Source organism: Grus americana, chromosome 1, assembly GCF_028858705.1.
Source record: "Grus americana isolate bGruAme1 chromosome 1, bGruAme1.mat, whole genome shotgun sequence".
Classification (NCBI taxonomy): domain Eukaryota; kingdom Metazoa; phylum Chordata; class Aves; order Gruiformes; family Gruidae; genus Grus; species Grus americana.
Genome location: NC_072852.1, coordinates 54,785,018 through 54,853,893, shown reverse-complemented (window position 1 = coordinate 54,853,893; position 68,876 = coordinate 54,785,018). Strand labels below are relative to the sequence as shown.

Here is a 68,876-nt window from a genome sequence, read left to right as displayed (position 1 = left end):
AAAAAACGGGATTTGAATCGATATTTTAATCGCAAATTGATTTCAAAGAGGAGGAAGTAACACAGGCTCATCTTGAGCACTGAATATGGATTAGAAATTAGCTGCTTTGTCCAAAATCCTTTACCCCTTTGAAAATAATTAAAATAAATTAAATTAGCGCATTATGCAACAAGGCGAGAAGCAGATTAAAGTCCCGTGAAGGGCTGTTTATGGCCCAGAAGGAGATGACTTTTTACAGCATAGCAGCTTGTACTGTGTTGCTCGGTGTGCACAATACAGACATGGTTCCCTAGTGCTCTGCTACACAAATATTTATTTTCTCAATAAATTAGGTGACATGTGAACTTAACACGGCTAGTTTTTGTTAATAAATATAATCAGTGGCCTATGATTTTATAATTCAGCAGCGTTTTTATCGTGATACAGTTTGATTGGTGAAAATCTGAGTCATCATTATCTAAGGAGACACTGCTGCAGCTGATTGTCCATACTTCTACACAATAAAACTTGCTCAAGTTATCAATTAGGGCTCCCCTTTCACAGCAGATTGCGAAATATTACACTTTTTTGCTATCCAATGAATGATTCCTGCATTGGAAGTCATATTAAATATAACATAGCTCACTGATGTATCTGTTATGCTAAAATGACTGCCTGCTAGCATGTGGGGGACTGTCTTCATCTGCACTTTAATAAGACTGCACTTAAGCAAATTAAAAATAAATGCATTTTCTTTTTCAGCGTATAGACAATTAAAACAAGTATTTGCTGATAATTGTATTATTGCCTACAACCCTTTGTTTTGCCAAGGGCCTGTAAACTGCTCGTTACCTCTTGCTATTGTAACTGTCAGTGGCACTAAAATTTTGTACAATGTTATGATTCAAGTAATTTGTTTTCAAACATATGATTATTAAAATGTGTTTATTGACCAATAACCACTGATTTTCTGTTTCTATTTCAACATCTTTATGGTAATGTTCAGCACTACATATGGTAGAATCACAAATGACAACAGTCTTTTTTACCTCATATTGCCTGCCCAGTGATTACCAATTATTCTCAAACCCATTCAGTTTTCAGGCAGAAAATGGGCACGACAGCTCAGACAAAGCCATGAGAAAACTGTATTAAAAATTAATAATTCTGAATGCTTATTGTTATTTAAAAAATGAGTCTGTAGGTCAAAAGACTGTTTAGAGGGAAGCAGGGTTGTTTTTAAAGACATCACTGAGTTACCTCAACTTCGCATAGGGCTAAGCTGATGCAGGAGGCCTGCTGGGGGTCTGGGTGCCTTCTTGCAGTTACCTTCAACTTTGTGTCCTTCTCACCCCTATCAAAACGCAGCAATTCCTTTTATACGGAATAAACCTTGTTATTTTTAGTATGTAATTACCAGCAATTATTTTGCAATGTTAAAGTTCAAATTAATTTTAATTTAGTTTCAGAGAGATTTGTAATAAATACTTATCTTGTTTTCAACAGCAAAGACAATGGCAGTTTTTACGATTTTTTTTTTTGTTAGGATCTACAGCTCCTTTTATGAGAAAGTGGGTGGCTCTAAAAAGAGCCTTTGGGTTACTTTTGAGGTGCGAATACTCCTCAGGTTTACTTTTACTTGCTCTTCGCCTTGTGGCTGTCGGTCTTCTTGGGCAGCAGCACGGCCTGGATGTTGGGCAGCACCCCGCCCTGCGCGATGGTCACCTTGCCCAGCAGCTTGTTGAGCTCCTCGTCGTTGCGGATGGCCAGCTGCAGGTGCCGGGGGATGATGCGCGTCTTCTTGTTGTCGCGGGCCGCGTTGCCCGCCAGCTCCAGGATCTCGGCCGTCAGGTACTCCAGCACGGCCGCCAGGTACACCGGGGCGCCGGCGCCCACCCGCTCCGCGTAGTTGCCCTTGCGCAGCAGGCGGTGCACGCGGCCCACGGGGAACTGCAGCCCGGCCCGCGACGAGCGCGACTTGGCCTTGGCGCGCGCCTTCCCGCCCTGCTTCCCGCGGCCGGACATCGCTCCTGACGCTCTTCCGTAGCCACCACCCAAACTGACGTAAAACACGCGTCGCTACGCCCCACGCCCGGCCTCTTTTATAGCTTCCCGGCGCGCCCCGGCCTGCTTTCTGATTGGCTGTAGCACGCTCTCTCTCGCTCCCACCAATGGCGCTGCGGATCCAAATCCACCCAATGGGAGAGCAGGTGCCCGACCCCACCCCCCCCACCGCCGAGCCGCCCCCGCCTGCCGGCAGCGCGTCCCCGCGAAGGGGGGAGGAAGGGGACGGGGCGGGACGGAACGGGCGCAGCGGCCACCCCTGGGCGGGGTCCATATCCCCTCCCCGGCTTCGCTCCTGGCTCGCTTCGGCCGAGCAACGCAGCCGCCCTTGTGCCCCGGGACGTGCTGCAGGAGGCCATCTTATAGGGAAAGGTGTCCCCCACTGCCTGGGGGCAGCAGAGGCGCGCAGCTGCCTCCCACGAACAGGGGGAACCTCTGCTAATGCCGTCGCTGTCGTTTTAGAAATCATTCCGTATTTAGAACCTCAGAAATGCTACAACAGAATTACATCATTATCATAATCATCATTTTTATTATTTATTAATAATAAAGAGAAACGTTCCTTTCAGTAGGAACATTTGCAATCCAGCGCTACAGATATGTGTAGAAACTAGGCAGGAAGGTGTAACACAGGAAATTGATTCTGGAGACAAATCAATCAAATATTACTGTAATCAAACTAATATGGTATTATTTGCAAGGCCATTCTGCAGAGCATTAGAATTTGGGCTGTCACGCTTTTACTCAGACTGGAGAATATCTCACTGCCCCAGTAAACTGCAGTGACTTCATCAAGATTCAGGATGTTTTTATGGTACAGCCTGGCCCTGTCTTATGGACAAAGATAATCCTGTTCATTTTTTTCCTCCTTTGCTCTAATTACCTGTGGTTTCTCTTTATTCCCTGACATCTTTTTCTCTTTCTTGCATGCATTTCTAGCAAGGGCAGACACTATCTTTGCCTAAAGCAATGATGGAGCCTGGACCCTGGACCTAGCCACATCCTTCTGCTGCCCCAATGCTGCACAGCAGGCTCTTCATTTTCCACACAGCATGGGATTCTGCTCTCATGTTTACATAAATTCCAGTTCTGTGTGATTTTTTGTTCCCATCCTCATTCCTTGATGCTTTTATGCTCTAACGTGTTTTTTCTTTATAATGCATCCCAGATCCTATGACATAGATATCATAAAATTACAGTGAAGTGAGTATTGTGGGTACCAGGACTATGCTTCTCTAGTCTATCACAAAATTACACTAACAGAAAAGAGAATATTTACATTAGCAAAAGCAATCAAAACCAAAACCCAAACCAAAAAAACCCCACAAACCCAACAAAAAAATCCAACTTAAAACCCCAAAAGATGACATTTAATCTAAGTTTTGCAAGTTAGAAAGCAAGGGAGAACCACATCCTTCTTTCCAGAAGGGTGCAATAGTAGGAATTCTGATCTGCACTGTTCAGCATATGCCAGTCATGGCACGGGGATCACAAAAACATAGCAAAATTAGAAGAACTTCATAGCACATACAAAGTATTGTCACAATTTGTTTATGTCTGGGCAACCAAGACAAGCTCCCTGTTCTGAAGGTTCGGTAACCTTTAGAAAGCTTCTTTCCTTAGTGGTGCGATTCAATGGATTATGCCAAATCTCGGGCTCTTTCTGTATTTCCATCTTTATGCTGTTCACTGATCCCTTGGGCAAGTCACATCACTTCTCTGTGGCTTTCCAGCCCCTTTCCTCTCCATGATCATTTCTTCTTCTGTGAACGCTACTCAGAGCCACAGATTATAAATGTGACCACCAGATGGAGGTGGTATTCTTGAGAAGGATCCCAAAGCTCCCTATAACCACAATACAAAGACAAATTGGCCTGGTTTTACATTACCAGTTGTCCAGAGCTGAGAACATCTGTTCTGGAGTTGTAGTGAGGATGGCATTACAGAATTGTGTCCATTACTAGTGACATCATAAGATAAATACAAAATTGTTTCCACAGGCTGTGTTGAAACACAGACTGCTCTTGAATATGCCACAAGCTTTTTATCGTGTTCTTTTCTCCCCTCTAACAAAACAATTTCTGTTTAAATACTAAAATATTATTCAACTCTCCCTCAAGAAATAAATTAACAGTATGACATATAAACATGTATCTATTTCACACACTCTCTTATTCAATCCCTTTTTGACTAGTGTCAGGGTACAGAGATACACAGTACAGATACTAGAGACTATTTTCCTATTTTCTCTTTACAGAAGCATAAGCACAAAGCTTTATGTAACTCAATGGATGTTCAGCCAAAAAAAAAAATTTCATTGATCTGTTCTTTTTTAAGGATTCTACTCACGCAGAGTCATTACCAGAGACCAAAGATCACATATGGATAAAGGAAAAAGATCATCTAGCTGATACAAGTATTGCCAGTTTAGCAATTAAATAGGTTACAATCGTTTCTGATACTGGGGCAGAAAAGATTGTCAGCAGTCCTCCAAGCTGGATTTGATATTTCTGCCATGGTCCATGATTTGTGTGGCTGATGAAGAACCAGATGTTTACCTGGGTGCATGGATTGAAGTCAGGGCAGCCACAGTTCTCATTGCTTTGATAAAAGCAACGGGAAGAGCTTACATCTTTGTGTTCTTTCCACTTAGAACTATGTTAAAGGCAAGGAAGGAAAAAACCACACAAAACCAACCCATATTAAAGGCAAGGAAGGAAAAAAAAAAAAAACCAACCCATATTAATTTAGCTGAAGACAAACTATAATTCTGATCAATCAGCCCAAATATCAGCCCCAAGCACAGCCAGTTTCTATACACAGTCCCAGCTAGCCATACAGCTCCCAACCTCACGTTTACCCAAAAACAGAATGCAAGAAGCCTCCTGTACAAGAGCCACACAAGGTAGCAGGCACTCTGGCTTTGGATTATTCCCAGAAAAGAAAAATAAAAATTGCAGCTCCTGCATGATTTGCATTGTCAAATCCAGCTCTTCCGTGTGGCCTCAAAGCCCATTTCAGGAGCACTCTCTCCCACCTCACCCCTATTCCTCTCTCCCTTTTTTTCCCCCTCCCCTTCCCCAAGCCATCTTCGATGTCTATCAGTTGTAGGAAGCCACCTACCTCCTTTACTGCCCCCTCCCTGCCACCTTTCACTCCAGGCAGGGTGAGGAAGTTACCTCTCTGATATCTGCATTCCTTGTGCACAAAATTTCCCCTTTTAGCCCGTTTAAGCATCCAGCACATTCAAATCCTTTTGCCTCAGCCTGAAAAGGATAGGTGCAGCAACAGGCAAGTACTCACTCTAACCCAACAGAAGAAAAGGTGGCTCACCTCCGTGACAATATTGCAAATGCAACATAAAAAAAGATTTAAAAAAAATAACAAATGGGACTGAAGAGTAGAATGAAGCAAGCGACTCCTGCAGGTTAGTAACGTCATCACAGGGCTGCCAGGGAGATTTTCTTGACCTTGAATGTGATGGGGATGGAGGTCCTTATCCTGGAATACAGTTCCTCTCCTCAGGCTGTTTCCTGGGAGGGAGGGTCAATACTATTATTAAACCCAGGGTCAGAGGTACCACAGTGATGCCCCTTCCCCTAAAAAAAAAAATCACCATTCACACATTTCATTTATTAAAGAATAAACACAAAAAATGCATTTTTTTTTTCAGAGCTAAAATATAAAGAAGATATCCCATAAATATAACTAACCCCCCCCCCCCAAAATTTAAGATACTGACACAACTGCAATTAACTCCTGAAGAGGAAGAGAACGGTTGTACAAACCTATTTGTTTGTGTCCAGAATTCGTGAAAACAGAATCAAAGTTTTCAAGTGTGTGTTTGGGTAGCTAATAATTTTGTCTCCTTAAAACAGATTTAACCTCAAAACATTGAACATTCAGCTAAGTCTGAGGCTTATAGCAAACTAAAGGTATTGTTTGAGGTATCTACTAGTCTAGCAGCTTAACATAAATTCTCTTTATTAAAAATCTAAAAACCCACCAGACTCTGGATATAATCACCTAGAAATTGATATGTTGTTAGACCACTCTTAAAATCACGAAGACACTCACTACAAGTCCTTCGAGAGGGAAAACAAATTTTTCTCAATTTCTTTTACGCTCTATCATACTTATAACACTAATTCACTTTTCTAAACAGGATGAAGACGCCTACATAAATACCTAACTACTAGTATTAGTCTTGTGCTCCAATTCAGCATTCCTGACAAACATTATTTCAAAAATGCAATTATCTCTCTGATGAAGCAGCTCACTGCCCACACAACTGATCTCGCTGTTCTTAAAACTGATTTGTCTACAAGACACCAGATTTTGCAGTGTTTCAAATGAGAATAAAGATTTGATTCTTATTTCAATGTGGTAAGGGTTATTGGGTTGGAATATTTGGCTCTGTCAGCAAGTGAATGAAGCTAAAGGAATACTTCTGCCAAAAGAATGCTTTTTTAAGTTGGAAATGTGAAAGTCCTTTTTTAAAAAATATCTGCACCTTAAAAATCACTGACTTCAAAAAATTTAAAATCAGATATTTTCTACAAGTAAAGTTATCTGTCAAGCTCTTAGAATTAAACTTGCTCACCAATTTTTAGTTAAGGTAGTCTGCTCAAGATGCATCCAGTGGCTATCTGAGGCTTGATATGAAGTAAACCTTTCAATAAGAGTATATAGAAGAAATAGGTTTGTAATTCAGGACTTAAGTTTCTACTAGCTACCAACAAAGGCCAAAAGAGATGTTTAGGATCTTAAACCCAAGAATATAGTAGAACTCTAGTAAAAAAAAAAATATATGCATTATATATAATATAGCTATTGCTTTTCTTTTCTGAGGTTCAGAACGTCCCAAGGCCAGCAAAGAATCTCTCCCCCTTTCCATCTACCTGCTAGTTTTAGACAAATCACAAGCAAACCAGTATTTTGATACACTGAACATTTATTGTCTTTCACAAGACAAAATGAAGTTTCCCCTGCTGACAAAAAGCCATCAAGATGACCATAAAGGGGACAGGGTGCAAAATTCCAGTGTACAGTATATGCAACAAATTACCTCCCTGACTACCCTGGAAGAAAGATGATTGACCAATCTCACTGCAACTAAAAAACAGGATTATAAAATATTTACAGAAGAGAACAGTACAGAAAATAAAAACTGGACAACCATATGCGTATGAAATGCTGCTAACACTTTTCTGGCTCTTTAAAAACCCATTCCACTACCCTCACCAGAGCATTCAGGATGTGCAAGGATTCAGGCAGAGTATAGTCACCCCCCACTCCCACACCCCGCTTCCCAGAGTACCATTATCTCCCTCCAAGGAAGGGGAAGGACTCAAGGGAAGCAGCATCGCCTTCTTGACTGTAATTTCTTTCCACCAAGTGGACATGCTAGCTCTGAAAGGAGGTACCCAGCTGCACCTCATCTGCAGCAGTCTTTATTCAGAGCCTACTGGCAAGTTAACTTGTGGGTAGGGAACTATTCCCTGTTATGCGAGCCCTTTCATCACTTGCAGGAGAACCTTTCCTTTTCCTCCCTCCGCGGTGGTCTGATCTGTGTTCAGAGGGGCAGGAAAGCTGACTAGGACTATGACAGGTCACAGGAGACCTTCCATTTCCTTCATGAAGGCTTCATACACATCATCCTTTGTCTGTACAGAGATAGGGGCAGATGATCCAGCTTTAGGGGCAGCTTTGGTTAATGGGAGAGCAGGCTCATCATCCTGTTTTCTCTGGGAGGCAGCAGAAGCCCCTTTATTCTCCCGGCGCACTCGCAAGGCAGTGGGCACAAAGCGAGTGATCTCTGCCTTGGGATTAGTGATCTGCGGCTTGGCACTGATAGTGGCTGTAGCTTTCTTCTCGATGGTGGCCGCACTGGTGTCATCCGCCTTGGGACGCTGAATCAAGCTCGGTGGGGCACTCAGTACCCCAGGATTTGGAATGGGAGCTGGTGGGAAGAGGCCAGGTGGGGCAGGTCCTAATGGAGGCACCAGAGGTGGCCGTAACATGCCTGGGCGAGGAGGAGGGATACCTGTAAGAAGAAAAGAAAACATGAGCTGACTCCACACCTCAGAGTCTTAAAAAAAAAAAAAAATCTTTGGTCAAAAACATGCACAGGCTCAGAAAGCCAAGAAGGAAAAACAAAACAAAAAATCCTAACAAGATTCAGTAGCACTGGCTTAAAAAAAAAAAAAAACAACACAAAACACACCCAAACAAAAACCCCTCCCACACACACAAAAACATGTTTTCAACCCTGCACCAAATGCTGGGTTGAAAATGCTGCTAATCCCCAGACTTCAAAAGGTATAGGAGCCTGTGTATTGCTCCCTTTCAAATTTTACATTTATTATTTGAAAATAAAGTTTCTTGATGTTCCATCCCACTGGAATTTCAGAGTTACCAGAAATGTATAACCATACAGGAAAAAAATATCCCTATCTCCAACTCATTAAGTGGAGCACCATTATGGAACGCTGGGGTTGTTCAGAAACAGTCCAGCAAAAGTTTATGCTCTGAAGTTTCCTTTTTACAGACAGGTTTCTTGCTACCAAACTACGCACAGCAGTATGGAATTACTTGTTATTACATAGAAAAAGATACAGTACAATGCAGCCACACAGGCAGGAACAAAGGCAAACTGGTAACTGCTTATACTTCCTGGCTTGGTCACCACAGCAAAAACTGGGAAAATAAAGCAGAGACTTGGTGCTTTGCTTTACCTGGTGGGGCAGGAGGGGGCAGGCGAGGAGGTGGTCCACGTGGAGGAGGACCTGGGGGCAGACCTGGTGGGGGGCCTGGGGGAGGGCCCGGTGGTCGCCCAGGTGGAGGGCCTGGTGGTAGAAGTCGAGGTAAAGGCCCACGCAGTCCTGGTAAGCCAGGAGGTCTCAGGAACGGAGGAGCTCCTGAAAACATGCACGCAAATGAAGAGAAACTTAGTTTTGGGTTTTCTTAATCATAAACCATCCCATCAGCTAATACTAACAATCCTCAAGAGAAACTTGAAAGCTGTTCTAATGCTAGCCAGCTGCCAGATTTAACAGATCTTAAAAAAAAAAATCTCAAAAAGAGGCAGCAGTTTTTAGACTTAGAGGAAAGCATCTTCACAACAGTCACTTGTAAAAAGAGCTCTTCCCCATGTAGTGAAACCATAGCAGAGAACAGCTACTGAGCTGCTGAGGTTGTTAGAATTTAAACAGCTAAAAGTGAAAGAATTTTTCACTCTGGCATTTGATTGCCCTTTTGGCCTGAGAAGTAGTAAACAGTTTTGCTCTATTGAGAGTAACTGGTTTGGGATTTGAGGTTCCTCCTCTAGGGAATATCAGAAATAAAAATGTGGGGAAGACATCAGAAAGAACTTTGCTCTCCACGCCCCTGCCCCCCCCCCCCCCCCCCCCCCCCCCCCCCCCCCCGGAAAAAAATAAATCACATTGTTGATGTACCCACACAGAATAAAATACATTAAAATCATAGTATATATTGCTCCTTGCTATAGTCCAACTACTGATCTTTGCAGTATAAGTACAAGAACTCAAGAGACAGACATACACTTTTTTAAATTACGAAACAACTTCTTACTGTTATCCAGTTCAGCTGTATGGTAACCCCACCAACTTACAGAAAATAAACTACTGTCTTCCTCTAAATAAAAAAAACACCCTCATGTTTGCCCTCAAAAAACCCCATACACTATATAAAAAAGTATTATTGATTGGCTCTCATTGCTAATAGTCTCCAGGCAGTCTAATGTTGACATAAATTCAAATTCAGTACTTATTTCATCTGAAGATAGTTTTCTTCCCTAACAAGACTGAAATACATTCAGGTGGTTGAACAGCAGAAGCCTTTGCACTGCAGCTTGTTAAAAAAAAAAAAAAAACCACACGAAAAAACTCATCAAGGCCTATAACTAGGTAGTAGCTCCCAAACCTCTTTAGCATGTCTTGTTCAGGGTAGGGTGAGAGGGGAACACCACAAGAAGAAAAACCAAATGCTGGAAATGCACATGGCACGAGGCTTTGCTCTTCATACTCCAACACTGGCTCCACTGCCGCCCATCAGTGTTAGTGATAATGAACGAGCCAATGCCCATTAGGCCAACCACAGCTACAGGAGCCCGATGCCTCAAAAGCACAGTACAGCAACAACAGACTGACAACAGCAGAGATCACACAGGTCTCAGCAATTACCACACTGGGCTCCTGGACCTCATCCGCAACACATTCTGCAGCTTCAACACTCCCAAACTGATATGCTGTCCATAGTACCGAGAGCCTGCATCCTTCAAAACAGAGTAAATCGAGTATTCACCTGGTGGAGGGCCAGGAGGAAGGCCGGTGGGTGGGCCTGGGGGCCTCAGTGGAGGGGCTGGAGGTGGTCCAAGCGGAGGTGGCCCAGGCATAGGAGGTGCCTGTATCTGAGTTGGAGGAACAGGCTGCGAAGGCGGTTGCTGCTGTTGTGTCTGGGAAGTTGCAGTAGATGACCTAGTTTCTGCAAGAGCTTCCTCACTGAGTTGTTGTTGCTGTTGCTGTGATGTCTCTTCGGACTCCGAGTCCTCCTCTTCCTCCTCCTCTTCTTCTGAATATTCCTCCACTTCTCTCCCTTCTTCTGGAATTTCCTGACCTGGAAATGGAGACACACTTATAAAAATCAGTCCACAGGCAGTATCTTTGTGAACATCAGAAACCTGAGCACACAAAATAAAGATAAACTGTACTTCAAAGGAAAGAAAACTGACCACATTTTATTGTTAAACAGAAAATTAAAATAATAAAAAAAATTTTAAAAAAATCACAGTTCTCGATGGAGCTCTATTACCAAGAGCTATATGTTCCTGTGGGAGCTGAAACTTCTACCACCAACCTGAACTGCAGCTATTTGATCCATGGTTTGTGGGAGTTTGCAGGAGGAACAGGGACATGACCTCAAAATAAACATAATCCCCATGTCCAAGAAATTTGCGCACCTTTGAAAGATACTGGGGTGCCTTTCTAAAACTAAAACAAGTAAACAAACAAAGTCTTCACTCTGTTGGTTAGCTTATTTCTGCAAAAAGATATTTTTGGGAACCTTAATCCTTACAGGTTACAGGCTGACCCCATAGACAATCTCATCCTTTCCTTTTCACCAAGAAGTTCATATTTCATTTGAGCAATTGTTTGTAAGTTAAGCACAATAAAATTTAGAAGAAAAAATCCCAATATATCAAAAAAAATCCACCAAACCTTAGGTTGTTACTTTAACTTCAACTCTGCTATGCAAAACACACACACTACTAGACTAAAAATAATTTTAAAAATCCCAACAAATACCTAACCACAGCTTATACTCTTAGTGGATCTGGCATATCTCCACTTAATACATCCATCTCACTCACCTGCCATTCGTAACATCATGGCCTGGAGTGGAGTCAGTTCTTTCATGTTCTTTTTCTTTTTTCGTGACTTCCCAGGCATGTCTGCAAACCGTACGCTATGACCTGGGCAAAAAAAAGCATGGGCAAGGGTGGCAGGAGGTGGGAAGGAAATAATAAAAGTCAGATAGATTTAAGTCTTCTACCTGGTATGGATAACATATCGTTCTAACCTAATGATGCTCCTTACATAAGAGTTAACATGGGTGTCACTGATTATTTGAAGTTTTGCTAACCTAGTAGTCTCTGTTGATTGGTCTCCCCCAAGCAATGAAGAAAAAAAAACCATCCAAAAGCATTAGTAGCATGAAATTTAGTCATCTTAGTTGTTCAAGTCACCGAGGAGTGAGTGTATTTTACACCAAGACTTAGTTTTTGTAGGGACCCTGCCAATTCAACGCTTCAGGTGAAAAATGGCTTGCAACCTTAGTAAGCTAACTCAACAGTTAAGAAAACAGGTCCATATGAAAAGATGCTTCACTTCCAGATAGTTTCAATCTGTACCTTCCCATCATACCTGATTTCTTTTCTTCGCCACCTTCCCTCTCCTTGTCATTATCACGATGCAGGAAGTCCTCGCCTTCACTGTCTGCATCTGACCTGTCGCTGTCACTATCATCACTACTCTCATCATGCTTGTCTTGATCCATATCCTCAGGATAACCTTCATCTTCACTGGTACTGGACATATCGTCATCATGCCCTCGCTGTCCTGCAGGAAGCAAAGTATTAGGAAATGCATAAACTCCAAATACAAAATATTCTGTGTTTCACACCAGCATACGTCTACAGCTAGAAAAATCCCCCTAGCAATAGCCTGGACATATTTTCAGCCTTTTTACTGTTTAGCACATATTCTTAAAGAATATTTTGGAGAGTCTACTTGTAAGATTTCCTATTAACCAGCTGGTTAATTCACACAGCAAACAAGTGAAGGCAACTTCTATCTGCGACTCATTAGCTCATTTCTATTCAGCAATCATCCACTACTGAAATACTTTGATCCTTGCTGGTATGCAATAAAGCTGATGTCCCCATTCACAAAAGTTTCTATGGAAGATACAGTAACTGTATTAAAAAGGAGCACCTAGGTTCTCCTACCAAATCCATACTCAGGGTTGGTTTGGAATTTGGCATTTGTTTTGTTTGTTTGGTTTGTTGTTGGGGTGGTTTTGTTGGTGGTGTTTTTTTTAAAGGAAGACTTCTCAGAGAAAGTTAGTGTGGTTTTTGTGGGGTTTTTTTCTTTTCTTTTTAAGGGCTAATACATACAATGTTTCAGCCTTGTTAAGACTACATGGGAAAATATCCAATCTGTGCAACATAATGAAAAAACAAGCATCTGAAAGCTGTAACTAGAAGTTTCAGCATTTAAAATATAGCTGATAACAAAATTGCAGGTGTTATGAAATATTCTAGAATCACCTCAGCAGCGTCCTAAGCAATCACCTAAGAAGAGTCCTTCAAGTAGTATTAACACCCATATTGCCAGAGAACACCTTGTCTAGGGCACACTATGTTCACAACAGTACTATCCATAGCAAAACAGAGAGGCCAAGGAAAACCCCAGACAGTAATAGGCAAGTCTTTACCTGCTTCAGAACTGTAAGAAATCTCCTCTTCTCGCCTTCGAGGACCTATCTCCAAGGTGAAACCCACTTTACGACCATACATCTGTAAGACTTGAGGTGGGGGTGGCCCTGGAGGAGGTCCAGGGGGCTTCCTGCCTGGAGGTAAACGCGGAACACCAAGCCCCGGAGGAGGAAGTACAGAAATGGACCGAACTGGTGGTCTGGAATTAAGAAAGGAAATGAGAAACGCAGGAATACAAACAAATGAAAGCAAACATGCACTTAATGGAATTCTTTAGCCTTCACCCATCATCACTTACACAGCAACATTCTAAAAAGAAAGATCAACAATTATAAAGTATGTATTTGTCCCAAGGAGTTTGCAACCTCATACAAAGACACGAAACAGAAGGCTATTCAAAAAAGAAATAGAAAGAACTAGTACTAGAATGAGAAACCTGATAAACAAGTAAACTAGCTTAAAATGAGTACACTAGCAAGACAAAAGAACACACGTATGGCAATTTAAGGGACCTTTAAGTTCAAAGTGGCAAGGCTTTAAGTTTTACTGATGTGCAAAAAGACTAATACTAGAAGACATACTGTATTACTCAAAGCAGTTTAAACAAAATCCCATAATAGTAGGCAAGCATTAAAAAGGGCTTTGGTTAAAAGAAAGTACAATTCACTTGTACAGAATTCCTGATTTCTGCCAGCCAGTATTACCTCTGTTTCTACCCCTAGCTCCTCTCCAGTAATAAGAGTGTTCCTTTTTCACTTCTCCTCCAACTTTCTTTTTCTGCTTACCCATAGGCTGATGTCTTCTTGAGGATAGAAGGTGGTTGGGCCCCTGGAAGGGGAATGTCCTGTATGAGGATATTGGAGGGAGCATGCGGCATATCTGGTAAGGGGATACTTTCCACTTCAACATGCTGAGCGTTCTGTAGGGAAGGGGGGTGGGGGGGGAAAAGAGGACAGGTTACTCCTACAGAAGCTACTGCACAACCTCACTACCTTTCAGAGTACAGAACATGTGGGACCTGCCACCATTTGCCAAAGGTGTCTATCCTGAGGGCACATTATCTTGCAGCAGTCCGTGAAAGACATTTGGGAAAAAGTCAAGAGTAAAAGCTTTCAACATAAAACAAAGCATACGCAGTGCGTTCATGAAAGGCTTTAGTATTTCAGTCAAGAGTCAGGTTTCCATCTCACTTTAGACCTTCAGTCCCCAAAGCGAAGAGGCTGCAGACAAGTATGCCTGTATTTTTTAAGTATCCAGGAGGCACAAATCACAGTCTGCTGCATATTCAAAAAAAGGAGAAAATCTTACAGATACTTGCACTTGGGCAACATTATATGCTCCGATATGGTAAGAAAGAATGTCAAAGAAAGCTCTTTAAAGGATTGCCAAAGGATTCTCACTATTTCCAGCAACAGATTTAGCAGAAATTCACAGAAGTATCAACTGCACACTCACAGGCTTGCTCTCTCTTTAACGCAGAAAACAAATTCTGATATTTGTTGATTTGCAACAAATTTCCCTTTCTCCGTGTCGTGGTTTAACCCAGCAGGCAGCTAGAACAACCACACAGCCAGTTGCTTGCCCCCCTCCCCCCACCAGTGGTGGTGGTGGGGGAGAGAATCAAAAAGAAAAAGGTAAAACTCATGGACTGAGATAAAGACAATTTAATAGGACAGAAAAGGATAATATTAGTAATAAATAAAACAAGTGATGCACAGCACAATTTTTCACCACCTGGAGCCTATGCTCAGCTAGTCTCTGAGCCACAGCCCTCCCCAGCCAACTCCCTTAGTTATATACTGAGCGTGATGTCATATGGTATAGAATATCCCTTTGGCCAGTCTGGGTCAGCTGTCCCAGCTGTGTCTCCTCCCAGCTTCTTGGGCAACCCCCACCTTCTCACTGGCAGGCCGGTACAAGAAGCTGAAAAGTCCTTGACTGCTTGGCAACAACTAAAATATCAGCGTGTTATCAGCATTCTTCTCATCCTAAATCCAAAACACAGCGCTAACCAACTGCTAAGAAAAAAATTAACTCTATCCCTGCCGAAACTAGGACACCCTGTAATTTCATGTTGAATTAAAACAATGTATCAGAGACAAATAGACTTGACAACCTCTATGCTGTCCTCAATGAAATGCCATAACTGGAGACACTATGCAGATTAATACAAGTACTTAGTATGGGCCACATAACATATACGCTGGTCTTTCATAAAATTCCCTTCCTTTAACCGTCACACCTAATGAGCAGACAAATAATATACACTACCACAGTTACAAGCCTGAAATACAATAAGCATTACCTTGACAGCATCAAAATACTGGCTGAGTTGTGATCTCTTCTGCTCATACTCCACTTCCAACTTGCGCAGTTCTTTATAGATGTCAGGATTCTCCTTCTCGTAGAGCCGCAAAATGCGCTCAAAAGTCTCACGGAGTTTTTTGCGTTTATCCTTTAGCACTTTTTCATTAAGTTGTGGCTGCTGTACTGGGTTAAACTCTAATCCAAGACAACAAAAAACAACCAAAAAATACTTAAGTTACTCTACTGCACAACTGTGATGAATGAACCAACTTCAAAGCAAACAAATTCCAATCCCTATTTTCAGGAAGTCTTCAGCCTTATGACAATCCCCTTCTTCAACTCTAAGTTACTATCACATATGCTATTCATTCTTTTTATCAGCCATCTTCTTGGAAAAAAGTCATCTTTGAAGGCATCACATCACTTAAAATCATAATCAATCTCCAATTATTCATAGAATCTCCCCTTCTAACAGGAAAGGAAAAAAATTACTGTATTTTAGTCTCCCAGTCATCTCTTAAAACTCTGTTATGCATCTAAATAAACCACTGCCTAAGTACAACACCTGGTACCTCTCACTCACCCATCTCATCCAATTTTTCCATGTCCCGGATAATCTGCTTTGGATCTTTCATCTTCAGTACAGCTGCTCGTACCATCATTCGCTGCTTTTTGTTCTAAGATGATCAGAGATCAAGCAGATCAGAAAAGTGTCACAGGAGAAAGAGATAGAACATTTGTACCAAATACTGTCCTCTCAGTATTTCCAGTCTGCAGAAAAAAAACTTGCCTCAAAATGCCCTGCAAATATTAACCATGGCACAAATCAGCAGCAAAGGCAACTAAAACTTCTGGAAATTTTAATTCCACTATCTTGCTATTTACAAATGCTTCTGTAATTCATTCATTCCAATTAAGACACATACAATCAACAAGATAAGCAACTGACAAAAGGTATAGAGTAAAACATGCTAAAAAGTATGTAAGTCTTGGATGGTTTACTTGTTGTTTGTTGGTTTTTTTCCTTTAATTCCCAAGCACTTACAATAATGTTTTGAAAAGCTGTAATCACAAATTAAAAGATAGATGATGAGACATGGCTACTCAAAACAAGATTTCTGTCTATGTTTTCTTAAGCTACTTGTTTGGACAGTATTTTCCAAAGTCAGTCTTAGCATATCAACCAAAACATCTGTAGTCTATTCATTGGCTACAGTCCATTACAATCACAAACATGATACATAGTACAGAGAATGCTGTATGTAAACATTCCTCATCTCTTTATTTACCTTCTTTAGCTCCCTTTTCCGAGCTTCCTTCCCTAGAGAGGAGAGGGAAAGAGAAAATAACAACTTGAAAGAGACAATCAAATCCATGAAGAACCTTTCCTTCATCGAGATTAGTGCTGTTTCTTAACAGTTCACTCATTTTACAAAGACTGTAATTTTTAAACTCATCTTCTCAGTCAGAGAGAAATACAGCATGAAACAGATTTCTATTTCATGTGTGTTATACTGAAGAAAAGGAGATATAGCAGTCTGTGTCTCCAGCAGCAGAGGTGTTTCTATACAGAAAAGAACAACAGGCAGCAGAAGTCAGTGATGTGTGCAGTCATGAAATGATTGCTGCCCAGAAGCTAAAATAGAGCCAACAACAGACAATGCACTTTACAAATACGCAGGCTTTGAATACACATCTGAAATAAAACATATTCACCAAGAAAGTCTGGATTTTCTGTATCTGCTTAGCATTGATAACACCAGGCATGTTACCAAAAGGAAAAACACAGTTAGACGACTTCCTCATCTAACCAGACCACTTGCAAAATTTGATGTGTGCCTCAAATTCTAGCCTCAAACAGAGTAATTATGTCCCAAGAAGTTGCTTGCAGTTTAGCCAACAGCTAAGTACAAATACCTTTGAACACTGATACCTACAGTAAAAACTAAGAGGTAAACACTGCAGAGAAGCAGCTGCATGCAAGCAAGCAGCCTTCTCAGGAAGTTCTTCCACCAGCCAAAACTGAGATAGTATTTTTCAAGGTAGGGAAATTCAGTTCTGATTCAAAAGTGAGGATCTTATTGTCAGAGAAAGCTTTATATCAGCTTTCCTAGGACCCCAACCACTCATTCCCATCTGCTTATCTTTTATAGATACTTACGGGCCTGATCTGTGGGATTCATAAACTTCCCACTCTTGGTGGATGATGTAGATCTCCGCCCCATTTTGACTTTTACTTCTGCCTCAAAATCAAAATTTTAAAATGAGGGAGAGACCTGGAAAAGATGACATGGTTTCAGGTCCTATGCACCAGTAGCTTGAGTATGCTTATTTCTCCTCTTCATATCAGCAGGTTGCTCCCTCAAAAACCTCAAATACATTGAAGGTCCTCAAACACTACTACAAGCTCAGACGTTCACATCAAAAATCACCCTACTTTAAGTACTACTATTTAATTAAGTACCTACTTTAACTAATCAACCAGATTGTTATTCACTCCAAGACTCAAACCAAGAAGCTTCTTGCTTGCACTTTGGAGGGGCACAGCAGAGGGAGAAACATACCTTTTAGAAAAACAGAACTTATCAGTCATTCTAGCTTTTCATTTACTCTCATAAGAGCTCTTAAATTTTTACCTTTTCATTCCTATTTCAAATGTTGCCCACAAATTTCCTCCTCTCCTCAGACTTTTAAGCTGTCCTTGATTTCTCTCCCCAGCACCCACTGTATTCATCAGCAAGTGTTCTGCACACACATCCGTGTCTTCTTCTTCTCCTCCTCCCCATAGACCACTGCTCTTATGCTCTCTACCTCCATCAGTATTATTTCAAGCTGTGTTATGATGATCAGAAAATAAAAGGTTATTCTGTAAAGAATTATTCCATATCTTTAGACATTTCTTCAACTTACAGACAACTGCATAAGTATCAAAACTACAGCCAAGGATGTTGCCTCTCTCACAGTTCTAATCTCCCCCCAGCTTCACCTCTACACCACTGGAGGAAGGAAAAAAAAAAACCCCACACAAACCACCAAAAAACCCCTACAAAACACACAACAGATTCAACCCCAAAAATCTAAAACACCCTCTGAAATTTGGAAGTCAATGGGATGCAGCTTTCTAGTCACCATATTACATTCAAATAGATTGTGACCAAAGTGAAAGTATTCACAAGCTCAGTCCAAAGTTCTCTGCAGCCCCACTGCAGTCGCCATGTACATCCTTCTTCCCTAATCACAGAAGATCCCACTTTCAAACCACAAATGATGGGCCTCCCCTTACACCCTAAAAAGAAATTTGAGCACAATACCTCATTTAGTGCTTCACAGCCTCACAGAAGGGGCTCTTCGCAAGCTCCAAGAACTGACCACATTCAATGTGCTGACTAGTAAAAGCCTACAGATCTCTGCCCACGGCCCGTATTATCAGGTTACGCTCACAGCTGGCCTGCTGTTTGCAAGAGCACCCTATGATTTGTGATCACCAATAACATACCTCCTACTTATAAGAGTACACTGATTTTTTTTTTTTTTTGCAAGATAGTATTATTTCTTTAGGTGGGAACCTCACCGAAATAGGAGTTACAGTTGCAGCCTGCATTTCCCAGATTTCTAGCGCTTAAAGGGGAAAGAGAATAAACAGCTGAAACCTCGATCCCAAATCTTTTTAGGACACAAAGCAAAGAGCTTCAATGCAAGAAGTTAACAACCGATGGGGAGGGGAAACCCACGAAATTTATTATTTTTTTGGGCCACTAGGGAAGGAGGCAGAAAGTCTCCCATGAGGCACACGAAAGCCTCCCCTCCTCCCCCGACGGAGGGAGGAAGAGAAGGCGGTAGCGCAAACCGCCTTCTTCTCGCTTCCTTTCTCCTCCCAGCCCAGACCCGTCCCATCCCGCTCTCTCACCCCTCCGCCCGGCCGGAGCGGTCCGGCTCCCTCCCGCTGCAGCGGCCTCTATAACCCCCGCACTCCTCGCCGCCGCGGTCCCACCGCCATCTTGAACAGGACCGAATGGAGCGCCACCGTAAAGCGCGACTGCCGCCGGAAGTGAGGGCTTTAGCGCGCCATCTCCAACTCTATGATTCCGCTGCTCTTCTCTCCCCGGCGCGGAGGCTCCTCTATGGTTGAGGCCGGCGGGGGAGTAGGGGGTGGGACCGGGAGGGGGGGAAGGGGCGTGGCTCGATGCGCCACGCGCCCGTCGGGGATCACGTGAGCGGTGTGGGTCGTTGGGCGTGGCCGTTGCATCCGGCCCCTCAGGCGGGGGGAAGACGCGGTGAGGGAGGGCTATGGGGAGAGGGCGCCTGTGGGGTGGAGGAGTGCTATGCCGGTATGGCCGGTGCTGGAAATAACGCCGGGACGGAAGAGAAGGCCTGTGGACGTGGTCACTGCGGCCACTCTTCCCCCGCACTCTCCTGAGGAGATCGTACAAACTGCCTCCCTGTCGTGGGACAACGTAGAGCTGAGAGGCATGCGAGAAGCCTCTGCTTGTGAGGAATAAAGGCAAAGCGCTGGGGAAGAAGGAGTTCCTGGTAGTTGCATATGTTTCTGTTGGGTTGGGCCTGAAGTCAGCGCTGCTCCCTCTGTTAGGCTCACGTGCCAGCTGCTCTTACAGGGGACTGTTGAAGAGAAGTGACTGGGTGATGTTATTGAACAGCTCAGGCCATGCAAACAGAACAGAAGAGCTAGTTTGGTCCCAGCAGAGACCAGAGGATTGTCACCGAAATCCGGGAATAAACCTCGTAACACCAATGTAGTGTTAAAAGGCAGGCATTCTTTATTGCAGCGCTGGATGCACGGGGGATAGCTCCACCCAACGTGCATGCCAGGTAGTCACCAATACACAGGTTATGTAGGATCAAAACATACATATTCATCGTTTTTCTCAGAAAGGGCAGTCCTATGATAATCATTTCTTGGAATCCATTTCCATATTCTCCTCCCTGTTAACGCATGCTCAGTGATTTGAGTCGGTGGTCCTCAAGGGTCTCTGGTGGTCATCAGTGGTCTTGCACCTGTGTCCGCTGGATGACCTCCTTCATGCAGGCATGCGCAGTATCCTTGCTGTGGATGCACCTGTCCATAACAAGTTACTTCATAAGATTAATATCTCCAAACCTATTGTTCAGTTTGGTAGGGACTGTACATGGAACATAGCAGCACCGTACCTTGCCATGGTCAGTCAGCTTCATTACCTATTACCTTGGTTACAAACTAATTATCTCAACCTGATTCTATAGTTTCTGTTTCACGGCCCCTATCCCACGGTTACAGGATCTGCTCTTACTTGTCTTTTTCCTGCACCTACCGTGGAAGCCCCTGCAGCAAACCGGTGACCAGCTTTACAGAGTTTGGTGGACACTTGGTGGGAACTATTCTGCCTCATTGCCCAAAGTTCCTCTCCCGGCAAAAGTCCCCAGACACATGAAGAACTAGGATAAAGATACATGCAACATCTCCTTGGATACCAGTTGTGTCACTGTGAATAAGGAGGGGGCAAGCAATAAAGTGTGGGTTCAGGCTTAACATGCTGGAGGGAGGTGTAGGAAGGATGTTTTTGCTATGCACAGATGCATCCTGATCTCTGAACAGGATTTGTAGATGACTTGCTCTGGATGGAGGTGCCATGCAACACCGTGTTACAGATTTTCAAATAATAGAAACTTAGTTGGCAAACTTGGAATTTATAAAGGATCGTTGCAGGATGGGTAAAAGCAAGACTACAAACATTAGCACCAACATTAGTTCCAAACTGCACAAAATCCAAGTTAGCAGATGGCCAGCCCAGGAGCACCCTTAGAGCCAGGACTTTGGGAGCTCTCAGTGTCTAGGGAGTCTTGCTCACCATGTACACAGCAGAGCCACCCCCACCTTGCACCACTTTGGCCTGTTCCTTTATATTGTTACCAGAAAAAAATTGCTGCAGGGCAGATTTTGGTTGCAACCATCCAGTCTTTCTACACAGGTTTGAAAGCAGCTTTGGTTTTGACTGGTTTACAGTTTCTTTTTCTTCTTTGGGGCTGTTCTTATTTGGAACATGCATATACAGTTTTAATTCTTAATCCTTTGTCTACAACAACAGATTGAGCAGAGGGAGAATGTTTGAAAGGGTGTGATGGGAACACTATGGCCACACACATCCCTGTCATGTACCATGTCGCTGGAGAGTGGGATAGCTGAGGCTTTGAAGACTGGCCGCTCCTCACAGGGCTTGGGGTCTTCTGTCATGACAATACTGGGCTCAGCAGGGACACCGGTAGTCCCTCAGCCCTAACTGCTTTCTCCCAGCAGTGTCTGCTGACTTGGCGGACAATAGTCCTATCACATTTTTCACTTGGTACGCCTGTCATGCCAAGAGGCAGTTCAAGGGAGTCTACAGAAGCGTCAGCAGACTGATTAGCACCAGGCTGGTTACAACATCTTTGGCAGACCAAGTGTATGACTAGTCGAAGGGTTAGAACGGGCAGGAATTATTTCTTATTTTGTGGGACACAGTTTCAGTTACCAAACAGAAACAGAGCTAAGCCGTTTCTGCTCCACTGGGTGCTCTCCCTTGCATCTAACTAGTTAAATGCATACACTCAGTTCAAGTACATAACTGTTGGCAATGCAAGTAAATTCCATTGATTTTCTTATTGCTAGAGTTGGGGGAAAGAGTTTTGGAAACTCCTAAGCTGATCAGTAGGTTTTTTACCTCAAAACCACCTTCTTACAGCCGGATGTGGCCATAGCCCTCTATGAGGTCATGGGCAGCTCTCCTAGCTGGCTGGGGATGCTGGCCCGGCGCTTGTGAGCTCACAGCCTCCTACCTCATAAGCAGAGGCAGGCTGCAGCCCACCAGCCTCCAACATCTTCAGCACCTCCCAACATCTTATGGGCATGAGGACACCTGCCACGCTTCCTGTTGCAGGCAAGCCAGCTTTCCTTTAAACCCACCAGGAACAAGGATCTCTCAAGAGGTGAATAGAAATTGTTTATCTTTATGTTCCTTATTGCATATCCCACTTCCCCTGACACTGCTTAGAATTTGCTTTCAAGAGAATGTGGACAAACTGTCTGAAAAGTGCAACAGTTTTGTTTTTATTTGACTCCACTATTCTCGTACAGCAGTGATTGGCAATCTCGCAAAGATATGTACCAAGCTGGTGGGTTTTCTTCCTAAATTAGAATGTACGTTTGCACATAGAAAGCCAGCAGGAGCCAGGAACTCCTGCATCTGCTACGCTAAAATATTGCTGTTCTGCTGATTGACAGTCTCTTGCCTCTAAACGAGTACCTCTAAACTGAGTGCCACTTGTGTCAGGAGGAGGGAGATGTCACATGTTGGAGAAATGATGCTTCAGGTCACCATGTCACCCACTCCAGTACCTGGTGTGAGGCAAGGCAGTGCTTTTTGCCTCCTCTGAATTGCCTCTCCTGACCCACGTCGCCCAGTCTGCGGCTTGTGCTGGTCCTCGTTTGTCAGACCCTGGCACCCACCCACGCTCCTGAGCCCTGGGCTCTCTCTGATGGCTGGCAGAGCTGCTCGAGAGCCAGCAGCTGCATTGCCATCTAGTGGCTTTTGAACACAAGAGCAAAGAGGGGTCAAAAGATGATTGAAAGTGGGAACAGTATGGAAAAAACCCAACCAAATAAAACACCAAAACCCAGACTGGAAAGGTTATGAAGCTAATGGAGAGCTTCCTTGTTGTAATTTCACCTATCTCCTTACTTTCACAGACACGATCTAGTTATTAATATAATCATCTAATATTGCTAATATTGAATATTAATAAACAAGTATGAATTCAAGTATGCTTTTAGTATGGGGGAAGCTGGTACTAGAAAAGAAACCTATACACCATCCTACTAGATTAGTCTATCGTGGACATAAAAAAGAATTTATAAATTGAATTTATAATGAAGATTTTAATCTTTTTTCATTATTTGGTTTAAGATTGGTTTATCAGACAGAACAAACAAACAAACAAACAAAACCAAGTACAGGAAAAAGAGGTCTTACAATATTCATGTAGATTTTTATTAATTCTTAAATTACTTTTTTTTTTTTCCTTCAAAGATCAAAGCAAAAAAAGCAAACCATAGCAAATCAGAGCAAGAGACTGCAAATCATGTTCTTGCTTCCAGCTTTGTTTTTAAAATCTGAAAAATAAAGACATTTGGTAGCATATCGTGAAATGCAGACTCTGAGCACACTCTTGGCAGTCCAACATTGGCAGGACTGGGTAAAGCACGTGAAAATAAATGTAGTGCATTTATAGGGCTGTAATCCTACAGGCATTTGTACGTGTGTATAATCCCATTTCAATTAACAGAGGAGCAACTGTGGACAGAAATATTTACCTGTGGGTGGGCAGGAGTGGGGCATTACTGAGCATAAGAGGTTATTCACAGCCAGGCATGCCTGGAACACTACAGCCAGTTACTCTCAGCTGTATGTGTTTGCCTGTAGGCCCATGCTTTTCTTAATTTGCTAATCTACTGGGATTAGAGTTTATTTAAAGAAGATCTCTGGCTGGCTCCTTAGGCAGGGATGGGACAGGAAATAGCAGTTAAATATGCTTCAGTTAGTCCTCATAAGCAGTTCAATGAGCAGGGACTTCAGCCTATCAGATTTAGCACTAATCCACACTTCAGAATTTAGCAACCACAGCTGTCCTGATGAGCCCTCCAGATGATGACATGGACTGGCTTTTTGAAATTGTTTTCTCCCATCGTGTTGTCATCTTTGATAGAGAAACATAGTAAGAGAAAAATCACACCTTCTCACCACTATTGCTCTAGCAGTGAATATTATTGTAACTAGTATGAATTACAGTTCAAGGTTACCTACGATGCATTCCAGAAAATAGCTGAAGGTGAGAAGTATTTGAAGCAATACCTCCCAGAAGCACCTATAAATCAGTTCCATATTAATATATTTCAGTGCCAATTCCCTGATCTGTCACATCTCTTGCTCTGCTGCCACTAATAAGAAAAAAAGCCATTGGTTGTTCATTTGCCATAATGAATCAAAAAGGTTTCTGCAGGTGTAGCTGCTGCAGCCACTGTCACAGCAGCAGAGACAACTCCGACTTCATTCACTGAACCTGCTGTCTCACCAAAGAAGTCACTTCACGTATGGCACGCTGGTACTTTTCTGAGGCTGCTTTGAACTCAGCCAGGTGCTTCTCGTAGCTTCTCACAGCTTCCAGAAGTTGATTCCTCTCCACGGCTCCCAGGATGGCGTGGAGGATCATTTCAATGCCAAGCCCGAGAATGGTGATGCTGATTCCCCCAAGAACAGATGCCCCAATCTGCGCGAGGAGACTCACCAGCTTGCTGACAGTGAGAGTTATAAGATTGGAGCCAAGTAGTTTGATAGCTACCATCCCAGCTGTTGAAGTCGCTTCTCCAAGAACAATGGAAAAAACTTTATGGGCTATTGCAATTTTCTCCAACTCAGGCTCTTTGATGTCATACAGCTTCTGGTACAGCACAGGCTCTAGCTTTTCCTTCATGTCACTATCAATCTTCTGTACCTGATGCTGAATCTCAGTCATCGCTCGAATGATAATGTCACAGTTTTCCTTGACAGTGCTGCTCTCTCTCATTTGAATGTAGGTGATGGTACAGCCCAGGTGTTCATTCAGCACTCCAGCCAGCTCATTTGTTGCACGGAAATTTATGGACATGCAGTTGAGCAATTCCTGGTGCAGATGGATCAGTTCTTGCCGTCTTTTGGGGTTATCTGGGTAAAACAGGTCACTCAGCGCCATTCTTCAGAATTAGGCTACTTTAAGGGAGAAAAGAAATTTCTTATTGTATTCAACACCCATAACCTTAGCCCTTAAAGAGCAGTGAAATGTACTTTGTCTCTGCCTCACTGGTTCTTTTTATACTCAGCAAGTCAAATCCCAAGGCACATCTTGTAAATATATCTTAATTCTTCTTTGGAATATTTAGCCAAATGATTGGAAAAGGACCTTACAAGAGACTGGACATATTCAGAGCAATAAAAAATAGCTAACAAATATGTAATTAGAAGTTTGGTAAAATGAACATGGGTCATTCTTCGCCTTGGAAACTGAAGATGGTAGAAGCTGAACTAGTTCACTAAAACCCAGAACAATCTCATCTAATCAGCAAAATCTAAAATAAGCTGTGGAAATGAAAGGTCTGCTCTAGACACACTTTTGTATCAGCCAATTTTTTTTTTTTTCAGTTAGTGGCATCTGATTTTTAAACAGCTATGACGACTGGTGGAGTGGGCATAGTCCATATCACCATAGGAGTGTTTTATGCCAGTGTAGCTTATTTCTCCTCACATTCAAGAGAAAATGTTACTATATAAGCACTCTGTGCTTATACTAATAAACTCACACTTGGGAATTCATAGCAAATAGTAATATTATGTATAATGAACCCATCCTAACCTATATCACCTTACACACATCTCCTACTGTCTTTCCTTCCCTGATATTTAGCTCCTGTTCCCTCATTGTTTATTCACCTCCCTAATGCTGTAATCAATTCCCTACCGTTCACTCATGAACATCAAACAGCCGCAGACAGCCCTCTGATGTTCGGCATGCTGCGTAAGCACTGTCAGGTGCACCTACGCCAGCTGGGTGTCTGTGATGGCAGACTGCCTTGGAGCAGCATGCACCAGCTTGCAGAGAGAGACCTGCCTGTGCAGCCACACTCTCTCCATACCCAGGCAGTCCTGTGTGGAGGTAACACCAGCTCCCAGGACATGACCGGGCAGAATCTGACCCTCCATTATCACTGTACAGACCAGAGCACAAAATTTAACTTCTTTGATTCCCATCCCTTCCCCTAAACATTTGTGTCTAATCCTTATGGTCACCATTCTTCTCTGAGCCATCACTGGTTTGCCAGCAAAGGGCATATTTAATACATTTTTCTTCATCACCTGCATGTCAATATGTCCAAAGTGATGGAGTTACCAGTGATTATGGAGTTTCTCCTCATCACTAAGCTTCTGTGATCAACTCTGTGCCACTTCCTTTTAACCCATCACCAGCTGCAAAGTAAAAATGCTTTAACATGATTTTGACTTAAATGCATGTGTCTTAATTTTGCAACAGGGGTGAACTATGAATGAGTAGGATGACTAGTTTCTTTGTTGGTACTTTTGCACTCTCAGCCCTCTTATTGCAAATCTGGGCCACTTTTATGCAGTGCTTCACATCTTTACAAATCTTTTACTGCTGTTGGTGCCTACATATCACAGTTATAGCTACAAATAATTATGTGTAGGAGACTAGCTAGTTTTTTCTTCTTAAACAATACCTTTGTGTCATTTTGGTCCTTTGTAGTTCTTGCACTATCTGCTAACTGCAAATCATCTGACACTGACCCAGCAGTATTTTACTAAACACACCCTCCCCCACAAGATCACTGTAGAAAACAAGAGTTATTTCAACAGTCCCGTAGCCAACTTTTAGTCTCAGTGTTGAAATACAAGCCAGTCTGAAGAGAATTTTTTCCACAACATTTTGCACAGTACTGTACAGCCACTTACCTTGTAGCTCTGTCAAGAGAATAAACTCCTTAACACATCTTTCTTTTTCTTCAAGCTGGAGGGACCAAAGTACATATACAGTAAAGGTTTCTGATTTTCAAGAAACATAAAGCCATGTCAATGCAAGGTATAATTTCATATCAGTCCTGCCTCAGAAATGTTGCTGGCTTGCTCTCTGACTCGGTGTGATATTAGGTCCTTTCCTCTCCAGTGAAGTTTTGTTGAAAGGTCATTTGGTTTTCCTTATTTGTAGAAACTGAGAAGACTAAGAGGATATACTAAGATTCTAAGAGGAATAGCACTTCAACAAGCATTTTACATACTAGACAGGTGTGGAGGACACTTTTGGCATTATATGCATGATTATTTCAGCTTCCTATAACTGCTTTTTGATTTTATGTCTCTTAATGCTAAAATTACCTTTCAGTCTTCATATTAATGCTTTTCCTAGTTTTTATATTTGCTTTCTAGAGTTATGCAGGCCACATATATTTCTGTATTTCTGACTATTTCTCCAGCTCCAGGGAGATTTTCTCCAGAAGTTTTTCTAATTAAACATTTAGACTGCCTACCTGATTTTGTCTGAGTGCTCCTGCAATCAGCCGAAATGTGTATGGGACAGTGACTTCATCCTCTTTCCCCTGTGTTTCTCTGGTGTTTTCCAGCAGCATGTGATGAGTTGGGGATCCAGAGGCTGGGCTTCAGCTGGGTCCTGTTGCCTGCCTGCTTGTCATTAATTCTATTGTGTGATGTTTACCCAGATTCTTCTCATTTTGTTCCTCCTTTCCCCTTCCTTCCAATTTTAACAGATTTCAGTTTATTTAATGCTAGTTCCCAATCATTAGATCATCCAAAGGTCTTCTGTTCCTGGTGAGAATAGGTACAGCATGAATGCCCCTGCCTATGACAAAGGTATCATCACAGGTACCTACAGGCATAGCTGAAAGGGGATGGTATTACTTTGTCTTCTCAGAACATGAATCATGTAGGACAGCACTTTTCATTCATACAGATACAGGATTAGGTTTTGTACTGGGATTTATAAATATCTGGTTTTTATAAGCATAAATAATACACACTAATGCTTGCAGCTATTCCTTGAAATTATTGTAATGACTAGTTTTGCACACATGCAAATTACGGAGGAAAGGTTGAACAGTCCCACACAAATAGAAGAATAGATATCACAGACAGTGAAAACAGGCTTTGTCTGTCCCAGCAAGACAAGCTTGTACTTCTGCCTTCATCCAGCTAGACATCTTTCATGCTCTGATCCTTAGACAGATGGACCTGCTGCCCACTAGGCTCTGGTCATGAATGCTGCCTCCCCAGTAGAGAATGGCTGAGTTCTCAGATGAATGTAAAACATCAGACATAACAGGAGTGCTCTGCAATTGCCGGCTCTTGTTTTCCACTGAAAGCTAAACTATTGTATTCAAACCAGAGCCAGAGTACCAAACTCTCCTTTTTTTCAGAGCTGTAGGCATAAGAAGATGAGCTGAGAGTGAACACTAATGATTTAACATTTCTGCAATCATCAATTAGTTGCGACTCCTGTTATTAACTGAGAATGCAATGTAGTCCTGAAATACTTCTTCCGATATTGGATTCAGTTGAATTGATCAGACTGGCAACTGCCTCTGTGTCCCATTCTGTAGGCTGGTAACTGATTTCAGGTCTTCAAGGTTTGCAGTGGATGCAAATTTTTCTCTTCTAGAGTCTCTATCATTTGGAACATGACAGAAAATAATTTAAACAATAAGCAAGCAGTCTTGTTCCTTCTTTACTCTGGGTCTCTAGGGAAAATCAATAGCTATTGTTTGAGACCTATTAAATTTGAGGGAAGGAGTTAATCTGGAGTGCCTGTCACCCTTCTTTGCTGCAATTTGCTAGGTCCTGTCCTCTGATGTCATGAGAGTGGAAGAAGTGTTATGGAGCCCCAGAGCCAGGTCTGGCTGAACAGCAGTGGAGGCTAAAATAAATTCTGCCATTTCACACAATTTCAGACTGCTTTTGCCATGGGAAGAGAAAGGAGGAAGAGGCAGAGGGTTGAGCTGAGCACTGAGAGAAAAGTCTTAAAAAGTATGAAGTGAGATGGGAATTTGCAACTGCTTGGACACATTTAACTGCACATCTAACCACAGCAAGAGCTGATGAAACATGTCTGCTGCAACCCGTCTGGCTTTCCAGGGCTCTGGCACAAGCAAAGGCGACATCAGGAGCAGTCCTTCAGCTGTGAGCTGTCCCAGGACTGTACCTGCAGTTGGCCTTGGGAGAGCTCTTAGGTGCAAGCAGAAGGACATGACTTCCTTAGTAGTGAAAACAGTAGCAAGACAGGAGCCCAAGCAAGGAGAATGTTTTGTGCTTGCACCTATGAAGGGATGCTTGCAACATCTAGCAGCTGTATGAACTGACAGATATGGGTCACTTCACAGGAAACTGTAGCCTGACGAAACATTGCATTACTCAGTCTTCAATTGGTTTGTCTCGAATGTAGATGTCTGATGCATTTGGCTTTGCTGTGTCTATTCCCCCCTCCCCAGAATATGAGTTTAATTCTGTGTAGACCCACCAGTATATACAAACTGAAGGATTATAGTTCTAAGGATGATGGAAAGTAGATTGTTTGCTAGGACTCCCATAAATTTACCAATAAACACCAAAAGGCAAGAATAATTCACTTACCACACTTCAATTGCTTTTCAGATTGCATGCTGAAGGTCAGAGTCATACTTCCTGCGGCCATAAGAGTAACGATACTTGCAGCTGTTTACACCATATTTTGCTGGCCTGCTTGGTAAGACCTCTGGAAAGGCTGACAAAGAGCTTTTTCTGTGTTTTCTTCTAACTGTAATGTCTTGGGGGAGGGCAGGTCAGGTGGCTTGATAATTTGTAATATTGGTTTCAGAAATGTAATATTCTAGCTGAAAATATATCTAGTTTTATTCCCCTGTGTCTTCTGGATTTCCTCTGTTTGCTTTTCAGAGTCAGACACCACTCCAAAAATGTTAGCCCGCCTCGGTTTTAAGAGTCATAAAGAAAGGCTGGTCAGGGCCTGCCAGAATCTGCATGACTTAGTGTACATCTATGTCTCTTCAACCAACACAATATTCCGACTCCTCAATGCACATCTTGGCACCAACTTCCCCATCATATCAGTAAAAGAAAACTTCAGCATTAAAGACAATCTGCAGCTTCTGGTCAGTGCTTTGAAAGAGATGCAAGCCACCATGGAAACAAAAGACAAAGATGTACAGGAGAGCATCAGCCATAGTTTGTATGCTAAGATCGCTGGTCCCATCACCTCTCTGCAGGACAAGATCACTGCAGTAAAGGAACTTTATGAGAATTACAAGGGGGTTGTAGAAAGAATTATGGGTGTAATCATTGCAGTGATGTTGAAACATGACAATTTCCTTGACACCGTGGAGTCTGCTATTCATCAATTATTGAGTTCACCTGCTTTATCCCTCCAAGTATCAGAACTTCTCATGGACTATGCTGATATTGTGAAGATGCTGCAACAAAATGAGACACCAAGTACCACAGAAGGCAGCTCCTCCTCAAGTGGAACATCACAAGAGCTCAGGCTTCGCTCTCTACCTTCCTCCTCTTCACTTCTTGTTTTCCTACAGGCTGTCCTTCGAGGACACAGATCCATAAAGAGAAGCCTGAAAATAGCAGCTGACTACTTAGAGGAGGCTTTCAGGGTGCTGAAGCCACCTTGTGAAGGATTCCAAACCTTTGTTAAAATGGTTGAAGCCTGCATCCCACCGATAACGGAAAAGCAGCAAGAGACATAAATGTGCTGATGTGTCAGAAATCCATCTTGATTCTTGTAATTCTCACATAGGAAAGAGTTTAAGCATGTTTGAAAACACATACAAGAGGTATCTGCAGCAGCTGTTTCTAATATTTTCATTCTTTTTTGAAATTGGGGCTTAGTATCTTTGAGCATTTAGGGATCAAAATCAAGTTCTGACACCTTATTATTTGAAATCACTGGTAAACAAAAAGCAAAAAAGAAAGCAACATGAAATATAGATATAAAACAAGCTAATAGTAAAATAACTCCACATTAAATCTGTTTTAGCTGCCTGGGCAAGCATCTCTCAAGATTTCAGGGGCAGTAGTTCAGTTTCACAGAACATGTTGCTAGGTTTTAGATGACTAGATGATGGCCTCTGCCATTATAGGCACCTAAATCTCACACACAAGATGCTGAACCTCAAGCTCCTCCATTTAATCTGCTAAAACCTGAAGATATCTAAATTCTTTAAGTGCCTGAATTTCTAATGCTAATATTTCTCCTGTGCCTAAATTCTGCATTCCTTGCCAGAGGATTTCCAAGGGAATGGCAGCACCAAGCTTATATGGAGCTGCTCTGAGAGTCAAGTAGTTCACACAGGTGCTTTTGGCTGTCCTTACTTTTGATTAACCAGCTAATTGGCAGCTTGTGTCATCCTCTTATATTCAGATCTTATTTGGATAGCTAACTTGTAGCTTACTGTTTTGGACAGGGGGTGGTGAATACAGTTCCAGCATCCTGCTAAGATCAGCAGTGTCTGAAAGCTGGGGTCATTTGTGAAATGCATCAGTGATTTTCAGTTCAATTATGTGATGACTCCACTGCAAAGTTAAATCACCATGACTAGTCTCCTTGGACCAGGGAGATAACCTCTCTGACTGTAGCCTCAGCCCAGGGCTAGTGTCAGTGGGGGTGAAGGAAAGGGGAATTGCAGGCAGAAAATGTTTCTTATCATTTCCACACTGCTATTTTTTGGAGATGGGAGAACTTCATAGCTGTTCTGGCTTTGGTGTCTACGGCTCCAGAAGAACTAAATGAACACATAAAAGTGAGAGGAGTCTACAGCCAAATTGGAAGTCCCAATTCCAGTTTGTGATATTGATTCAACCTCCAGCATTACACATTGAAGACTAGCAAAGTAGAAAGGCACATAAATTAATTTCAGTCACATCCAACACCCTTGAAGACAGCAGTGGGTTACACAGGCTCTCCTTCCTTTCAGCATGAAATGACCAACATGCATTCATCAGCCACTAGAGGACTGTTAATGAACATGAGATCTGCCTGAGTTTTTCAGAAGAAATACTGTAGTTGAACATGAAAGATGAAGACAGGCCTGACAAGTCTCATGATCCTCTGCTGCTAAATTCATGTCTCAAGGCAGCTTGATGCTTCTGTCCCCCATGTATGAGCTGCAGACAGCCTGAGATGAGAGCTATGACTTTGGTGCATGAGGTCATGCAGTGGTGAAAGACTGCTATGCAGCAGCCATAGACTTTACTGTCCCCTGGGACCCTATGCTCAAAGGAGATATGCAAGGCTGCACAGTTACCCACTCAACTTTACCACCATGGTGTCTTTTGCATCCCACAGATAGACTCTTTCTCACTAAAAATAAAAGTACTAAGAGATCAGTAGAGTCCAATGTCCATGTGTCTTTCCTGAATGCCTAAGGGAAAAGCTACCTACAATAAAGGGTGTCACTGACCTGCTCTTCAGAAAGGCCGTAGATAACTGCCCTCCTCCCTGAATGAGTCCAGGGAATGTCTGTTTTGATGAACCAGGCTGAATGTTCCAGTCTCAGCTGAAAGCAAAGGGAGGGTTGAACCTTCTGTAACAACAGGAACACCAGAAACTGATTTCCTCTGAATTCTTCTTGCTCACTATTGAAGTGTACATATCTGGGTGCAGCCAGAGAATCAGTCATTGTGGGCCAAGCACATGAAAACTCCAACTACACTAGGAAGAAAGGCAGAGGCGAGGGCAGTGGAACCACTGTTCTTCTTTCTTGAAGCTGAAAGTAAGTCAAGAGAACAATTATTTAGACCTCTTTTGGCTGCACTTGCTAACACAGCCTTTTCCCAGAAGAGCCATTTTCTCAAGTCTACCTACTACTTTGGCTTATGTCCAGGCACAAATTCTCATTCCTGAATGGTTGTTTTGTGCTCAAAGGTTGCATTGATACACTATTGTACAAAGAGACAAAAGCTAGAGTCCTATATTGGTGGTGGACTCACAGAAGAACACGGATGTGGGACAGGCCCAGTGAGGTCTTCCAGCACAAAGTTGTCTCTATAGCTAGGAAACTCACAGTGTGTGCTTTGCCAAAGGATACCTTTCCTCCTTTCTGTCACAGGAGAGAGAACCCCACTAAAGTGACAGTAGTTTTCTCTTCACTTACCTGACCTTGCCAGTGTAGTAGTGGACCAAAGTCCAGAATAGTCCTGAGGCCTGAAGTGTAGCAGTCTTGCAAGCCACTAGAATAAATATCTGAATTCAAGCTGCCTGCAAATCTCATTTGCCCTTGCACTAGGAATGCTGGGGACACAAAGATGTCCTACAACATCTTTGTAATGGCAGATAGGATAAATGGAGGCTGCAAAGAACTGTGAAACCTGCTGTGTATCAGGTGGATTCATCTTTAGTGAGCTGTGAGGTGCTCCCAGGTTTCACAACAAACAGGTAAAAACTGGGTCATGTGGCTCTCGTAGGAGAACACAGTGGGCAAGCTACAGATTTGGACTTGAGCATGGCTCTGTGTAGGTGCAGCTGGTGAGGGCCGCTTGGGGTACTTGAGACCAGACTGTCTACACCCCCTCTGCATGAAAGGCTATCTCAATACCTTCCACGAGCTGGCAGTGGTACTTGCTGTAGTTCCCCACAGAATGCAGATGCAGTCGGTTACCATGCTGTGTCCGAAAGAAGCTTTTGACAAGGAATACCTCATAAGGGGGAATGAGGACTTCCTTCTCAGATGTGTAGTAAGAAAAACCTTGCACAGCTGCTCCCAGGCAAGTGGTCACTGTGAACAAAGTTTCATTCCCAAACTTCTGTGCTTCATTCCAGAGGCGGGAGGTGGAGGTGAAACGGCCAAATCGCACCCTGCTGCCTACCATGGCCTCGATATGCAAGTCCTTTACACCCCTGTGCACCCGGTAGCACTTATGTTTCCCCATGCTCTCCTTGCTGCTCTGCCATTGCTTCATTATCTGGATAGCAGTCGTTAGGTAAAAGTGAAAATATTTGAAACTGAAGTTGTCTCTGTAGTGCTCCGGAGAGCTTCCTGCTGTAGATGTGGCCCAGTTCAACTGAGAGTGCAGGGAAGAGTTCATGGTGTAAGCCATGAGGACTATGGCATGGCTCTCATGCATCTCCCTCAGGAGACCTACAGGGCTCTTTAGCAAAGCCTCCCGAGCCTTCTTCCAGAGACTTAAATAGTCCTTGTTAGCAGCTATTTCCTTTTGGAAATAGTCTCCTCGCTCCAGTTCTTCCATCACCTGCTCTCTGCACCCCAGATACTGGTCATCAAAGGAATGCAGCGCCATATCCATCATGAGGTGGGACACAGCCTGCAACATAAAAGCAAATGAAGATTAGCATCAAAAGTGTGAACTTTTTGTGTATGTCTATGGATCCAGGCCAAGTTTTTCCCTACCCTCTTCTTGTCTCTTTGCCATTATTGGCAGAGCAAGCACAGCAGGTAGGCATCTTTGACAAGACCTTCCTGAGCAACCTCAGGTTATTGTCCATGCCTCCCCCCCTGGCAAACACCAGCCAGGATGCCAGAGTTCTTATTTGATGTGGATCAGTGGCATTAAAAACTTCAGAAGAGTTGGCCCTTCACAGGGTGAGGGTATAGAGCCTGCAGGACAGACCCATGGTCCATTTATTTCAATATTCTGCTCAAGATTAATAAGTGGTTTTCAAGAGGGAAAGAATAAGCAAAACATGTGGTAGGAGCAGTGCAGCCTGAACGCTCCCAGAGGTGAATTTCTTCTTCCTGTCTTGTTATACCTCTTGGTCATGTTTTGCCTCCAGAGAATGATGTTCAGTAAAGGACAATATAGTAGCAGTATGCCAAAACTTTTGTTCATCCAGTTTGTCTCAGTGAGGCCAACTGGACTTGTCATGTAAATAAACATTAAACGCATGAATAAGGGTTTATACAACTGGGTGCTATAACAGGAAAATAACCTCTAATACATTCTGCCTATGAAATGACACACTAATTATCTGTTTCTAGCATAAACAAAGCCTTGTATAATAAGATTGAATAAATGGTGTGAGTTATGACATTGTTCTTTTTTGTTTTTGATCTCCTAGTAGACTAGTCAGGTACCATAGTCAATTGATAATTGAATTCTACAAGTAGATATTCACTTCATCTCAAATATGCAACCTAGACACATAACCAATTTGATACGTTTTTTAGCCTATGAAGTTATACCGGCCCATAAACTATACAGGGATTCAGTTTATTTCTCCATGATACCATAATTGCTTTGAGGGAAAGCTAAAAGACAGTCACAAGGAATAGAGCAATATTGTCACTGTCCTATCCAACAACACACTGCTTTTGTCAGAGCCTCAGATGAGACAAGCTGGAAAATGAGAGGAAAAATTCCCTAAGATCTACTCCCAAACACATCCTGGGAAAGCATCTGGCTCCAAATTAGAGGAAATTTCCAACCAAGTAGTTAAAAGGAATTAAGACAGGTAAGAAATGGAACAGAGCAACTGAAAGCAGAAGAGTTTAAGCTGAGCCCAGAGTTCCTTAAAGTACATGTTTCAAATAAAATAAATTTTAAAAAAGGTTTATTTTGGTAGGATGAGCAATTTCAACATTTCAAATCAAGAAAATTGTTTACCCCCTCTTACCAGCCTTTGCAAGAAGATCAGCAACAGAAGGCTGGCTAGCAGCACTGGCATCCTAGAGTCCACCCAAGACACTGTAAAGAACGTTGAGCTCAAGTAGAGGTCATTAACATCTGTTATGTTCCCTTTTTTCTTGAACTGGAAAATTCTGCAGTTCGTAATTTGCACTCAGGTTTTGGTGACCTTTAATTCTTCAATTAAAGATCATTCACCAGATTCTTGCAGCAATTCAGAAGTTGTTAATCAAACCAAACAAAATTTACTGGTAGAAGCCTTCCCAGAATCCATAAGGAAGGGTCTGATTGCACCAACTCCAGCTGGTGTAGATGTCCTTCACCTTGATAACTCTCTTAATTCCAAGGTATCTGGTGTTCTTGTTCTGGCAGAAAGGAAGAAAACTTGGTCTTGGAGAAGTCTAAGGCAGCTGTCTCCTGAGGAGTGATGTGTCAGGATGAGGTGGAACACACTCCCTGGTCAAGAGCTTAAAAAGCCCTTTTAAAGAAGTGCAGAGCTCTGATAAAGCCAACACAGAAACACAGGGTAGGTTGGGATCCCATCTGGAAGCAGAGATAACATAACTGTCCCTCTCCTCCTTAGCTCCCTCTGGTTTCTAATAACGTGCTGTCAATCCTACCCTTACATCACTGTAGAGTGGCACCTTGTTGAACTGTTTACATTAAAAAATACTCAGAAATGGTGTGTAAATACAGATTCTATACTGAGACTAATCCCTCTCTACTAGCTGCTTTCCAGTCACCCTTCCAAATAACATCAGTGAATTACCCACCTGTGAAGCCCCATGGCCTCTGACAACTCTTCTTTACGGAAAAAGAGCCAAGAAGACATGTCAGGGCCTCATTCTGACTACAGAGAAGTGAAATCCATTTTCCATTGCCTGCTAGTGATTGGCTTGGTGAGGGCAGCACTTGCAGTTATGGTGTGATTCCCTGGGAAAAGAGACATTTGTGCAGCTGCTTGGATTCTGTGGACAGAAAGCATTTGCTGAATATTGCTGAAATAGGGTGAGAGATGACATAAAGGTCTCATACTGGGTTCCTTTCAAAGTGATCTATAGTACTGCACCAGCTGATGCTGCTGACAGTATCTGCAGCCACTGGTGATAGGAGATGATGACATGAAGGATGATGCAAAGTGATAAATGCAACCTATCTACTTCTCCTTCTTGGAATTGCTCTATCATCTTGGGCTGTATTTCAGAAAGCAGTTCTTCCACTGCTAAAAGTGAGTCCAGAGAAGGGGTTGTGAATTTATTCAGAGGCATCTCCTGCCCTGTTCATGTCGAGATAAAAAGGAGCTGAACTGAGACAGGCTCCAGTGAGAACTGTCGGAGTCGCTGTCAATTCAGCTGCATATAATCCAGTTACAGATTATGTCCCTATATTTCCCTTCTGGCCTCTTAATGTATGTTGTAGTATGAAGTGAATGAGGAAGAAAGCCGACTGGATTTGCGTTTTGAAAAGCTTCAAAAGCAACCTAGGGTACTATTTTTCGCATGTCGATACTGTCCATAAGATGGCAGCAGAGGACTTACAGTGGTTCTCAAATCTTCATCAACAAGGTGAAAATCGAGCTCCTCCATTGCAGCGATAAAATTATCATCTGATTTGTGCACTCAGATCCCAAAGGCTGTAATGACTTCAGCCCGAACAGAGATCTGGTGGCACAGAGCAGATAACATGATCAAGCCCTTCGTGTGCAACTTCCCAGAAAAAAATATTTACTGAAAAGGAAGGAAAATTACAAAACTAGGAGAAAGATGCAAATATGACAGGAAGCCTGATTTTCTTTTTTTAGCAAATAAAACTATACAACAACAACAAAAGCTCTAACTTGTTAGTACACCAGGTATTAGGATTTCACTAATGTCTCTAGTATTTTTTCTAGCAAAATTTTCACTGCTCTCAATGAGCAGTTTGTTCATTTTTACTAGATGGCGTTCAGAGGAGAGTTTTGCTGTGAGCAGTGAAGCCCCATCAGTTTATGCCAATAGGGGAACCAGTTCCAGGTGTTTGACCAAGACAAGCAGAGATACTTATTAACTGTCTTCTCCTTGGCCAAGGTCAGCTTAGCCAGTGCAAGCCGTAGCAGTTTGCCAAACAAGAGATGCTCACACTCACACTGGCAGCCATCTCTGTTGGACTTACCCATGTCCTTCCTTTAGGGCAAAGTCTTTCAGAGAAATGCTGAACTTGGCAGATGGTGAATCAGGAGAAGCCTAGCCCTCCTCTTCCTCACTGTCACTGTGTGCTGGGATCGTGACCTGAATTTCAATGTAGTCACTTATGAATCACATTGGGGCACAGGAGGGGAGAAGCCTGACATACCTGGATCCTGCTCTTCAGGGTTCATAGGGGCAGGCTTTATCTTCCAGGCATTCCTAACTGCAGATAAAGGTTGTATAGAGGAACAGAGAGAGGCAGCACACCAACCTTCTTTACATAAACAGTATTTATTGCAATTAGCAGCTGGGAATGGCTACATGAGTTTACATGCAACCAGAGAGATTCGATCTTTCTCAGTCTCCTGAGGTCAGCAGTCCCTGTCCTTGGAGATGGGATCTGCCATCTACCACTCAAGGAAGGAAAGCTGACAGATCACATCAAGGGAGGCTGTGCAGAAAGTTGCTAAGGTATAATATTCATATCAGAGGACAGAATGAAGTAGTGCAGAGAGAAGAGGATACGTATATAAACACACACATTTATATATATATGAGAGATACAAATTGTCTTGAATAACCCAAATGCTGACCCAACTTCAATCCATCCTTGAACCTATTTTTTTGTTGTTTATTTCATAAAGTTTATTGGTTTTCCCCTTTGCATTTTTCTTTTTTTTTTTAGTTTAGACACTTTTACTTCAAGCATAAATGCTAAAGCATCAGAAGAACAGATTTTTTTGTTTGTTTTGTTTTGCTTGGGTATATTCAGTTTCACCAGAAACCAATTGCAACAAAAATCACAAGAGATTTCCAAGTTATTTTTTACAGACCGTCATTGAATCCAGCATACAAATGGAAGGGCTCATCTAAAGGACTCCTTAAACACACCTTTTGGGATTTATCTGTTGTTGCTATACAGGCAAATTTTGTGACAGAATAATCAGAAGAGTGTATCAGAACCTGACTACTGGCTATGTAATAGTATTTCCACACTTCTCTCTTTACAAAATGGTACTACACTGGCACATATTTAGGGTGATTATACTACCTGAAAATACGGAACACTCCCAGTCAATGTTCCAGGAGGCAGTCATTCTGCCTTCTTCCCAGTGAGCATCCCAGGATCAGATCCATCACATTTACACGTTGTGACATTCGCCTTCTATAATCCTCCTGTATTTTGCAGAAGAGGACGAAAGTCTTGTTATGCTTCTAAGGAATACGTTGATTTTCTTGAGAGGAATCACATATTTTTTTCATCTACTGCATCATGGGGATTCAAATGGAAGGAGGTAAGACAGAGTCTTCTCAATCATTTCTGGTGAAGTTCAAAATACCACAAAAGATGACTGCAGAGAAACATTTTTTATGAAAGGCAGAAAGCTAACGGAAGCTCAACAAGTGGGATAATTATTGCCTTGGGATTCCAGCTGGCTAGGGACACAATGGAAGAAGTCTCCAGTCTAGACATTTTTCTTCTTCCCACTCACAACCTTCTTTCTCCTGCGGGGTTCAGAGTGGTCCCAAGCAAAATGAACAGAGTGACCATCCCCTAGTATCTCCCAAAAAAACGGTAGTAGGCCATGGAAAATCCTATTTGGTTAGAGAGATAGACACAGGGCGGGTAGTTTTCACAACGCTCATGCATCTGCTCCATTGGAGCTTTGTAATACTCAGTGTACCTGGAGTAGACAAAGAGAGAAATGCCATTCTGCAGATTCAGCCAATGGAGTTGGAGAGGGCTCACACCCCTGACACTAACATGAGAGGAGTGATTCACCAGGGTGCCCCAACAGGGGACTTCTCATGGTAAGTTAAACATCTACTTACATGGAGGTAGACAACTTGATTAATGCTGGGAAAAGTTGGAACTGAACCCAACTTAAAGCAATTGCTCTTGAGGTTATATCATCAAAGGAAATCACAGAAGCAGTTAGTGTTGGGGTCTTTTTGTCCCCAACCTCGTTCCCCACCTACCCAGGAATCTTCTTTTTCATTGTTATTTATTTAATTAATTATTGCTTGCTTTCTTTTATTTGCTCTCAGTGTCTGCTCACTTTTCTGCTAGCCATTATTTTCCTTTAGATTAAGGAGTTTCCTCTAATCATCCTCACTTCTGCTGTTTACAGCAACACTATCCCCATCCCTCCCCCCCAGTTAAGCAAACCCAAATCTTTTAGTCTCAGCTATACATTCTGGATGTCCTTCTCAACTCCTGTTCCAGGTTTGGGTTATCTTTCTTGATGACTACACACAATGCTACAGGAGAAGTCCCACCGGTGTCTCATTAATTGTTATTTTATTTCTGTATTGGATATACGCTGCAGCACCCTTGAATTCCATTTGTTGCATCCATGTTTCCAGACTAACCTTACCTCGTGATTAAATAATATCCTGAGCTGTCTGCCTACCTCAGTACTTCTTGGTTAATGCTTATAGCAGAACCTACTTTTACGATGCCCCACCTGTAAGGGGGTAGTCAGTACAGTCAGTACAGTTGCTACTACTGAATTTCATCCTGTTTTTAATCACTGCAGATTTCAACATCAGCCAGTTCCTCTGATCCTCTCTTCCAGATATGGGGCCTCCCAATCTTCTATTATCTAAAAAACAATATTATCCTTCCAGTCCAAAGACAGATTAAATAAAAATTCCTTTGCCAGGCCTACATGAGACAGTGGCTTAACAACCTCTTCCAGGAAATATGTGAGGAACATTCTTGGATGACCTCAAATTTCTCCAAAAGTTTGCAGCTAGGATTTTTCCAAATCTTTGTGCCTATGATTTCTGCACACATGGATGCAGGTCTACAACTTCAGAAAGAACAGCCATTCTGATCTAGCCTCATCCCTGCAACAGAGCTGTGCTTTCTTTGTAGGCCAAAGGCAATGACCAAGGCTCTGTGATGCTCATTACCCTGGAAACTGGCTCTGATGACCCTGCAGGTTAGAGCAGCTTCTAACTTGTATCCTGCTGTCCCCCTGGCTAGCCCAGACAGCTAGTACTCCTCTTCTCTTCCTCCCTGGGAGAAATATCAGAGTCCAGCTATAAGCTCTCAAAAGGATATTTATGAAAATAGAGCCATTTATCTATCAATAAGTGTCTCCTACAGCCTTTTTGCTTCAACACATGAAGATAATAACATAGATGTACAACAAATCAATGCCTTGTCATGTCCTGTTGCCCTCCCACCCCCTCTCCAGAAAGGTCCAGAGTCCAGGTCTCCACCTGACTCATGAGTTGTTACCATTCATGCTGGCTGAATCTCTTCTGCCTTTTCACAAAGGCATTGGCAACTTCTTTTTTAATCTTGATGCCTACCAAGAGAGGACACAGCGGGTTAGAGATGTGTAGCCATGGTATATGAAAACCAGAGACCAGTCTAACCTCTGAAAATGGACAGTCTACTCTCTTCACAAGCAGATGATTGCCACAAACCATGCTGATGACCCATTCGTCTCTCCCCATCCCACTGTCCACTCAAAGCCCAACAGCTGGGCTCCCACCTCCAGCCTGTGCATCTACATGGAGCAAGGGCCTTTTCTGTCATAAACTCCATTCCCTTATCACACAGCATGATCTGAGTCCACAGCAAAGGTGCAGAAGGCAAAGTCATGACAACATAAAAAATGAATAAGGAGAAAATGAAGGGAATGGCACCCTCTCTCCTTAGCCCGCTTAACTTCAGAGTCTTGGCTTCCTTTCTATAGTTTGACTTAGACTGAGAGTGATGTGGGATACCAACCATCAGGCCTTAAAATGCCTCTAGTGAGCCATGAGCAACAGGTAGCAGATGGAAATACCAATGCTCACATGTGCAGAGTTCCATGAAAGGTGAAGGGTATAAAATAATGATGGTAAACTTCACCCAGAGAGAAATACACCCAGGAGGTACAAAGAGCCTGGTGTTCAGGACTTGGAGAACATGAGAGGTCTTTCTGCCATGACAGCGTTGGTCCCTGATCTCCACTAACACACCATGTCAGCATGGTTGCTTATTCTCTCCCTTGGATTTGTAGTTGTGCAAACACCGGGGTGCTGTGGAGCCATGTCATACCTCCATCCCCAGTGGGGGCTCAGCACAGCACAGCCTCTCTCCATGGGACAGACTTGCACCAGCAGAGGTGTGCATGGATGCCGGCACACCAGCAACACAGGCAGCTGCACACCAATACATGTTTCAGCAAGGAAACAGGCAAACAGTCACTGTCTCTGGGGAAAAGCAGCTTCTCAGACCTCTGCTTGTGGGGAGATGGTGGGGTTTGTGCCCTTCCCTCATCATCATGGCATGTCTGAGTGTGTTTCTATTTGGCAGATGAGCGGTGCCCCCTCTCTAGCAAACAGGGGTTTAGTCTGGATCAAAATACTGACTACATAGGAATTGCCAGTTAATAAGCTGTCAGAAATCACCACCTTTCCCTCAACACTCTTTTCATTTTTTTCTCTTTCCCAATCTGTGTTTGTATTGGCTCACTGGAGAAATACCAGCTTTCATGCTCCCCAGCAGCAATGTTACCCTTTAAGGTGTGAGAAAGGAGAGACAGTGGAGAACGAAAGGGATTTTCCATACAGATTTCTGCCAGGATCAGCTTGCTGTAAAAGCTGTGGACATCCTAAGGTGTGCAAATCCCCATGTCCCAGGTGACATGACAGTAGGGACTGCAGTCCTCAGGAGCAGCCAAAGAAGGTGCTTGCTTTCAGGGTCTCCAGGTTGTGAGATCTGGCAGGGATGTCACAGCCTGTTGCTATGTGGCACCAAACCTTTCCGGTCTGTGATCCTGCACACCAGACTGACTGCTCAGCAGATCCAAAAGACCAGTGCCTGGAGGCCCCAGGGCAGGTTCTGCTCTCTTAATAGTCTGGGGACACAACAGTCACTTTGGATAGGTCTCTGAAGCCAGCTCAGAGAAGCTGGGAGATCCATATCACCCTGTTTCACAGAGGGCAAATGCATCCAGCTGCTAACAATCTGCAGGACTCATGTCATGCCTGGGGGCTGCTCAGGGGTTGTGGAGATGAGGGGTATGGCACTAGCACACCCAGAGCGATGCTAGACTGCTGGTGCAGGGGGCTGACCTCGCGGGTGTCTCCTGCCTCCATGGCTGTGAAAGGCAGCCCCTCTGTTTGCTGCAGGTGCTCCTGTACCTCAGGGACCGAACGGCTGAGGGAGGAAAAAGGGACCAGCTAGAGGGACTCAGCATGATCCTTGTTCACCCCTTGAACCAGTCAAACGGAAGAAGGAAATTAGATGCAGGAGAATGGAGCTGTTGGTCACACAGATATACTCACTGTCAGCACTGGGAGATCCTGAGGGGTCTTTGGGATCTGGAAGACAGACAGACAGAGGAGTTTGCTTGTGAGTCCTCCTCTGCTCCACTCTAACTGAATCTCTCTACCTTCTGGGTGGATCCAACTCCTCCCCTTTCCCAGAAGGTCTTTTCCTCCCAAAAAAGGGTTTTATTAACATCCACCATTTAGGGATAGACTTCTTCACCATGGCAAAATTCACCTATTATGCCTGAGACAGATTTAATGACACAATAACCATATAACCACTGTGGAAGCTGGAGGAAGATCTTCCTCTTTCTCCCTCCTCACCTGTGCTAAGAGGAGGTATAGCAAGAATTAGGGGACCATTTGAGCAAAACCCCAAATTTGGACTGAAACTGAAGATAGCTGAGCATCTCCTCTATCTTTGGAAAGAGGGGCTTCCTGAACTCTAAGGAGAAATCTCGAACTATTGATAGGGAAGGGAAACAGGGCCAAAAATTAGGAACAAGTCTACCCTCACAGCTTTGTGGCTGTGGGTTGAGGTGCCTGGCTCACCAGCCCTCCCAAGAGGAATTTACACACTGTGTAATTTACACATTTGTATATTCAGTCCTAATCTCAATCCTTAATCATTAATGCTCCCTGCAAACACCCAAGAAAAGTGTGCCCTAAGAGAAATGGTAGGTCTCTTAATGTTGGCTCTCCCACACTGCCCTATTTCACAATTTTTTTCTTCCACTATTTCACCATATTTTTCTTCAATAATGTCAGTTCCACCCAAGTCACCAGATATTTGGCTTAAATGTATTTATGGGCAGAAAGAGGATTCTAGAGACCAAAAAAAATAACAACTGTGCTTGAACAAAAAACTTTGTGTGAAAAGGGTTGCATGTAGTTCTATTTTTAAGCAATGTATACATTCCTTGGATTAAAAAAAATATAAATTAGAAGTTACTCCAAGGCCATTAAGTTATCTGGAATAATAATAATGACTAAAAAAAAGCAGATATATACTCAAGAGTGAAAAAGTGAGAGAGAGACTGACAGATCAAACAAAATATATTTGCCAGTATTGAACCATGACATATCTGATGCCAAGGACTGAATGAAATTTAACTGTGAATGGGATAATACAAGAAAAGACAGGGCCCTCTCCTGCTCAACTTCACTTTTCCAGTTGTAAATGGAAAACACTTGTTTTTCTGATCTTTCTCCCCAGCCCCCTTCCCTCTCCATCACCTATAGAGTTGCCACTACATTACTGTCTCTTGATCATAAAGTCACCATGGCTAAATCACCTTCAAATGTGATGTGCTCATTTCAGTGGGACAACTCCTTTTTTTCTTAACCACCGATAGAAGTTTTTTTCACTCCAGACGTTCTCCACATCCCACATTTCTTGGCAGGTATAGGCTTGACTCAGTGCCTATCTCTGTGATCCTACAGCATTCCAGGGCTGGCAGGTACAAAATCCCTCCCACTGTGGTCGACACAACTCTGCCTGCAGCTCAACCCTCTTACTCAACCCTCTTACTCAAAAGTCAACACCCAGCATACCTTTGCCAGTTCACATAATTGCTAAATGCAAGAGATGAGGTTGTCTATCCTCAAGCCCTCTCTCATGCATGATTCCGTCTCTCGGACAGAGATCTGAAGTTGTGCAATGACTGTCAGCACACGCACCGTCTCCCCCTGAAGCTGTGAGTCTCTCCCAGACCGAAGGGAGGCTGGCGGCAAGCTGCAGGGTTGAGCAGCGCTCCGGAGACCCTTCCCGGGAACTCTTCCCCTTACCTTTCTCACAACAGCAGAGCGCTGCCAGGGCCAGAGTCACGATCAGCAGTGCCAGCAGACTCCTCATGTCTTCTTTGGCTATGCTAGTCTCCCTAACCTCAGAGCTTTCCTGGAGGTTACTGAAGTTCTCCGGCGCTTGCTTTCGGGCAGCAATTTATATCCTGTAATCGCCTGGAGAGATTGGGGCTCTGGCTTGTGTTTCTCTGTCTGAGCTCCAAAACAAAGCCTGTCCTTTGGGCCAGGAGATATAAGGTTCTGGCCGACTTTTGGACATCCATCTCAGGACTTGTGGCATTTCCAGAAGATTTTATCTGAGGTTTTGAAAGGGATTGTTGAAGAAAAACAACTGGATTAAAAAAAAATGAATCAGTTTTATTATTAACATGGAAGTCATTCAGCTTGTCGCCGGAAAGCAAGGGAAGATACCAGCACACGCTGAAATAGAGCAGCTCTTTTTGTGTGATGGGGCACTCTCATGTGGAAAATCAAACAAGACCAAGCCCAATGGTGACCCTTTTTCCCTATCCCACCCTGACTCATTCCCTGAAAGGTAAAGAAACCCATGAAACAGTTTGCATAGAGCAAACACATAGTAGATTTTTTTGCTTCAGACAGTTTCAACAAACCACTTCAGAGAGCTGAGATTTTTATACTGTTGTGATCTTTGGAGGTTACTCTGGGGGAAGGTCTTTCTTTTTTCTTTCTGGAAATCTTCCTAGTATGGAGGCTATTGGTTTCGCTTCTCTTGTCTAAAAATCAAATAAACCTTGAAACTCCAAAAGTGTTTTAGTCTTCAGGACTTGAGTGGCTGTGGTTGCTTGGTATGTGAAGAGTCCTGTGGGCTCTTCTACAGCCTCTCTACCAGTAACCCCACTTCCCAAACCCAACAGCGAAGTTCCCAAAGCCATGTCCCAAACACAGCACATGGATCACATCTTCCTTCACCTCACATCCAGTCCTCCTCAGCTCCACATGCAGTGGAGATGTCTAAGGGTTACAGAATTAAAGCCTAAAGGGCTCCCAAAGGCAGTCAGAGCCATTAGGGATCGTGCTAATCCCTAGAAACACTGTTTTAGCTTAGAGAAATTTCAGGATTTAAAAAAAAAAAAAAGTTTAACTCTTCTACAGTCCAGGAAAGACTGAATATATTTATACTAACAACTTCCAGCAAAAGTATCTTAGAGAGAAACAGTTTAAAAATAAATAAACATTTTAAAATAATAGGTATTCTTGGAAAGTTACGCTTCCAAATGAAAACTTGAAAGTATATAAATATATAATTCTAGTAATCCAAACAGCTTTACTTCTCTGCCCAACTTTTCCCAAGCTTTCTAACCAGTATGTAGTCACTTAAATATGTTTGGTTATTGCTTACACTAATGGAATCCCACAGAAATCTCTGGTGTTATTCATTATTTATACTGGTAAACCAGAGGTTGGAATTGCCAGATAGTTCTGGACACAAACTCAGACAGCACTAGCCCTGTTCCTTCCTTTTTGGTAGTGTCACAATGTCAAGTCAAACCCAGACACTGCAGATGTGTTGACTTTAGGGTACGAAAGTTTTGCTCAGGTTCATGATTGTAACATTTACCTATTTGGGAACATGCAGAACAAGTATGGGTGTAAATATACCTAAACCATATGGCTTTTTTCTCTAAACTAATTTATTTCTCACTTTTTCCTTTGGACAAAACTTTAGCAATTGTCAGGGTGGAGTTTCCTATCAGAAGTGTTTTCAATAAATAAATCACATTTCTTTCCAGAAGTTCATCTTCAAAGCCGGCAAAGCCTTGAAGTATATTTTGGAAGAAGATGCAGGATTCTAACATGGCAGGTAGATTTGGCTTTAGACTTAATTTCACAGAATAGTCAACAATTTGATACTTTATACCTCATAGCCTTTGATAGTGTGCCATGAATCTTTCCCACTTCTATAATTTGCAGGTATCTGTGGAAGCCTGGAGATCTGAATATTGAAACCAGCTGTGCTGAGCTGAGATAGAAGATGTGATGTCTCCTACACACCCACACCAAGGGGTATCCGAGCTGCTGTGGCTGCTGACCAGCCCAGAGCAGGATTGAATTCTTGGGCATGTCAGCACTGGTGCCTCTTGGCCTGGGGACAGGCTCTGTGAGGTGCCCTGGTGCTGGTGACAACATTGACAGCGGTCACACTCACTCCTCAATGGGCTGGGAGGTGCTCAGCAACCTGTGCACAGGGTCAAGCCACATCGTGATTTTGAATGAGTTATGAACAGTAAAATAAAATTGTTCTGGGTGAACAAAGTTGGGCTTAACCCCAAACACTGGATTTGTTTTATTTTTTTATCTACCACCAGGAGCCCCTCTTCACCTTTGATTTCTGCAGCTCTCCAGCACTACCAGAATCATTCCAAGTGGAAGTAAGGGCATGAAAGGGGATTCCGAAAGGAAGTATCAATCAAGTCCAGATCACACACTCCTTTCTACAGGAGCACCGTACATCAGAACCCGAGGGTAGCTGGATAGACAAAATGCAATTTACGGGTCTTTTCTGTCACTAACTATTGCCCTAAATTTGTTTTTTAAGATTAAACAGGTGCCTCTGAATTTAGCTTCCTCAACTGAGGAAAGATATCATAGACTTCATTTTCAAAAAGTGCATATCACCCTGCCTTCTGAACACCATGCCATTTTAAGATGTCTTAAGACTGGGAACTGAAATTTGCCAGTGACCTCTAAAAGAAGGCACTTGTAGACCCCAGAACAAAAACATTTCGGATCCTTTCAAACTCATGTGATTGCAAAGTAGTGACTTTTTTTCCATAATCCACACCATATTCTATGATAAACAAACTCAGCTTCTTTGTGAAAAATACTCCCCCCCCCCCAAATACTGTGACTCATGAGAAGATAGTATCAAACCAGAAATTTATTGTGTAGTAAACACCCACATCCTGAACTCTCTCTGATCTCTGCTATATCAGCTCAGCGCTAATTAACACAGTATAGGAATCCATGGCTACATGGGAGAAAAGCAGTAGGCAGGATAACATACAAGGACACAAGCAACTGAATAGGTTTCAGAGCCATTGCATTTTTTGGGAGGATACCCTGGGTTCCAGGCCCCAGGGTGGGGATAGGTCATCCTTTATTTAGTCCTCCTTCTCCCAAAATAGTGCCTGTAAGCAGCAGCATAGCCATGGCGAAACGCATACACTTCGCAGGGATAGTAGTCCTCACAGATCTCCCTCTGACGTTCCTGGGGAGCCTTATTACGCTCCCTGATCCTGCAAAAGTAGGAGACATGAAGGGTAAGTGCTATCATCTTAAATATCTGTCCACAGCCTTTTCCTGCCCCACAATCCCCCACTGGGATTAAGGGTCCATCACCATATTCCGTCATCCAGCTACCAAGACCTTAGCACACCAGCTTCTGTGCTCACTGCACCCAGGGGAGCGATGTGACTACACCGGGAACATTTTGCCTCCTCAGGTAACCTTTTATTTCAAGGCTAAGTAGTGTGGTGGGGACAAGGGGGTAGCTCCTGCTTCAACCTGAAGAAGAGCCCTCCCTCTGCAGCTCCCCCCCCAGCCTGCTGCCTTCAGCTATTCTGCTCTTCCCCAAAGCCACACTTGGAACAAAGACCTGAAACATCCTGCAAAGGGGCAACCTGGTACTGCAGAGAAGGTTTTTCTTGACACCTCGTAAGAGATGATTTCTGTGCTTCAGCCTTTATTTTCACAAGCCCTACATGAAGCGTGAAACTGCCTATATCTGCATTTTATAAATGAGGCAAGGAGGCCCCCAGATGGCCCTGTGATTTAGAAAAGGTCATGCAGATTCTGTATGAGATCTGAGGACTAGAACAAGAACTCGAACTGAGCTTCTTTTCTGGCCATCCCACAATGATTCCCTCTCATTCTGTTGGTGCTTCCTTCAGACAAATTAAGCAGAGCCCTCCCAGTATGTGACATGTCCTTAAACACAAGGACTCGCTCTCTGCTATCTGAGTTCTGGCTTCTCCCAGGGTTGGGGACTTCACAGGCACCTCACATTGAGAGAGGGGCTGAAGCTTCTCAGAAGTCACCATGGCTGCCACCCCTCATACCATCCTGTGCTTGGCAAGGAGACACCTCTCCCCACTCCCATCCTTAGTGTCCTGAGGCCATAACATACCTCTCCTGAGAGATGGCTTCTAGTCTCATGTCAGCTTGTATGAAGTCATTGGCCCTTCGCCTGTTGATGAAGGGATCTGAGAAGGCAAGGGGTTGTTCGGACTAGATAGACACTTTTTCAAGGCCAGATTTCAACAAAAGCTAGCTTCCACATTTATAACAGCCTCCTTGTCCGCCCTCCCACGCACAGCAAAACCCAGGACCTTCTGATATTCCCTGCTGTCCACCCCGCTGGTTCGTGCACAGGCTCTCCCTCTGGCTTGTGCAGCCTGTATGGAAGTGCATGTGCTGCTCTTGCTCTGCTGTCACTCAAGCCACCCAGGGGAAAACTGCTGTGATTTTGCTGCCACAGCCCCTCTGAGTGTCTAACCTTGGCCAAGACATAGGTGCCAAGCTGCATGGACCATGGGAGGTCTGGGCACACTCAGCAGAATTAGCAGACTCATGAAATTACAGGTAAAACTAGGAAGGGCCTGTGTAAGTCTATCTGCCTCCAAGGTTAGGTAGTCACTGAGCAGTCTGTGTGGCAGTTTTGGACTGAGGTGCCTGAAGGTCCCTTCTGTCCTTTTTGAGAAACATCACAGTCCTATCACAGAGTTCAGGAGTCTGTGGATGTCTTTGGTATTGGCTCCCACACGTGCCTTTGTGCTTCTGACTAGCTGCTTTGTGAAGTCCTTCTCCCAGATGGTCTAATTTCTTTTTGGTTTCAATCCATCTGTTCTCTAACCTCTCCAGGATATTGCTTTTTCCAGAGTGAGATTCTCCACCCTTTCATGCTTCCCCTGTGACACTAACTCTCTCTTCCAGCCAAAGGATCCCTCCGGCCCACACATCCCACCTGCTTCTTCCAAGGTACTGAGAGTAAGGTTCTCCCGGTCCTTGGGGGAGAACAAATGATGTCACTAGCTTTTGCAGTACCTCTTTCATGCTCATCCCAGAGCTTTTTGAGCTATGTTCTTTTCTAGTAACACTTAACCTGTTTTGGGTGCGCACAGCAGGGATATAAGCTCCTGACTCTCTGTTTTCCAATTCTAATTATATTCTTTGCAAAATAGTGGTACGCACTTGTGCCCAAACAACTCACTCCCTTTTTATCCTGAAACTCCACCACCCAGTAAATTCCATTTCCCTGGGATGAGTGGTTCTGCCTATTTAATCTCTACAGTAAAGTACAAGGAAATGGTCTTGGAGATGTCTGTAGCACACTTCAAATTCAAGAAAACAGTAAAGCAGTCTCTTACTGAGATACTCGTGGGATTCCATGCTCTCATGGGACTCTGGGGAAAGAAAGAGTAAAACATGTGGTAAGACACTGTATTGGTGGGATTCACAGTCTTTCAACACACCACAGATCAACAGAACACACACATTCAAATCAGAGAAAACAGGTTTTAAGGCACCTGTTTTAGAGGAGGAGAAAGGAATCAGTGGTGTGACCTAGCATTTATATGAGGAGTTTAGAGTGTTCAGGAGTTTAGAATGGAGCTGCCTGGTGTCTTAGCCAGGACTTCAAGGCTCATGCTTGGTCTTCCAGTGTGTGATTCTTGAGCATAGTTCCTCACCTTCATGTTCCTGACACTACAGTGGATCTGATACCTGCTTACCTTCAAAGCCTGCATGTGTGCTTAGGGAATGGATTAGCACAGTGAAATGTTCTTGACTCTTGCATGAAACAGCATCTTAATTCCATCAGTATGGAACTGTGCACCTCACATGAAAGGGCAGGGGGGGCTGATATTACAAAAAGAGAAAGAGAAATCTCCCCATTAACAAGGAAGAATTAAGAATAAGAACTCTCGTTGTAGTCCAGACAACAGAGGGGCAGAAAGAGGAGCAGTTTGTGAGGTGAGCTGGAACAAAGAGGAAGGGGCTGAACCATCCTGGACCACAAATCACAATGACTGGAGCTGACAGCTCTGTAACAGGTCTATGAGGATCTGACACAAGGACAGGAAAACAGGCAAGAGATTAAGTTAAGGGGAAAGAAGACACAAAGTTGAATAAAAACCCATCTGAACAGACCCAAAGATATCTGCAGGTTTGGAGTTATCACTCTAGCCAGTAAAAAAGGTCACCTACCATAGCAAGTAGCAGCCATCACCAAGACAGCCAGGAGCGTAAGGATGATGAGAGTGCGCATTGTGCCAGTGCAGGGAGGACTCTCTCACTCTGTCTTGCTGTGTCTCGCTCTCTTCCCACTGAGGGCAGCTGGAGATCCTGGGCCGCCTGCAAAATTAGCAGTGGAATGTTTATTATGAAAACAGAGCCAGGAGGGGGCCCATGAAAGAGCCTGGGGAAGGTGACAGCTGGCTGGTACACATTCTTTATGGAGCCATTACAAAATATCCTCTATTAGCAGATTGAATCAAGTTTCAGGAAGGAGGGGGCATGCCCCCCTCCTCTCCCAGTTCAGGGCCGGGGGCCATAATTCACAAGCAAGGATGTCACTAGCACTCCACGCTCAGAAAAGCTGGCCTGCACAAGTGGAAGGAATTTCAGGAGCTGCCGGGGGCCTGGAGGGAGAGGTGTGTGCTGATCCCAAATGTAAATGTTTGCCTTTCTAATTTTTCCTCTGATCTGCCCTCTTTGCCCTTGCCATCCTCTGTCTGGATACACCCAGCCCAGACTGTTCTGACAGCTTTGCCAATGGAGACATGGAGAATGAGGCTTTAAATGCTTCCTCCCCACTCGGCCTCCCTCCCTCCCGCTGGCCCTCACTGAGGTCTCAGCCTGCCAGTCATCAGAGGAGGAATCCAACCCTACTGCCCATTCCCCTCTCCTACTTTACAGCTCCAGGAGTGACAGGCAGCAACCTAGAAGGATCCCTTCTGCTGGAGGAATCATGATTTTTGCATTAAGATGACAGCAGCACCCAGAACTCTATCTCTGCAGGTCCTCACTGTGGTCCTGACCCTACACAGCTCTTCCAGCCCAAGGGACAACACCTTGGTGAAGGCAGAGGTAACCATATCTCTCAGGACTGCTTCCTCTCTGGTCTAGCACTAGCAGTTCTTGCCCCACTGGGCACCAAAGTCAGATGTCAATGCAAGGCTTTTCAGCTAGGATGAATGTCCCAGGCCAGCAGTCTCTGGGACCATTACCTTCCTAGCACCTAACAAGCTTGTCTAGGACCAATGCTATGGACAGCAGCGATGCACAAAAGATAGAGTGTTCCCCTCTCCAGCTCTGTCGTACAGTAGGAAGGAATTAAATAAGAAAGGAGTTACAGAGATAGCCAATGCTGCTGGGTGAAAAGCAAAGGGGAGTAGTTTGCTAGAGGCAAGGCAGGGAGGGAAGGTGTGTACCCAGTGCCTGCCAGCCCTCCTCATGGCAGTGGTGGGGCTAGGACCATGCACACTGCCTGGGGATGAGCCTAGGGCACAGTAACCATTGTTATGTCTGATCCAAGCAGTGGTGACCACCTGTTTTGTCAATGTGTACATGGAGCCATCAGGGTTTCTCACTGACAGGGTGCAGACTGAGTGCACTCTGGGTGCAGACCATTCACCCCAAGCCAGTATGGTGTTGTCACTGCTGTCACCTGCAGAGGCCACTCTGAGGAGCCACGCTGCAGGTGACACAGCCAAGAACTACAGGGACAGCTAGCTGGAGCCTAACTCTTCGTCACTGGGGAGTGAAACTTCAGTGGAACAATATTAGTTTGGGCTTTACAACTTACCTTTTCAATGTCAAACTCACGGCCCTTGCCTGAAGCCTGTGGTCTCTCGGAGAGAAACTGAGCAGGCCTTCAACTTCAGACCAAAGAGAAGTCTTCCCCATTATCCCACCCCATGTGGAAAGCAGCTCAGTCCTGCACCATCAATGCCCCCCATACCATCCACATCCTGCCCGTTCCGTGCTCAGCCTGAGATGAGGAGGAAAACTAGGTTGTGCTGGGGAAAAAGCCAGAAGTCTGCTATAGACACAAGGTCAGAGGAGAAGTGAGATTTTTCTGCTGTCCCTCCATGCTCTGCCACTCTGATCTCTTTAAGGGAATTCTCTGCTCTGGGATTGTTTGCATTCCTTAGAGCCCACAGTTTTGGAGTTAGTGTTGAATGTGGACTTTATAGGTTTCCTGAATGTCTTGTACACTCTGGGAGCTCATGGGAGCTGCCAAGAAAGGGAGGCTTGAGGGAGAGGCTGGAGGAAAAAGCCCAGCGGGAAAGCAGTGAGGCACAGAGTGGAAGACGCTGGGAGTACTTTGGAATGAAGGTGAGGCTGCACAGTGGGAAACTCCAACACATTTTCCAGCCAAACCCTCTTTATTTATCTGTCTTCACACTGGGCAGAGCCTTCTGTTCCCTGGAAGACTCTGCTCCCATTTCAGAGGACTCTGATCCCAGAATGCCTGGTGCATCCCCTGCCATCAACCACAGCAGAAGAGCCACAAACACCACTTTAACCCAAATGTTTTATTTTTTTCACCACAGAGGCAATGCATTTTCCAAGGGATGAATAAACATGCTGGCTACACAGCCCTATACCAACAAATCTCCTTCGGGGAACACTTTCCCCTGCAAAAGTACATCTCCTTTCCACTGCCCCTGCACTCCATGCTTCTCCAGGACACATCTCCTCTCCCCAGCATCAATGTGCTGCCCCAGAGGTAACACACCACGCAGCACAGTGAGCCAAATCCCTGTGCTTTCTAGCAGCAGCCACTGGTTAGAAATACAGAAAGAAGAGCTAAGATGAATTGCCTGCAAATTCCAGGGAAATCTCCACAGCCCCCCAAATAAAGGGGAGATCAGAAACTCAGTCCTCTGACCTGTCTCCTGCTGGAGTGGAGAATCATAATGTTACGCACTCCACAGCAACTAACATTTTGCAGCTGTGAAGCACCAGCGAGGCATTAATAATAAGCAGCCATCCAGGAAAAGCAAGGCGGTCCCTGAATACTCACTAAGCCGTCGCTTCCCCGCCAGCCTGCAGCTCTTCTCTGAAGGGGCAGCTCTCCCAGCGTCCTGGACCCTGGACTGAAGAAGAGGGGCCTTTTATTTATTAGCATTGATCAGTGACTCCTCCCCTCTTCTGTCTCCTACTCACGATCCACCCCCAGGCTACCACCTTCTCTGTCAAAAACACCTTCTGCCCACAGCCAGGAAACCAACAACCTCAAGACACTGAGCCAAGAGGGAGAGGAGAGAGCCAGAGCAGACACCAGGGGCTAGTGGAAGCACAGCCAGATCCAGGCTGCCTTTCTGTGCCCAGGAACAGTGAGTGGACAGAGGTCTGAGGCTGCAGTCTCCCCCTTTGCAGCCAGACCCCTCCTTCTCCACCCCTTCCTTCCCTGGCCATGCTCTAACTAGAGCCGCAGTGCTGGCCAGGGGATCTGCTCTTCCATGGCGAGCAGGCCAGGAGGTCTTCTCCCATCTCCTTCCATGCTGCTTTTGCAACTGTCTGAATCCCCCCTCCTAATGGCAGGCTAATGTCAGACTGAAAACTCATGTAACAAAGGTGTCTGCTTTTGGACACAGCTCTGAAACCTCCAAGAGTGACAAACTCTACAAGGCAAAGAGCTGGCTTACACACACCCAAGCCCCTGAGATGTGCCCTTGCTGCTCACACCAGACCCACAACAGTGCTGGACAACACGTCGGACAACCCAGGGCACGTGCTTGCTGGACTGCGCTATTGGTCCTGCCTGCACCCAAGCCAAGAGTGCAAATGCACCACGCTGGGATGCTGAACCCATGCAATTACCAACCCGCAGCAGTGCTACCTCGCTCAGCAGAGATCCATGCCTGGTGCATGCTTAGCGTGAATGCTGGCAAGTCCAGTCCTCAAGTAAGGGTAGGCACAGCCCAAGGGACTGAGCTCAGCAGAGGTGAGATGGAGGGGATGACCAGCTGCAGAATCAGTGGCTCAGGAGGCTGAGGAAGAAAACCCATCACATTTATTCACTAACAAAACAGCTGCTGAGTGTAGCTTCTCTGGTCCAGGAAAAGATCAAGTGTGGCCTGTCTTAACAGCCTTGGTCACAAAATGAAAATGATAGCATAACTGTGGAGCTAAAGAACCACCAAACAATTGGTACAGAGGTGGGATTTGCTGCACTTTTATAAGATACCTTGTCACCTTACAATTAACACATGCATTTTTGAGCTCTGCACTTTTGCATGGTTCCCAAAGAACAGTGAGAGGCTCCTGTCCAAGGCTGGTATCTTCAGCTCCTACAGTGCTCAATGAGTTTGAGGCAAGTTCAGACCTACCTGTGGAAACAAGGTACCACGTTATGTGTGTCCTTGTATAAGCAGCTCTTGGCCCTCAGAGCCTGGGAACAGCAACCTTGAGCTGTCCTCAAGGTATAGGGCACATAGTCATAAGCCACCTTTGGAAAGCAGTGCAAATAGGAGGACATCTCTTGCACTCTCCTACCACCCTTCAGGGACAGCTGAATATTCAGCCCTGTGACATGCCGAACCCTGAAAGAAATCTTGACCCAGAAGATCTGGTTGTCCTCATCTACCTAAATATTGAAAAAGCTTTGGCCCCAGTGACATTTGGCAAGTTTTTAGTGAACTTGGAGAAAGTGGGCTGTAAAGCCAAAATTGTGAGATGGTAAGGAACCAACAAATGGGGCAGAAGCTTGAACAGCGTAAAGGAGAAATGTTGAGAAATTACTAATAACATTTATATCAGGACTACTTTTATCAAATACTTCCACTAATGACTGACTTAAAGAGGGAACACTTGTTGAGGAAGTTTGTTGATAACACAAAGCAAGAAAGCAACATCAGTGGAAGGGAGGCCTGAGAGCTCATACAGGAGGAAAAGGATGACCTTGAAAGCTGGAATAACAGAAACAGGGTCATATGCAATAGCGCAAATGCAAAGTCTTCCAAAGGGATTAGCAGTAAGAATTTCTGCCATAAACTAAGAGCTCATAAGTTGGAAGTAACCAGGGAACAAAAGGAACAACTATGACCCAAGAATCATAAAGGTGATCACAGAAGACTGATTCTGAGTTGTCTACTGAGAATTTGCCAGCAGATATGGGCACCTGTTAGTGCTGCTGGATAAGATACCAGTGAGACCTCAGCAGGAGTCCTCTGTATGGCTCAGGTGTTTGTGGAAGAAGTAGTGTAGATGAGGACTAACAAGGCGAGGTGATTTGCAGTCACCTCCAAAATGACAGACCTTTTCACCATAGCCTGTGGGAGTCACCAAGCCTCTCCTTCCCTGTGTTGTCCACAAGGCTTTTCCAGGCAGGACAATGGACTAGCAAACAGATTTTTTCTCCAGTACTTCCCCAGGGGCTGTTTCAGAGCCCACAGCTCTCATGATTAGGAGAAGAGCCATTTCCAGCCTCTGCGTCTTCAGGACCATAATCCATATCTATGTGTCCCTCACGAAGTGCCCAGCTCATGTCAGGAATGCTTCGGCAGAGTCACTGAGCACTGCAGCAAGGGAATAAACCCTTTCAGCTCTGCGACAGAGCAGGTCTGGGCAAACCCAGGTTGCTCAGAGTGTCAAGTAACTGGACTCACTAATCTGGGCAGACCTTTCCAAGCTTGCTCGTGTGTTTCAGGATGTAAGTTAGTCAATCACCACATGGTCTATGGCTTAGGAAGTGATTTCTCAACATGATAAACAAGTGCTTTTTGGAACAACTAGTTCTACAGCACATGAGAAAACAAGACTGTATTTTTACTTTTTCATGTAGTCCTAAGTAATACCTAGGAACTGATCCAAGAAGCAAGTATAATTGAGCCACTAAGTAACAGTGTCCGAGTATCCACAATATAATTAAAGTCAACAACTTCATGGAATAAATCGTGCTGAAAACTAGCATACTGACACTAAGCTTTAGAAAGGGAGATGTTTTTTAAACACAGGAGCTAGTCAAAAGACTGTGAAATAAAAATAAACGGAACACATTTCAGACATTTAAAGAACTTGATATACATATCTGAACGTGTGTTAGCTCTGCCAGCAAAGTCATTCAGCTACCCGAAATTAACCCTAAAACTAGTTCAAAAGCTAGTTCAACCCGGGAAAAACACAGATTTAAACATTTCAAAACTAGATTAAACAAGCTCCAAAGATTAAAAGAAAGGGGAAGCATATAAACAGGAGAGATCTAGTTTCACAGCAATCAAACAATTTTGTTACAAAATAACTGAAATTATTCATTTTCTTTTCAGTGATGGGGTGGGAAGAAAAGAGTAATTTCATAAAAAATAAGTGAGTTTTTTTAAAAAAAATATTTAAACACATATCTTTGAAATCTGTTTTCTCCTGTCCCCTGAGAAGAATTTTGCCCCCAGCACCACAGCTTTGTGCAAACATAAAAGTCTCTAGTGGGAAAATGCATATTGGTTCTAACCAAAACTTATTCTAATGAAGTGAACCTATCTAGAGTCTTAGGAGTATTGTAGAAACCACTGTCTGAAGCTTACAGCTTAGTGCCAGTCTCCTGTGGAAGAGGCAGGTTCCCATGCAAGCTAACAGCTATTTTCTTTCATGTATCCTCTAAAGTTTTGGGCTAGGGTACAGTTTAGAAACTTGACTTTCCATACTATGTGATGACTTTCAGTGTCTTTCTCCTGCCCATGGATGTGGAGCACACCTGCACGTTCAACCCAAGGGGTGTCACTCTGGTCTCTGGGACAACTGGTTGCTCAGTATCCCAGTGCCAAGGAGCAGGACTGAAATTAAACACCATGAAGAGGCCCAGATCCTTCCTCTGACCAAAGACAGAGGGTAAGAGGATAATTCTTCTTCCACCTGCAGTGTCCTACAGACTTTGGGCCTATCTCCACATTATCCATGACCATAAGGAGAAGCTTCCAGTTGGTAAGGTGTGGGGTTTCTTGGTTGGTTGGTTGGTGGGTTGGTTGGTTGGTAAATTGGGCAGGTTTTTAGCCACTGTATTCTGTTAGTGGAGGCAAATGTTTAATATCTGTGGAAATTCAGAGATTAGTGGCCAGACACAACCTCACAACCACAGTCTATGGAATTGTGATCCTCAAAGTTATTCCTTGTAATCCATCAGACTTCAAAATAAAGTCCAGTGTCCCAGAAAAATCACAGTCTGGGTATAAATGCAGGAGCATTTGGGGTCAGCAGTACAGTTCAAGGGGAACTCAATGCTCTTCATTTCTGCTTGCTGCAAAAAGCGAGCCTGGCTCAAGCCTTCGACTCCAATACTCACAACTCTCTATGGGATATCATTGAGTTACCTTAAAGACTAATTTTCTCTGTTTGGCCAGGACTTCCCAGAACAGCTGTGTTTGGCTGAAACAATGAAAAAAAGATTACTGGCAATGGGAAGTTCGTGAGCACAGAAGACTAAAATTTCACAGAAGCCAGACCAAGGTTATTTAATTCGCTGAATAAAGCAACCAAAGCATTCAGGGCTTAGAGCTAACTCTGTCGCTTCCTTTGGCTTCACACTCACCCACCCACACATGTCCACATACACTGATCAGCCTGTTTCTCTTGCTGTCTGGGAAGGAAGGAAGAGAAAGGATAATGTTAATATTATTTGGATGATGAAAAAATTGGCAGAAGCTCCTGTGTACGGATTAAATAATCCATATAAGTAACTAGAATTGCTTGTATTTCAAGTATCCTATGAAAAACTGAGCAAGCAAAAAGTTTGAACTCTGCCTATAAAAACAGAGCATGCTTGTGGGTTGCACTCTTATGGGAAAGGGGACCAGAAATGTTTCTTCCTTTTCCACCCCCAACCCCCTTGCTTCACCACATGAGCACAAAAATGTCCTGACCTGATTCATTCTTTGGGATCAGATGAGATTTACCGTCCTTATTTCCTGTCCAAACAGGCAGAGTGATAAGAAAGCAGCTGTGGTTTCACTCTTCTCATCCATCTGGTAAATAAAAACTAACAATAATGCCTCTTTTTTCAACAACGAACTTAGATAGCATCTTAGATCCAAAATCTGCCAGTCCTTGGAAAGCCAAGACTGACACATTTCTGTTCTGTCTGTCTTGAATGCAGAAGGCCACTGAAATATTTACAAGCATCCCTGTGGTGTTATATATGTTTCTTTGTTCTATCTACCGTTCAGTATCTATTGTATTATAAATTTTGTCTTTAGTAAGTAAATAACTTTTTCTGTGGCACATCAAGCCCCTGTTCTTGGCCTTTGTTGTCAACATCTGATAGAGTTCAAAGGAAGGCTAGGGGGTGGGGGGAAATGCATGATACCCAGTTAATTGTGAAATGTTGTTTGTGGTGAGAATAAAGACATTCTTATTCCTTGAAGCATGAAATCTGATTACTCTTATCTTTCCGTGCATAACTACAAATTATATTAATGTTTCTAACATGACATGCTAGCCAAGTCATTCGACTTGATGTCCTTCCTTAGTAATGAATTCCACACACTAATTATATGCTCTTTGGATACATATTTATTGTTTATTTGTATTAAATTTTACAATTGATTATTTTTATCAAGAAATTTTGTGTTCTCATAAAGCAGAAAAGAATTTTAAAGGGACAAGGAAAGATAAATCAGATAAATTTTTATTGTTTTTCAATTAGTTTTTCCTTCTTCCTAAAATGGCACTGGACTCCAGAAGTCACCACTTTACCAGGGATGTCTTGGTCATTAGTGATCATCATTTCCTTTAAATTATAAATGAAACAATAAGAATAGTATAAATGGAGAAAAAATGAGAGGTCTGGGCATGAAAGCACTGAGAAGAAAGGCATAAGAAGGGCTACAAGAACAGCACATATTGATGGCACCTAGATTAACAAATCATTAAGATCCCAGCATATTGACAAACACATCCTCTGGACATCCAGACTGGGAAAAACAAAGCACGGTTTAAAACAAGATATGTCCTAAAACAAGGGACAGAGTACACCTAAGACTTAATAAAAGGAAAAATTCAAACCACTAGAGATGATGGGGCTAAGATAAAGAACAAGATTGAGCCATAAGATACCTAGATGAGGAAACAAAAGACGATGAGACATAATGATACTCAGAGGTGGGAAAAGATGGAGACACAAAAGACCATAGTCACTGCCAGCTCCTGAAGGATGCCAAAGATGCATCTTAAATGAGCATATGGTGGTCAAACTAAGAGAAACCCAGAAGACATGATGAGGACTCCAGAGCCCGTGCCTTGAATCTTCTATGTGAATGCAAGAAAACCAAATAGTATAAACAAATGCATCTTGGTGCTTGTGAATATGTGGTTATGAGAGTGTTAGTCTGAGTGAGTGAAATCAGTGCGGCTTAAAATAAGATAACCTTCCCTTTCTATAGTGTCTCACATTGATCTCTGTTATTCCAATATTGGAACAGTATTTACTGCAAAATGAAGTATCAAAAGGTAACATGAAGACTTTTTATGATGTCCTCAGTATGGAAAAGTCTTCATCCAAAACCATCTCACATAATTCTGCAGCTTTGGCAGTGGTCTCTGTGGTAAGAAGCTTCTTTTGGAGCTCTTTCCACTTTGGCTCATGGTTCTTTTAGCCAGACACTGGGAGGAAACCCAGGACAGATGCACAAGAAAAAGAGCAAGGCACCATTGCTGCAGGGATGAGGTGACATTCTTGGATTCAACATCCTCCCTCACTTGGCTTCATCAGCATTGGCTGGGGTCTGCTGTACTGAAACTATCCGCCCTTTTTTCTCTCCATACATGATAAAGGATGGCATTTTAAGACTCAACACAGGTGGCAAAAATCACATAAAACCACACATACAACTTATGGCATATATCAGTCCTAAAAGTTGCATAGAGCTTTTTACATAGCGGGACCTTTCTTTAAAGACTCTTGTGACAAAGACACTTTTGCCCTTCCTGGGCTTTAACTGATGTTTTTTCCCCTCTGTGCTAGCAATAGGATCTGTTTACAATACTTCCTGGCTCCCATTGGGCTGTATTATTTGGGATTTCTCTTCTCACTGTCTCCCACCTACAGCCATGTCCACACTGGAAAATGTTACTGTACATTTATCAGCAAAATACACTGTATGAGTCACGTGTTGGGTACACAAGCATTTACAACCCTGTGGCCTGGCTAAGCCTAAGATTTATGAGAACATTGTTTAATACCATACATTTTCCTAAAGCAGACATTGTATGAGAATCTCTGCTGTGCATATATTATTTGCCAAACATCTGTACACATCTGTAGAACAAGCCTTCCCTCATGTTACTTGGCCAGCCATCTGCCTGTCACTTTAGCAATTTGAGGTAGGTGCCGGTCTTTCTTGATGGTCATTTCACTAGTGAACCTGCTGGAGGACCCAATAAATAAAATACCAATAATACCCAATAAATGAAACATACTCTCTAAAAACACCCTTGTCTATTTTGAGACCTGAGTCTACACCTGAAATGAACAGCTAACTCCAGTAAGGACGGCAGTCAGGACAGCCATTTCATTACGGTCCCCCAGGGACCTCATTAGGAGTAAGGTCCCGTTTGTGCCAAGTGCTGTACAAGCCCCAGGAGGGAGAGACGTGTGGTTACGTGCCTGTCCTTGCCCCTCCGTAGGAGAAGAGGCCTGTCTGGCAGGAGCACCTTCCTCAGCCAAGGACCCCCTTATCACTGCCTGGCCTTCCCAAGCCTGGGGCTTTGCGATGACAGATGATACACAGGTGTCCCAAAGGCTCCAGATATCAAGTTCACCCCCTTTTTCAGTCCCTGGAGCTCTTCTGCATTATCTGATCTCTCTGGTTCCCTCTGTCACTCTGATCACAGTCTGTTGCTGACCCGCAGCAGCTATTGCAGGCACTGGGCTGCTAAACAGAAATCTGTTGCCATTATACCTTAGCTGGGGAGATCCTGAGATAGTAACAACATCAGAAAATAATTTATCACAGTGAGTTTGTGCTTCCAGAGAAGGGCACCGTCAGTAAAACAGCAGCAAGAGTGTTACGAGGAGATCTGTACAGCCACTGAAGAGAGAGATCTGCAAGGCTGGAGTGACAGCTGAGAGCTTGGCTGTAGCTCCTTCTCTCCTGCCTGAAAGCAAACACCCGAGATTGCTTTGGTCAGGTTTCTGCCTCCTGCACGTAACACGGCGCTGAGGCACAAAGCTGACTTTAAGCTGCTCCTGAGAAAAAGGCTCCTGCTGGCTTGTTACTGAGGCTGTTTCCTGCCCATCCCTGCCTGCCTGGTGGCTGCTGTCCTTCATTTCATTCCTGCAGTCTGCTGAATCGTGTGAGCGCCCTGAAAAGCCACTGGGCTTCAGGAAGGGTTTCTTCTGCACTGCTATCCTGCAGCTGCTGCTGCGGTGACATGAATCCCCACTATCTGAGCCAACGTCAGCTGTCCACCAACAGCCAATGTCCACCAACTCCAGTTGCAGTGGAGAAAAGTGGCTCAGGAGACAAGGGAAAAGGGCACAGGGACTTTTTTGACAGCCACCAGGTTGAGATGACCACCGGAAGCTAACTCACACCTGTCTGAACTCCACTTGATTTCATCAGGCTTTGATTATTTTGGAAATTAAGTTACTAAATAGGAATGAAGTAACAAAATATCCTTGTGGGCCTGAACAGGTAGCAGAATACATGGATTCCAGTTAATTAGCTAGATCTAAATGCCCATATCAAGGTCTCCAAGGTATCAGAGGGAAAGGAGCTGTGAGCAGGATGCTGAAGGCTGCATGCAGCAGCAGGGTGATTCCCCAGGCTAAGGCCTGCTGCATTCCCAGGGTGGAAGGAAGGAGGACAGACCCGGCAGTGACCTTGTGTTTACAGCAAACACAAAACAAGGTGAATGTCCAGATTAGCAGCTCTGGTCAAGGCAAGTATGCTAATGCCAGCCACAGGGACCAGCTCGCCCACCCCAGCCTGCAGAACGGATGCCCCCCTCCCTCCCCCCGCTCACTCAAGCACCCCAGCTTCTCCCACAAGAGCTGCATGTTTATGTGTCCTCCTGAGCATGCATTTCTTTTACCTGATCTGCCTCCCTGTCCAGAAACTGAATCAAAAGGCAGAGGGACACCCAGGTTGTACTTCCAGCTCTTTTCTGTCTGTAGGGTTGCTGCTAATCACGGTGAAGTTGAGCCTCTGACTGGTGCTGGCTCCAGGACTGGGATCCCAATGCCGCAGGGAGCTGCCGTGTAACAAGGCGTCAGGCTCCTCACTCTGCACCTGCCCACCATGCTCCAGCCATGGGGCTGAACAACAGCAGCTATGAAACACAGTCCACAGCCAGCCTCAGCTCCCCCTGTCCTTCTCTGCCTCCTCTCCATCCTTGCCCCACTTGGCCAGTGGGACACACCACAGCACCAGCCTCATCCCCTTCTCCAGGCTGTCTGTCCCCTCCACCACAGATATGGCACTGCCACCTCCCACCTGCTTCAGGAGGGTGCCATGGCCAGGGGACCGTCATGGAGAGGGGCCCTAGCTGCTGGGGAGAGGGGCATGGGGACCATGCACAACCAAGCCCAAATGACAGAGCAAAGCAGTTGCCAATAGCAGCTGCATAACCAACAGGGAAGCAAACCCAGGTCTTGATACCCTGGGGCCCATCTCAGGACCCTGGTGTCTCCATTCTCCTTTTGGGAGTATTTTGGGGCAGATAACCTTGCCATTCCTCCCAGCCCCCTCCTCCTTGCAGTTAGTGGGAAGTTTTGCTGCTTTTGCCAGTGACCTGGGGAACGGGGTCCCTGGGAATTCACTAAGTGGGTGGTGGGACTGGGGGAGAAGCAGAGAAGGAGGGTGCTTGTCTGGAAACAGAGCCCCCTCCCACACATGCCACCCATCCGTGGCATGTCTGTCTGTCACAGAGAAATTCACAGAGACAGATTTAATATATTAAACATAAACAAACCAGTGCCAAGCCTTTGGCTGATCGTCACAGCTAGAAATAGAAGCCAACCACTTCAGGGGCTTTGGTTTTGCACGCTCGATGGATTCCCAGCACAAGGACAGACATTCAGCTAACCTCAGCCCAAATCAAAGTAAACACTCTAGCCTGGATTTTCAAGAAGGGGGCACAGAGGTGAGTCAGGGAACATCGATGCCATTCAAGGCAATGGGCAAGGAGCAAGGAGCAGCTCCCAAGCAGCTTGTCTTGGGGGTTTGAGGGTCCCAGCAAAGATGTGAGGGCTTGTTATGAGCAGGACCACAGTACCCCCAGCATAACAAAGCTAACGATGCAGCTTTTGGGACTTTCTTCCTCTGCCCAACACCTAGTCTCACAAAACCAGTAGCATCATAACACCTTAGAGACCACTGCCCTGCAGTCAGATGTGTCTGAGCATTTGGAAGGGGGGACAGGACAAGCAGACACACAAACCACCTCATTTCCATAGGAACAGCCACAGAAATAATCCTGCCCTATCATGTGAAATGCTGGTAAAGCAGTTTCTCAAATTCTAAATGTCCTAGATACGGTTATCTTTATTATTAAAAGAAAGAGAGTTTTATTGCGCTAGATCACAGAGCCAGATGTGCCAGGGGCTCCACTGAAATACCAGTTGCAGGACCAAACAGAAACCTTTGGGTGAACAAGGCCTCCAGGGCAAAGCAGCTAATCCATTCCCTTGTGTTGCTAAGGTCTTGCTTCATCACCACTCCGATGGAGGGTGCTTGATGGGTTCTCTTTGTTCTCCCTTTGTAGGGCCTATTTGTTCTTTTTAAAAGGGAGTGCCTGGGGCACGCAGGCACCTTCCCTTGGGAGCGGCACGGTTATGCTTGGGACAGAGCTGCCTTCAGAGCATGGGGTGGGCAAAAAGAGAAATAAAATCATAGCAAGGGTCAGAGGGCCTGTCACTCACACAGAGACAGGGAGCCAGAGGTGAGGAGGTGGGGGCAGTTAGAGGCAGCCCTATCCTGGCGTCTGAGAGGGGCCATGTGGAGTGTCCTGTACCCTTGAAAGTCTCCACGCTGCTGAACAGACAGAAAGACTCTGGTTTGGGATACTGAGGACAACCCTAACGGGGTGATTCTTAGGTCACCCTACTCCTGCTTCCTTCTCTGTGGGAGGATTGCAGCTGTCCAAAGTGCTTTGCATCTCTGTGCAATGGCGGTGAGTTATCAGGTCACAGGAGAGACACCAAAGGTGTGCTGTTTCCATGCTAGGAAACTGCAACATGGAAGCAGTTGGAAGATCCATTCACTGCTTCAGCATCCAGACTCCTGGATGACAGAAGATACACGTGAAAAAAAGACTGATGATCATTTAAAGATGGGTGATCCTGTGATACAAACATCGCTACTTCAGTTGTAGCATCAGAAATAGCCATAATCTATTTTACCTTTCACTTTAACAATCCCTTCCTTTCTGCAATGCTATTGTCTTGCCAAAACTAAAATGTACCAAGCAGGGACTCATTCGCATGTTCCTCTAACCTGCCATAGCTCTTTTTTTAATACACAAAGATATCTTCTCAATAAAATATTTTACATAAATAATATTTAAATAATTATTATTTAAAACAATCTTAAAATATTTAACATGCAAATATATCTTCTTAATACCTTCTTAATAAAATATTTTATTTACTGCCAGAATCTCAATAGGGGAGAAAGCCTGAAAACATTGCTACAAGATGGGGTCTGAAATCCAGGATGCCCAGGGATCCAAGAGAGCACCCCAACTACATTGGGAATGCCACATAGCAAGGAAGCGCATTCCCCATTGGCCTCCACAGGGATAAGGTAGTTGCTCCAGGAGGAAAGCTCTCACTTGCAGGGAGGGGGAGATGGAGAGAGAAAGCAGTGATCCAGAACTGTTCAGCTTCAGCTGTGCCAAACCAGAGCAACCAAATAAGGCAGCCTTTGATTTATGGCAAAAACCCCTGCCATTTTAATTTAAAAAATAGCCTTTGGGAGTCACAGAGAAATGGAGGGTGAAGAGAAAGTGTGGCCATGTGGCTAAGGCTCAGGAGATCTGGGTTCTCTCCCCAGCTCTGCTCACAGGCTTCCTCAGCAATCTGGGGTAAGTTACCGTCTGTCTCTTCTGTTTCTCAGCCAAAGAGGAGAAATAATTGGCCAAGGAAAATAATGTCTTGATTACAATGGGAAGTCATGAAATAGCCTAGGGTCAACACCCACATTGAATTCCAAAATGCCAAAGAACACTCAGAGCACAACAGATTTATACTGAAAGTATCATGTCTTTATTTTAAAACACAATCTTTTGGGCATACAGCCCTGTATTATTCAGTGGATAGGAAAACGATGAAGAGTTTTTCTTGGGGTGATTATTCCATCAATTCAGTGATTAATAGCAACAAAACAAAAACCAGGAAACCTGCAAGATCCTATCCTACTCCCCCGATAGCCGATTAGCAGACTCAAGGACTTGACATTTCTTTGTAGTTGTCCACTGATCAAGGAACCAGAAGTGGACTGCACCAATGCTAACTATGTCTTCTGGTACCTATGGAAGCAATGACATGCTATCTCAGTCCTGTCCAAGAAAGTGATGACAGCAATACTACCAACACCTCAGCTGCTAGATAAAAGGCAAGAAATAATGCTGGTGATGTAGGCATTATACAAACCACATGACATGGGTGGCACAGAATCACACAAAGCCCCTAACAAGATGATGAAGTGTGGACTCTGTCCTAGGAAGAGAGGGAGGTGGGAGATGTGAAGGGTATATAACACAGGGATAGGGAGAAACCTGGAGTGCACACAGCCCATGAGTTTAGGCTGGAAAGTGGATGGCTCTGGCTTTTCACCCTGTACATGGACAGGATGTGGGGGCTCCATGCATGGAGGATTCAAAGGCTTGAGCCCTGGTGAGCCCGTGGGGAGGAGGACACAGTGCTGGTTGCAGCCATGATATAGAAGGCAACTCTGCACAGCTGCCATACGTGGACACCTGGTGCAGGCAGGGAGGCAGTTATCTATGGAACTTTCCTCTAACCTGGAGAAATGTGCTGCTTTGCAGCTCATGGGACTAGCCTGCCTGTCAGGATTTGCAGGTACATTAGCAGAGAAAGGAGAAATTAAAAGGGGAGAACAAGTACTTTGTTCTTCAATGTGCATCTTGTGGCTTTGCAGGTTTTTCCACTGAGAATATTCCTCTGAAGTTTCCTTAGTGACTGAGCCAAAATTACTCAAAGAGGTACTTGATTCACAGCTCCAGAAAAAACACTGCTATATTCTCCTCTCCATCATTATCAGTTCCCTGTGGTACCCACCCAGCTCCTTCCCCCTCACTGACCCTTGCCTGTCCCTGGCCACATCACCCCCTGGGCAAGTCCTTCCCTCCTCCCAGACCAGTCTCTGGCTCTTCCCTGCCCTCCTCTTCCACGCTCCTGCAAACCACTTCCCCAGTCACATCCTTCAGACAATATTTCCCCCTCCTGTGTCAACTGCCCCCACCTCTTCACCAGCCCGTTAGTGGTACTGAGGGGAAGCCATCCTGTGTGGAGGTGCAGAGTGACTAAGCCCTGCGGTCTGTCCACCTGCAAGAGAGGGTTTGCTTCTACTATTGGTTCCTGGATTTATTGATTCACCTTCCTTCTGGATGAACAGAGGTGTCAGCCAGCTGTGGCCTTCCTCCTTTTATTATAAGGAAGACAACCATTCCTACCACATCTTACACTAAATTTTCACTATCTCCTCCCCCTCCTGGGAACTCAGGCCCAGCTCAGCGCTGGACTTCTGTGCGTGAGATGGGATCTGACTTGAGCACCATCAAGTTCATCCTCTGACAGCTATTCTGGTATATAACAGAGAGATTTTTAAAATTTTTATTCAAAGTTGGCAGGACGCTGGTGCCTAGCACAGTCCCTAGAAGAAAGGCAGGAGGTTCAGTCCTGCCTGGGGAGCAAGCCAGGCAGCCTCACTGCACTGGCAGCTGTCCTGCTCCTCTGCACACATAAGACATCAGGGCTGCGAGCCTGGGAGGTGTCGTTTCCCTTCGTGCTGGCAGTCAGAGGCCTCTCAACATCTCCCAGGCACCGCTGAGAGCAGGAGCAATCCTGACCAGATAGACTCACATGCAGAGGCCAGAGCCTGCTCCCCTCCTTCTGGGTAGGGGCAAAGGTTGTTCTGGTCCTTCTCCTCCTGGCCAGACTCCCCGCGGCTTGGCCAGACCCCGCACTCCGTGTGCAGGGGAACTGGAATGACAAAGCTGAGGCGCAGAGATGTTCATATTCAAAGTCTTGGTTCAACCTGCAGCAGATGGGGGCTTGCCTCCATTCCATCCCTGCATTCAGACTTTGATTTGGGCCCACACTACACAAAAGGGAGGACACAAATTCTGTGCTCAAGGAGAGAAGTCAGCAGAGATGGCAACCCCAACAGTTGATACACCACACGTATCATGTTGAACTCCCCCAAACAGCCTTGCCCAAGTTGATATTCAGTATAATTTACATGAAGATGGCACTGCATCAGCTGCTGGAAAAGAGGGGAATAAAAGTAACAGAGTGCTGTGGACCTTAGGACAGAAGAGCAGCAACTCAGCACCAACTCATGTCTCAGGTCTCTTGCTGCCCGTTGGCATCCCTAACACGGAGTCAGACTCCTGAGGAATGTGTGTACCCAGGAGAGGTGCTGACGAAAGCTGGACACTGCATGGGGAAACACCCCGCCAACCTGTAGGGCTGTAACATAAACGTCTGCATCCCCAGGGCACTTGCGAGTACAAGTGTCCAAGGGAGCTGAATGGTGCCACTAGGACCTAGGTAGAGGTATGTGGGGAACATTCCTGGGACCCAGCCCTCACCTCTAAGGAACATCTAATTATTTTATGCCACGCACAGCAGTTTGGGGGGGGAGGAACACAAAAATGTTAGTCCCCTTGCTGAACTGCCAGGTCTTTAAAATAGTCTGCTTCTGGAGATGTTCAAATCCTTTCTCACCAAGAACGAATGCAAAGTTGCATCTTCCACAGTGCAACCCAATTCCCATGTTCCCTGGGGTAAAGATGGCAGCTCTCGCACGCCTCTGCAGCCTCACTTTGCTGTCAGGCAGG

General features: G+C 44.2%; 5 protein-coding genes and 1 long non-coding RNA gene across 12 annotated transcripts; all 6 read right to left on the bottom strand.

Annotated features, from left to right (window-relative positions):
• Positions 1-1,468: 1,468 nt before the first annotated feature.
• LOC129214518 (histone H2A) lies at positions 1,469-2,037 on the bottom strand. Its single transcript, XM_054846304.1, has one exon. The coding sequence runs from the start codon at positions 2,002-2,004 to the stop codon at positions 1,615-1,617; it is 390 nt and encodes a 129-aa protein (XP_054702279.1). The 5' UTR covers positions 2,005-2,037; the 3' UTR covers positions 1,469-1,614.
• A 4,942-nt stretch (positions 2,038-6,979) lies between these two features.
• Positions 6,980-19,454, bottom strand: WBP11 (WW domain binding protein 11). 5 transcript variants are annotated; one of them, XM_054804045.1, is made up of 14 exons: positions 19,275-19,454; positions 18,004-18,199; positions 17,836-17,931; positions 17,529-17,643; positions 16,657-16,688; positions 15,951-16,044; positions 15,366-15,562; positions 13,846-13,979; positions 13,060-13,259; positions 11,988-12,182; positions 11,435-11,536; positions 10,369-10,680; positions 8,781-8,963; positions 6,980-8,089 (listed from the first exon to the last, which is right to left on the bottom strand). In XM_054804045.1, exons 4-14 carry the CDS (start codon positions 17,590-17,592, stop codon positions 7,656-7,658), a joined length of 1,947 nt encoding a protein of 648 aa, XP_054660020.1. In that variant the 5' UTR covers positions 17,593-17,643; positions 17,836-17,931; positions 18,004-18,199; positions 19,275-19,454; the 3' UTR covers positions 6,980-7,655. The 5 variants fall into 5 exon arrangements, with proteins under 5 accessions (XP_054660020.1, XP_054660011.1, XP_054660029.1 ...); XM_054804036.1 differs by lacking the exon at positions 17,836-17,931; XM_054804054.1 differs by lacking the exons at positions 17,836-17,931; positions 19,275-19,454 and adding an exon at positions 18,679-19,207.
• A 3,907-nt stretch (positions 19,455-23,361) lies between these two features.
• SMCO3 (single-pass membrane protein with coiled-coil domains 3) lies at positions 23,362-25,123 on the bottom strand. Its single transcript, XM_054847751.1, has one exon. It carries the CDS (start codon positions 25,121-25,123, stop codon positions 24,446-24,448), a length of 678 nt encoding a protein of 225 aa, XP_054703726.1. The 3' UTR covers positions 23,362-24,445.
• Positions 23,362-36,104, bottom strand: ART4 (ADP-ribosyltransferase 4 (inactive) (Dombrock blood group)). 3 transcript variants are annotated; one of them, XM_054847722.1, is made up of 6 exons: positions 35,579-36,102; positions 33,543-34,269; positions 29,578-32,714; positions 27,465-27,759; positions 26,893-26,947; positions 23,362-25,137 (listed from the first exon to the last, which is right to left on the bottom strand). In XM_054847722.1, exons 1-3 carry the CDS (start codon positions 35,627-35,629, stop codon positions 32,620-32,622), a joined length of 873 nt encoding a protein of 290 aa, XP_054703697.1. In that variant the 5' UTR covers positions 35,630-36,102; the 3' UTR covers positions 23,362-25,137; positions 26,893-26,947; positions 27,465-27,759; positions 29,578-32,619. The 3 variants fall into 3 exon arrangements, with proteins under 3 accessions (XP_054703697.1, XP_054703706.1, XP_054703716.1); XM_054847731.1 differs by lacking the exons at positions 23,362-25,137; positions 26,893-26,947; positions 27,465-27,759 and having other exon boundaries at positions 32,576-32,714; positions 35,569-36,104; XM_054847741.1 differs by lacking the exons at positions 23,362-25,137; positions 26,893-26,947; positions 27,465-27,759 and having other exon boundaries at positions 32,576-32,714; positions 35,913-36,104.
• Positions 36,105-38,373: 2,269 nt separating this feature from the next.
• On the bottom strand, positions 38,374-43,084 carry LOC129196149 (uncharacterized). The gene is made up of 3 exons (XR_008574080.1): positions 43,047-43,084; positions 41,005-41,074; positions 38,374-39,350 (listed from the first exon to the last, which is right to left on the bottom strand). It is a non-coding gene; the product is annotated as an uncharacterized LOC129196149 (long non-coding RNA).
• Positions 43,085-47,715: 4,631 nt separating this feature from the next.
• MGP (matrix Gla protein) lies at positions 47,716-53,962 on the bottom strand. The gene is made up of 5 exons (XM_054803118.1): positions 53,884-53,962; positions 51,060-51,206; positions 50,222-50,257; positions 48,982-49,057; positions 47,716-48,091 (listed from the first exon to the last, which is right to left on the bottom strand). The coding sequence occupies exons 2-5, from the start codon at positions 51,118-51,120 to the stop codon at positions 47,953-47,955; spliced, it is 312 nt and encodes a 103-aa protein (XP_054659093.1). The 5' UTR covers positions 51,121-51,206; positions 53,884-53,962; the 3' UTR covers positions 47,716-47,952.
• Between the last annotated feature and the right edge of the window lie 14,914 nt (positions 53,963-68,876).

What these genes read in the sequence shown, in the direction of transcription:
- LOC129214518 (XM_054846304.1), bottom strand. Translation starts at nt 2,004, where the DNA reads ATGTCCGGCCGCGGGAAGCAGGGCGGGAAGGCGCGCGCCAAGGCCAAG.
- WBP11 (XM_054804045.1), bottom strand. Translation starts at nt 17,592, where the DNA reads ATGGGGCGGAGATCTACATCATCCACCAAGAGTGGGAAGTTTATGAAT. An exon ending in GAATCCCACAGATCAGGCCC is followed by an intron (nt 16,689 to 17,528) that starts GTAAGTATCTAT and finishes TCTCCTCTCTAG; the next exon opens with GGAAGGAAGCTCGGAAAAGG. An exon ending in GCCCCCTCCTGCCCCACCAG is followed by an intron (nt 8,090 to 8,780) that starts GTAAAGCAAAGC and finishes TTCTTCTTACAG; the next exon opens with GTATCCCTCCTCCTCGCCCA.
- SMCO3 (XM_054847751.1), bottom strand. Translation starts at nt 25,123, where the DNA reads ATGGCGCTGAGTGACCTGTTTTACCCAGATAACCCCAAAAGACGGCAA.
- ART4 (XM_054847722.1), bottom strand. Translation starts at nt 35,629, where the DNA reads ATGCCAGTGCTGCTAGCCAGCCTTCTGTTGCTGATCTTCTTGCAAAGG. An exon ending in TGATCTTCTTGCAAAGGCTG is followed by an intron (nt 34,270 to 35,578) that starts GTAAGAGGGGGT and finishes TTTATGTTGCAG; the next exon opens with GCTGTGTCCCACCTCATGAT. An exon ending in CCACTGCCAGCTCGTGGAAG is followed by an intron (nt 32,715 to 33,542) that starts GTATTGAGATAG and finishes ACTTACTTTCAG; the next exon opens with CTTCAAGAAAGAAGAACAGT.
- MGP (XM_054803118.1), bottom strand. Translation starts at nt 51,120, where the DNA reads ATGCGCACTCTCATCATCCTTACGCTCCTGGCTGTCTTGGTGATGGCT. An exon ending in GATGGCTGCTACTTGCTATG is followed by an intron (nt 50,258 to 51,059) that starts GTAGGTGACCTT and finishes TTCTTTCCCCAG; the next exon opens with AGTCCCATGAGAGCATGGAA. An exon ending in GGAATCCCACGAGTATCTCA is followed by an intron (nt 49,058 to 50,221) that starts GTAAGAGACTGC and finishes TTGCCTTCTCAG; the next exon opens with ATCCCTTCATCAACAGGCGA.